At 45.5% G+C, this 72089-nt stretch overlaps 1 protein-coding gene, 1 long non-coding RNA gene and 1 pseudogene across 11 annotated transcripts; 1 reads left to right on the top strand and 2 right to left on the bottom strand.

Moving 5' to 3' along the window:
- Nucleotides 1-32155: 32155 nt before the first annotated feature.
- LOC109764775 (glutamate dehydrogenase 1, mitochondrial-like) lies at nt 32156-34331 on the top strand (annotated as a pseudogene).
- An 878-nt stretch (nt 34332-35209) lies between these two features.
- LOC120966645 (uncharacterized) lies at nt 35210-37349 on the bottom strand. The gene is made up of 2 exons (XR_006665679.2): nt 36065-37349; nt 35210-35611 (listed from the first exon to the last, which is right to left on the bottom strand). It is a non-coding gene; the product is annotated as an uncharacterized lncRNA (long non-coding RNA).
- A 3857-nt stretch (nt 37350-41206) lies between these two features.
- Nucleotides 41207-49368, bottom strand: LOC109764783 (vacuolar fusion protein MON1 homolog). Of its 10 annotated transcripts, none has more exons than XM_040392987.2 (16): nt 48925-49368; nt 48487-48566; nt 48316-48387; nt 48178-48217; nt 47886-47987; nt 47641-47762; nt 47414-47546; nt 46151-46242; nt 45994-46075; nt 45729-45793; nt 45323-45610; nt 45146-45237; nt 43674-43738; nt 43455-43561; nt 43343-43374; nt 41207-41798 (listed from the first exon to the last, which is right to left on the bottom strand). In XM_040392987.2, exons 1-14 carry the CDS (start codon nt 49267-49269, stop codon nt 43466-43468), a joined length of 1674 nt encoding a protein of 557 aa, XP_040248921.2. In that variant the 5' UTR covers nt 49270-49368; the 3' UTR covers nt 41207-41798; nt 43343-43374; nt 43455-43465. The 10 variants fall into 10 exon arrangements, with proteins under 10 accessions (XP_040248921.2, XP_040248922.2, XP_073358623.1 ...); XM_040392988.2 differs by having other exon boundaries at nt 41207-41689; XM_073502522.1 differs by having other exon boundaries at nt 43470-43561.
- Between the last annotated feature and the right edge of the window lie 22721 nt (nt 49369-72089).

Raw genomic sequence — 72089 nt, 5'->3', positions numbered from 1 at the left:
TCGACGTGGCCGGTGCGGGGAGCCCAGGCAGGAGGGCCTTTGGTCCCGGTTGGTGCCACCAACCGGGACCAATAGGCAGGGCCTTTTGTCCCGGTTGGTGTCACCAACCGGGACCAATAGGCATCCACGCGTCAGCAGCTGGCAGGAGCTGAGGTTTTTGTTTTTTTGAAAGGGGGTGGTTTAGGGGTTTTGGGGGGTTAATTTAGGTGTTTCATATATTGTGTTAGCTAGCTAATTAATAGAGAGAAGTGTCCTCTCTTATCTCCGTGCTTGGTCGACGCTACGTACTATATACGTATGGAGAGGAGTAGACACGCTAGCTAGTAATCAAATGAAGGAAACAGAAGATCGTCATGAACATATGCATACAGAGAGAAGTGATATCGACCACCTCTCCTTCTCCGAGATATTGGTCGAACAACAAGTTCTCGTATATCTATCCGACACTACCGGCTACATATATACAATAATTATCTCTTACAATACAATCTCCTAATTAAATTGTAGGAACACAGGGTCCACATAGTATTCTCCGTTTTCAGCGATCACGTGGTCAAGGAAGAATGCCGCCAATTCCTCTTGAATTCCTCACATACGATCTTCTGCTAGGAGTTCATCCCGCTTCCGAAACATCTAATTTGAAGAAGGGGGTCAATACATATATATATATATATGAATAAATGAAACTCAACACAAATGATGGTAATAAAATAAAATTGTGAATATTATTGCTTACGCACTTCATATTGTTCTTCAGTGTAGCCCCGCTCACAGGTCGTGTAGCGGATGGACTCGCAAACGTAGTATCCACAGTAATTATTCCTGGGTTCCTGCCACAACCACTTTACAAGAAATAGAGGTCAATCTAACTGATAAGCAAGCATGCTAAATGGTATTGATGAAACTAGCGCTTGAATCACTAGGAGATGCGCGGAACATGCTACTATAGTACTTACTTTCGGGTGATTAAATTGCAGCTTCTTCGGCAGTCCCGGAGCTTTTGAGGTGAATTTTCTCCAAACCCTGCCAGACAAAGAAAACAATTACTTGATATCAGGAAATGAACAAAGTTGCTGATATGGTGGATAATGATCGATTTAACTTACTTCTCGAGCATTTGAGTCATGTTCGCATAGTCCTGGGGATCTTTTCGTCTCGAGTCTAAGACGGTTACTACTCCCTGCTCAAGCTTAATCTCTAGGAGAATAAAGTGGAAGCTGCGCATGCATGCATAAGTCATCAATTACATTACCATAACCTGGACTAATAAGGGAAACCGAATATGCACAAGACAGTAACACTCACTTGAAGTTGTAAGGAAAGAGTATTATATCTTTGTTTATATTTAATACCAACGATTGTAGCAAGTTGGCCTCGGCTTCTTTGGGATGTTTTTCAACCGTATATGCATCTATGAGATTTGTGTTAATGAACCCAATATCACCGATTTGTCTTTTCTTCAATTCGGCGATCTCCAATCTGCATAATATAGTGAGGATAAGTATAAATACATGCAATGAAAGAGCTGACCTATATAGAGAGACTTAATGACAGAAGTAGTACTACTTACAGACAGTAGCAAGTGATCGTTGTTTTATCGAGGGCCTTTTGATTGTAAAACTAGAAGAAATCCTCAAATGGAACATTCAGCAGATCAATTCCAACGAGGTCATGCTCCGGTTTAACTCTCAGCGTCAAAATAGCCATCCCATCAGACTCTCTGCAGGTTTTCATGTACCAATCATGTAGTCTTCGAATCATCGTTGATAGAGATCTTTCATCTTTGACGAGAGGCTTCCCGTAATGGTATTTGTGTTCGTCCACCTCCATGATTTCATAATGTACATCGTCGGGCAGGTAATCTCCAAGATTGCTATAACCGGGCACCATACTCGGATCATTAGCGACGATGTCTTTTGACACCTTGAGCGGGGGGCACGATTGGTTCGCTTGTTCGCCGAGCTGGGCAATTTTTTCCCACCTCGTCATTCTGTTAACCTTTTATCACTGACAGTACTTCCCGACCGCTCCGCTTCGGCATATGTCTTTGCAAGAATGCGCTCATAGTTGCCTCTCGGCGGAGACTTTGGTGGTTTTGTCAGGGCAGCCAGAGTCCGCTTTGCTTTCACCGGATCTACCTTCTCCTCCGGAGGTGGATGTTTCTTTGCTTTCACCCCTTCAAAGAAGTTTGTCACTTCGGCTCGCACGATCTTCCTGGTTTCCTCCTCGGTCCTCTCGTATGGTAACTTCTCTAGAGTCTTCAGAGAAGGACCGAATCTGTATTGCCTCCCGCCTCTGGCAGCTGTACTGTTAGACGCCGGCAGAGCAGACGGAGCGGCTGCGGCTGTCTTCTTTCCTTGCTTACGAGGCGGAGGAGAAGGACTACGACGTGCCGGAGCAGCCGCAGCGGCGGCGGGTCTCTTCCGCCCTTGCTGACGAGGCGGAGAAGGAGGAGGCTGGCTGCTCTGGCGCGCCGGCGCTGGCGGAGAAGGAGGCGGAGTGCTGTCACGCGCCGGAGAAGGAGGCTGAGTGCCCTGATCACTCGCCGGAGGAGGAGGCGGAGTGCCCTTACTCGCCGGAGCCGTCCAGTTCGGAAGCTTGATGAGCTCCTTCCGCCATAGGCATGGAGTCTTCAGAGCAGAACCCAGCCGAATCTCCCCTTCACTGGTAGGGTGGTCAAGCTGGAGGTCCTCAAATCCCTCCGTTATTTCATCCACCATCACCCTAGCATATCCTTCTGGAATCGGCCGGCAGTGGTAGGTTGCGCCGGGTTCAGGAGGTAAAACAGAGCCAACAGCCGCCTTGACTTTGAAGTTCTGCCATTCCACCATAAGGTGGCAATGTTGAGACTCCGTGATAGCATCCACGGGGTAGCTAGCATGAGCCGCATGCTCCAGCTGAAGCAGCTCGGTGGAAGCCACGCTGCTTCTCCGCTGAGATGGCGGTGTAGCTTCGGGGGCAGTTTCGGCATGTCGATTGCCGTCTCGTTCCTCTAGCGCTTGAACCCTTTCGTGCAGCTTCTGAATTTGGATCTGCTCCACTTTTTTCCTCCTCTCCTGGGTTTTGTAACCGCACGCATCCGAAAAACCAGCCTTCCACGGAACAGAGCCTGGCGTGCCTCGTGTCCGTCCAGGGTGCTCAGCATTCCCTAGGGCCATTGTGAGCTCGTCGTTCTCTCTGTCTGGAACGAACGTCCCTTCCTGCGCTGCATCGATATATTGCTGAATCTTCTTGACTGGTATGCTCAAAAGCTCGTTCGTCCAAACGCACCTCCCTGATACAGGGTCCAAGGTTCCGCCAGCCCCGAAGAACCAAGTCCGGCAACGGTCTGTCCAGTTCATTGTCTGTGGTTCGATCCCTTTTTCAAGCAGATCATTCTCAGCCTTGGCCCACTTAGGTCAGGCTTTGAGGTAGCCACCTGACCCCGTGCGATGGTGAAGCTTCTTCTTCGCAGCATTCTTCTTGTTTGTCGCTGACATCTTCTTACTCTTTTCCGATGTCTTGTGGGCCACAAATGCGGGCCAGTGATCTCTGATCTTCTCATACCGGCCGATGAATTTTGGTGTCTCTTCTTTGTCGACAAACGTTTTCAGCTCATTCTTCCACCTCCTGAATAGGTCTGCCATCTTCTTAAGAGCATGAGACTTGATTAATTGCTCTATAACTGGCTTCTCCGGATCCTCCTCTGGCGGTAGGGTGAAATTTGCCTTCAGCTCAGTCCAAAGATCATCTTTCTACATATCATTGACATAAGACACCTCAGGGTCTTCCTTCTTAGGCTTATACCATTGGTGGATGCTGATCGGGATCTTGTCCCTAACTAGAACCCCGCACTGAGCAGCAAATGCATCCTTTGTCCGGATGGGTTCAATCGGTTGGCCGTCGCGCGCGATTGCTGTGATCTCAAACCTTTCATCCGAGCGCAACTTTCTCTTCGGGCCTCGTCTCTTTACCGCAGTTGTGCTCGATCCGGAGGGCTAGAAAAAAGAAGAAAGACGAGTGTTAATTAATATGTGTACATACCAAAACAATGAATGCATCAATTAGCTAGTCAGCACAGGCTTAACTAATATATTTACCTGGCCGGACTCTGTTCGGTCACCGGAGCCGTCACCACGGGCTCCTTCTTGCACCAGCATTGGGTCACCGGAGCCATCATAATCATGTCTTTCCTCCTCCACTCTTCGATCACCGTAGCCTGCTTCTTCACCCTGTTCTTCCAGACCATCATTGTCGTTAAGATACGACAAGATATCACCTCCGGCTAAGATTATGTCCCCCAACACCTCTTCTGCTTGCTCATCTCGTCCGTGCTCCATTGTTTCCGCAAATATTACAACATGGCAATTATTACACAAACATGACAGCAGGTGGATATACTAGTGCAAACGTAGACCTAGCTTATTCCGGGTTTGGGGTGGCCTAGGCAACGCTTCAAGGGTAGGGGCGCGGCGGGAGGGGGTAGGAGACCGACATCGTTTTTTTCTAGGGTTTGGGTGTCCTCGAGAGTTTTGGTCGAGCGAGAGGGCCGGGGGGTGCTCCCGTGGTATAAGTTATCACAATCGAGAGGGGGTATAAATATCGACCGTCCATCATGTCAAAGTTATCTGGGAGGGAGTTATATATATCGACAACGACGACATACATACACGGGAAAATAATGTTATCGGGGAGGGGGTATATCGACCCCCCCACGTGTTGAAGTTATCGGGAGGGGGTTATATCGACAACGACGACATACATACACGGGAAAATAATGTTATCAAGGAGGGGGTATATCGACCCCCCCTCGTGTTGAAGTTATCCCCCCTCGTGTTGAAGTTATCGGGAGGGGGTAATATCGACAACGACGACATACATACACGGGAAAATAATGTTATCGGGGAGGGGGTATATCGACCCCCCCACGTGTTGAAGTTATCGGGAGGGGGTTATATCGACAACGATGACATACATACATGGGGAAATAATGTTATCGAGGAGGGGGTATATCGACCCCCCCCTCGTGTTGAAGTTATCCCCCCTCGTGTTGAAGTTATCGGGAGGGGGTAATATCGACAACGACGACATACATACACGGGAAAATAATGTTATCGGGGAGGGGGTATATCGACCCCCCCACGTGTTGAAGTTATCAGGAGGGGGTTATATCGACAACGACGACATATATAGACGGGAAAATAATGTTATCGGGGAGGGGGTATATCGACCCCCCTCGTGTTGAAGTTATCCCCCCTCGTGTTGAAGTTATCGGGAGGGGTATATATCGACGACGACAGACCCGATAAAACATAAGAAAACGAAGAAGAAATAAAAAGAGGAGAAGAAGAAAGGAATAGAGGAGAAGAAGAAAAAAAAGAACATTTTCTATTTTTTCTTCTTCTCCTCTATTCCTTTCTTCTTCTCCTCTTCTTTTTCTTCTTTTTTCATCTTCTTATTTATTTCTCCTCTTCTTCCTCTCCTCTTCTTCTTTCTTTCCTCTTCTTATTTCTCATATATATCGAATATATATCCATTGTCATATATAAAAACTTTCTATATATGAACAAAAAACTTTCTGATAACGAGGGATCTGAAAATTTCCCAAGTGTTGGGCAGCCTGGCGGCGACGGCGAGCATGGGCAGCCTGGCGGCGTCGGGGGCAACTGGCGAGGGATCTGAAAATTTCCCAAGTGTTGGCTTATATAGGCACACCTTTGGTCCCGGTTCGTGGCACCAACCGGGACCAATGCCACCCTTTAGTCCTGCTTGGTGCCACCAACCGGGACCAAAGGTCCCTTTTCAGCAGCGCAAAGGGCGGGAAGCGGCGGCCTTTGGTCCCGGTTGGTGGCACCAACCGGGACTAAAGGGGGGGCATTGGTCCCGGTTGGTGCCACGAACCGGGACCAAAGGCCTTGTGCTGCCCGCGGCCAAAAGTTTAGTCCCACCTCGCTAGTTGAGAGGGGCTCGGAGTGGTTTATAAGCCCCACTGCGGGTGCCCTCTCGAGCTCCTCTCAAATGCAGGCTTACGGGCCTAATGTCACACGGTGCTGTCTGTGGGCCTATTGGGCCTTCTACGGGCCTGAATCCTGGCCCAGGTTGGGTTTCTAGTCGTATTCAGGCCGTGGTGGCCCAATAGGTGGCAGTTTTTAATTTTTTTCCAGTTTCTTGGTTCTGTTTTTTGCATTATTTATTTTCTTTTGTTTTTTGCTTTATTTTTTAATTCTTTGTGCTTTTAGGTCAGAAAATTTATAAACTTTCTGTTAGTGCCATTAGTTTTCAAATTCAAATAGTTAAAATTTGAATTCTATGAAATTTGTGTGAATCACAAGTTTGTGATTAACTTTACTATAAAAATAGTTTTTTTTTCAGTTTTTTTGTTTTGCTTTTTGCATTATTTATTTTCTTTTGTTTTTTGCTTTATTTTTTAATTCTTTTTGCTTTTAGGTCAGCAAAATTATAAACTGTCTGTTAGTGCCATTAGTTTTAGAAAAAATATAAACTTTCTATTAGTGCCATTAGTTCTTTATGAAAATTCTTTTTGCTGTATTTAGTTTTTTTCTTTTCTTTTTTGCTATATTTATTTTGTTTTGTTTCTACTTACAACAAAAAAATTATTTATTTTATTTTATTTTTTTTCTAATTACTTATTTATTTTACTTTATGATAATTCTTTTTGCTATTAAAGTTTCTATCAAAAAAAGTTCTTTATGAAAATTCTTTTTGCTTTTAATGATTATAAATAAAAAAGAGGCGCAATGCTCGTTGATTTGCTTCAAGCCTTTCGGAATAGTGTAGACTGCACTGCACATAGCTCGATGCAGTCTACCTTATTCCTCAAGGCTTGAAGCTAAGCAACGTGAGCATTGCGCCTGTTCTTCATCGTCTCTGCACTCAGGGCTTATAAACCGCTCCTAGTGCCTCTCAGCTAGCGAGGTGGGACTAAAAAACTGCTTAGTAAGAAACTCTAGTACCGGTTCGTGCCACGAACAGGTACTAAAGGTGCTCGTGGGGCCACATCCTCATTAGTACCTGTGCCACATCATTGGCTAGGACGAACGGTTCGTCAGTGTACCCAAGATTGTTCAGATCCACTGTTGTCATTCCGTACTGTGGGTCTACCTGTACCTCGCCTCCTGACAGATTGACCCATTTGCACTTAAACAAAGGGACCTTAAAATCATGTCCGTAGTCAAGTTCCCATATGTCCATTATGTAACCATAATATGTGTCCTTTCCCCTCTCGGTTGCTGCATCAAAGCGGACACCGCTGTTTTGGTTGGTGCTCTTTTGATCTTGGGCGATCGTGTAAAATGTATTCCCATTTATCTCGTATCCTTTGTAAGTCAATACAGTCGAAGATGGTCCCCTGGACAACGAGTACAACTCATCACAAACAGTGGTGTCACCTCTGAGACGTGTTTCCAACAAACTGCTGAAAGTCCTGATGTGTTCACATGTAATCCAGTCGTCACACTGCTCTGGGTGTTTGGAGCGCAGACTGTTCTTGTGTTCATCGACATACGGGGTCACCAAGGTAGAGTTCTGTAGAACTGTGTAGTGTGCTTGAGACCAAGAATGCCCGTCCCTGCATATTATTGAGTCCGCTCCTAGCGTGCCTTTTCCAGTCAGTCTCCCCTCATACCGCGATTTAGGGAGACCTATCTTCTTAAGGCCAGGAATGAAGTCAACACAAAACCCAATGACATCCTCTGTTTGATGGCCCATGGAGATGCTTCCTTCTGGCCTAGCGCGGTTACGGACATATTTCTTTAGGACTCCCATGAACCTCTCAAAGGGGAACTTATTGTGTAGAAATACGGGCCCCAGAATGACAATCTCGTTGACTAGATGAACTAGGACGTGCGTCATGATATTGAAGAAGGATGGTGGGAACACCAGCTCGAAACTGACAAGACATTGCGCCACATCACTCCTTAGCCTTGGTATGATTTCTGGATCGATCACCTTTTGAGAGATTGCATTGAGGAATGCACATAGCTTCACAATGGCTAATCGGACGTTTTTCGGTAGAAGACCCCTCAATGCAACTGAAAGCAGTTGCGTCATAATCACGTGGCAGTCATGAGACTTTAGGTTCTGGAACTTTTTTCTCTGGCATATTTATTATTCCCTTTATATTCGACGAGAAGCCAGTCGGGATCTTCATACTGAGCAGGCATTCAAAGAAGATTTCTTTCTCTTCTTTCGTAAGAGCGTAGCTGGCAGGACCTTCATACTACTTCGGAGGCATGCCGTCTTTTTCGTGCAAACGTTGCAGGTCCTCCCGTGCCTCAGGTGTATCTTTTGTCTTCCCATACACGCCCAAGAAGCCTAGCAGGTTCACGCAAAGGTTCTTCGTCACGTGCATCACGTCGATTGAAGAGCGGACCTCTAGCTCTTTCCAGTAGGGTAGGTCCCAAAATATAGATTTCTTCTTCCACATGGGTGCGTGTCCCTCAGCGTCATTCGGAACAGCTAGTCCGCCGGGACCCTTTCCAAAGATTACGTGTAAATCATTGACCATAGCAAGTACGTGATCACCGGTACGCATGGCGGGCTTCTTCTGGTGATCTGCCTCGCCTTTGAAATGCTTGCCTTTCTTTCGACATTGATGGTTGGTCGGAAGAAATCGACGATGGCCCAGGTACACATTCTTCCTGCTTTTGTCCAGGTATATACTTTCAGTGTCATCTAAACAGTGCGTGCATGCATGGTATCCCTTGTTTGTCTGTCCTGAAAGGTTACTGAGAGCGGGCCAATCGTTGATGGTTACAAACAGCAACGCGTGCAGGTTAAATTCCTCCTGTTTGTGCTCATCCCACGTACGTACACCGTTTCCATTCCACAACTGTAAAAGTTCTTCAACTAATGGCCTTAGGTACACATCAATGTCGTTGCCGAGGTGCTTAGGGCCTTGGATGAGAACTGACATCATAATGAACTTCCGCTTCATGCACATCCAAGGAGGAAGGTTATACATACATAGAGTCACGGGCCAGGTGCTGTGATTGCTGCTCTGCTCCCCGAAAGGATTAATGCCATCTGCGCTTAAACCAAACCATACGTTCCTTGGGTCAGCTGCAAACTCAGCCCAGTACTTTCTCTCGATTTTTCTCCACTGCGACCCGTCAGCGGGTGCTCTCAACTTCCCGTCTTTCTTACGGTCCTCACTGTGCCATCGCATCAACTTTGCATGCTCTTCGTTTCTGAACAGACGTTTCAACCGTGGTATTATAGGAGCATACCACATCACCTTCGCAGGAACCCTCTTCCTGGGGGCTCGCCGTCAACATCACCAGGGTCATCTCGTCTGATCTTATACCTCAATGCACCACATACCGGGCATGCGTTCAGATCCTTGTACGCACCCCGGTAGAGGATGCAGTCATTAGGGCATGCATGTATCTTCTGCACCTCCAATCCTAGAGGGCATGCGACCTTCTTTGCTGCGTATGTACTGTCGGGCAATTCGTTATCCTTTGGAAGCTTCTTCTTCAATATTTTCAATAGCTTCTCAAATCCTTTGTCAGGCACAACATTCTCTGCCTTCCACTGCAGCAATTCCAGTACGGTACCGAGCTTTGTGTTGCCATCTTCGCAATTGGGGTACAACCCTTTTTTGTGATCCTCTAACATGCGATCGAACTTCAGCTTCTCCTTTTGACTTTCTCATTGCGTCCTTGCATCGACTATGACCCGGCGGAGATCATCATCATCGGGCACTGGTTCCTCTTGATCTTCAGCAGCTTCCCCCCTTGCAGCATCATTGGGCACATCGTCTGGTTCCTCTTGATCTTCAGCAGCTTCCCCCGTTGCAGCATCACCGTATTCAGGGGGCACATAGTTGTCATCGTCCTCTTCCATCATAACCCCTATTTCTCCGTGCCTCGTCCAAACATTATAGTGTGGCATGAAACCCTTGTAAAGCAGGTGGGTGTGAAGGATTTTCCGGTCAGAGTAAGACTTCGTATTCCCACATATAGGGCATGGACAACACATAAAACCATTCTGCTTGTTTGCCTCAGCCACTTCGAGAAAATCATGCACGCCCTTAATGTACTCGGAGGTGTGTCTGTCACCGTACATCCATTGCCGGTTCATCTGCGTGCATTATATATAATTAAGTGTGTCAAAAACCATTACAGAACATCATGAATAGATAATTAAGTGACCAAATTAATAGAAGTTCATCATCACATTAAAACCAAAGTACATACATAGTTCTCATCTAACAACATATATATATAGCTCACCAGAGCATCTAATTAATTAAACCATACATTGAAACTATGTAAAACATTTCAATGCAAAAACAAATGCGATCATAATCGCAACCAAGGTAACAATTGATCCAACGGCATAATGATACCAAGCCTCGGTATGAATGGCATATGTTCTAATCTTTCTAATCTTCAAGCGCATTGCATCCATCTTGATCTTGTGATCATCGACGACATCCGCAACATGAAACTCCAATATCATCTTCTCCTCCTCAATTTTTTTTATTTTTTCCTTCAAATAATTGTTTTCTTCTTCAACTAAATTTAACCTCTCGACAATAGGGTCGGTTAGAATTTCCGGTTCAACCACCTCCTAGATAAATAAAATCTATGTCACGTTCGTCGGTATATTTGTCATAAACAATAAATGAACCAAATAGTTATAAAAAGATAATATATACCACATCCGAATCATAGACAGGACGAGGGCCGACGGGGGCGGATACCAAAACCATCGCACTATGTAATAAGAAGGAATAATAAAAGTAACAAAATTAGACAAGTAACTATCTAAAGTAAGAATTTTTTCCTTCCAGAAAGAAGATAAGAACAAGAGGCTCACCACGGTGGTGCTGGCGACCAGATCGGCGCGGGCGATCGACGGCGGTGAAGACGGGGACGGGACGTGACGGACCGCTAAACCTAGACAAATCTCGGGGAAAATTGAGCTCGGAGGTCGAGTTTCGAGAGGACAAAGATTAACTAGTGTGGCTCAGACATTTCATCGAACACCTCATGTGCATAGGAGGTGAGCTAGAGCACCCAAATGCCCTCCCCTCGCCGGCCAGAAAAAACAGAGCACTCTGGAGTGCTCTGCTGTGGCGATGGGGTATATATAGGGAACTCATTGGTCCCGGTTCGTGGCACCAACCGGGACTAAAGGCCTTTGGTCCCGGTTGGTGCCACGAACCGGGACCAATGCCCCCTTTAGTCCCGGTTGGTGGCACCAACCGGGACCAAAGGCCTTGTGCTGGAACTGGCGCGGTGCGGTGGGATGTTTAGTCCCACCTCGCTAGCCGAGAGGCTTCGAGAGTGGTTTATAAGCGCAGCTGCGCTGACCACTTCGAGCTCCTCTCAAATGCAGGCTTACAGGCCTATTCTGTCACTCTTTGCCTGTGGGGCCTACTGGGCCTTCTGCGGGCCTGAATCCTGGCCCATGGATGGATTTCTAGTCGTATTCAGGCCGTGGTGGCCCAGTAGGTGGCATAATTTTTTTCTCTTTTGCTTTATTTGTTTTGTTTTGTTTTGTTTCTACTTACAACAAAAAACTTATTTATTTTATTTCTAATTACTTATGTATTTTACTTTAATTATTTTATTTTTATTTATTTTACTGCTGCTATTTTTATTTATTTTACTGCTGCTATTTTTACTTAATTTATTAAGGTTTATTTATTGTAGTTACTATAGTTTATTTTATTAAGGTTTATTTAGTTTTATTTATTTTATTAAGGTTTATTTATTTAAATATAAAAAATGAAAATAGATGCGCTTATAGAGAAAATTCAACCTAAATTCATAATAAATTTCTATGAAATTTACTGTGTATTTAGGTCAAATTCCCTGTATAAGGGCATCTATTTTCACTTTAAAAGGCAGAGAGGGACGGGCTTATAAACTGGTGTGAGCGCCCTTCATTTGGCGAGGTGGGACTAAACACTGGCCGCAAGTAGGACCAGCCCTTTAGTCCCGGTTTGTGGTATGAACCGGGACTAAAGGGTGGTGGGCCAGGAGCGTGGCCCTTTGGTCCCGGTTTGTCCCACCAACCGGGACCAAAGGGGCCGGACGAACCGGGACCAATGCCCCCACGAGGCCCGGCAGGCCCCTGGCCGCACGAACCGGGACTAATGCTCACATTAGTCCCGGTTCGTGACTGAACCGGGACTAATGTGAATATTGCCCTGTGACCGAAGCCCAGTTTTCTACTAGTGCACGCTGCCTCGGCAACTGCCCGACTTGACAAGTCCCTGCGACATGCAAGGAAAAACCATCATTACATGTGATCGTGGGGGGCGCCGGTTGGCCTTCTCTTGCTATAAATGGGGAGGGGGCAGAGCCCCGTCGCCCATCTCTTCCCATTCAGCTTGCTTCTCCTCCTCTGCTCCATTGCCGTCACCAATGGCGCCCATCCGAAGGTTTTCCGCTGCGGAGAAAGGAAAGACTCCCCTCGATGGGGCGGCGCCGCTCCTGCCGAAGAAGAGGCCGGTCCACCGCCACGACGCGGCGATGATGCAGGTGGTGACGAGGCCTTGGTGCGAGCGGCCTCCTCCTGGGTATCCGTTACCCCTGTACGCCCAAGCCGGGGGCTCAAGAGGGAGAGGCGACGAGCGTCAGCGCGCGCGCCGTGGCCATGGTCGCCGTGCCGCGGTGGCGCGTGTTGCCGCCCCTGGAGTCCACGCCACGGACTCCTCGTGCGAGCTCGTGCTATGGGCGGTGATGCCCCCGAGCACTCGGATCGCTTCCCTTCCTTCTTCTCAGCTGAGATGCCGCCGAGGGGGCCTCTTGAGCTTTGGCTACAGCAAGCCGACTGCGACACGCCGGCGACTGGAGCAGAGGTTGAGGCCGTCTCCTCGGGGAAGATCTTCATGACCCGAGGCTGGGGCGAGGTCGCCCGAGTGTGTCGCGTGGAGGGCGCCCTCGCGATCCATTTCGCGTACGACAGCGCCTCCACGCTGTTCTTCAAGGTCTTTGACGCAGAAGGCCACCGTCTAGAGTGTTGCCCCTGGTGGAGTCATCAGGCTGGTGCCGCAGTTGGGGCAGGGTCTGCTACCCGCGTCGCCAGCGGCTCCTCTGGAAGCCGCAGCGACACTTGGAAGTCCAGCGATTCTCCTGAGCTCTACGAGACCCCGGAGACGAGCGACGACAACTACGTTCCCCCAAGCTCTCGCCGAGCCCGGAGCAGGGCTGCGGCGTCTGGCCGCCGCCGCCGATCTGGATGAGGTTGGCGCCGGCCTCTGGTGGCCCACTGTTGATGATGGCGTCGTACACAGGGGCGCGTGTAGATAGGACTCCCTAGGTTCTTGCCTTTTGTTCCCTGCGAGGAATCAAGAAGTGCCCCGTGGGGGTGTGTAAAGGTTTTGTAATGTCTCTTGTCAATATTGTCCTTATTATGAACTTGCGCGAGCGCGAGTTCTGCTTCAGCTCGGTCTCCCTTTCCGACCTCGTGACGACTTGATGCTCTACGCTGACAGGTCCCGGTCCCCAGGCAGGCTGCAGCCGTCGCTGGTATGCCAGGTCGCGTGCCGTGGTCAAGGCCAGGAGGTGAGCGGCCGGAGGTCCAGTAAGAGTTCCTGAGGCGCGATGCTCAGGAGGTCCCCTTTAGCGCTCAAGCAGCCGTCAGGAGGTAAGAAAGGGGGGTGATGTTGCTGCAGCAGGGCTGCGGTTAGTATGGTTCATAATCCTTAGCGGTTTAGCCAACCCGGGCTCGGGACTTATCTTGACGGCCCGGGGTCGATTCCTCATGATGCTCCAGATTCGTGTATAGGCGTCCGAAGCACAGCTAAGCCAGGTCCATGCGAGCCTCCCCCTTCTCCACGCTCTCCTTCGTGCTCTACGTCCTCAGGTCCCGGCCCTCGAACGAGCTCAGCCGCCGCTGGTATGCCAGGTCGCGTGCCGTGGTCAAGGCCAGGGGGTGAGGGCTGGAGAGCTAGTAGGAGCTCCTGAGTCGCGATGCTCAGGAGCCCCCCTTTTAACACGCAAGCGGATTGCATGGGAGAAGAGGGAGCTCGTGGTTCCGCCTGCTGGCATCTTCAGGAGATTCCTGCGAGCCAGCACAAGGAGAGACACAGTTTGCCATTATGGTTGCCGGTCTGCTGCGGTTGCTCCGTGAAGAGATGAAGGCACTGAGGGCCTGGTGAGGTGACGTGCGCGGGGCGTGCCGCGAGTCAGAGCTCGACCGCTCAGATTTGTCGACGTTGCAGGGACGGACCCGAGCTCAAGCGTCGTGCCAGCGTGAGTAGCCCCCATGGCGGGTGAGAATCGAGCAGGTGTTAGTCATAGGTAGGTTAAGCATGGAAAGCATACTAGCTTAAGTAAATGCAGGGAAGATACATGCCACTGGGTCAGGCCCGAGCGGCTTGGAGATGATGCAGCCCGAGGGTCGCCCCCAGCAAGGTAAGCTAAAGACATGGAAAGGGATACATGCCACAGGGACGGACCCACGTGGCCTGGGAATGATGCAGCCTGGGGGGCGCTCCCAGCTAAATAAACTTGGAAAATGTCACCTGGTTCTGTTGATGAAGGGATGTTAGGGCAGCTGAAGGTACGCGGCGAAGGGGTTGCTCCTCACGAGCCACCGGGGCCCTGAGCCTCGGGAGGCTCTGGGGGCCCAGGCGGTTCCTTGAGGACCGTCTCCATCTATGTTAGGACGGCGTGGTGCCTGGCCTCCTGAGTCGCCAGGGCGCACCGCAAGTTGCGCTGATAGGCGGACGCCATGCTCGGTAGGCCAAAAGGCATGCGAACGTAGCTGTGCGGTGGTCCCTCGCAGCATCCCACACGCGAAGGCCAGAAGAGCTCCTGAGATGCGGCCCTGTTGAGCCCTAGGACGTCGATGCAGACGCGCAGACCGGCATCCTCGCCTGGATGGGGAGCTGCGCCTGGTGAGCGGCGGTCGCCACGCATGGCCCTTGCGTCTTGCAGTTCCTGAGTGGTCTTGGTGATGAACTCCTGAGCGGTGGGCGCTCCTCGCCCTGTGTTCTCCTAAGGGAAACATGCCATGAAGCACGCCTCCAAGTGGTGCCCGAGCGCCTCCCTCGTGATGTTGGTGAGGTCTGAGGCTCTCCAGAAGAGAGCCCCCGAGCCCTGCCAGAGAAGGGCGCCGGGCGCGCCTTCCTATGCGAGGGAGGGAGGCGCCCCAGGTGCGGGCGCTGATCCTGACGAGGTACCCACTCGCGACGCCACCCTCCTGAGGTCCTGCACGGAGCAGCAGCTTCTTCTTCTTGGGGGTGGCCTCAGGAGGGCACTCGCCCTTGCTGTCGGGGTCGTCGATTGCTGCAGCTTGGAAGGCACGCTCGAGGGAGCACACCGCGTCTCTTTCTTCGCACGGGACTGTGATGATTCCGCCGCTTCCTGGCATCTTGAGGACATTGTAGCCGTGGTGTATCACCGCCATGAACTTGGCCAGGGCTGGATACCCGAGGATGGCATTGTACGACAAACGGATGTGTGCGACGTCGAAGTCGATGAGTTCGGTGCGGTAGTTGTTGCATTCTCCGAAGGTGACGGGAAGGCGGACCTGCCCGATCGGGGTAGTGGAGCCGTCGGTCACTCCTGAGAAAGGCTTGGTGGGCTGAAGCTGGTCATACGGCACTTGGAGGTTGTCGAACGTGTCGACGGACAGGACGCTGACCCCGCACCGCCAACGATGGGGGTCTTGGTGACTTGCACATTGCTGATGACTGGTGAACAAAGCATCAGGAGGGCGCCAGCGGTAGCCGCACACTTGAGCTGATCTGCCGAGCTGAAAGTGATGGCGCACTTGGACCATCTGAGCGGGCGCGTGGCCTCGAGCTTGGGGAGGACTGCATTCACTTCATGAGCAAACTGTTTGAAGATACGCTGCGAGGCTGGGGCTTGAGCTCCGCCCAAGATGTAGGCAATGGCACGCGGCTCCTGGAAGCCCCCGGCCCCCTCGTCTTGATGGTGGTCGTCATTCCTTCTTGGTGGTGGTGGTAGTGGAGGAAGACCGGCGTTGTCCGGAGGACGATCCTCACGAGGCTGATCCCTCCAGGCGCCCTCGCGAGGCTGATCCTGCCAGCGGTCCTCACGAGGCCGATCGCGCCACTCCTGGCGCGGGCCACGGTCATCCCAGCGTCCGCCACCACGTCCTCCTCCTCGGTCGTAGCCCCGGTCGTTGCGCTCGGGGCGTCGACCGAAGCGTCCCTCTCGAATGGCTCTGAGCTCTTGACGGTCGCTGGTGTTGTGGCTATGCAGGTTATGGAAGGCGTAGAACAGTCGACTGCTCTTGGATGACTCGGGCTGGTCTCTGCCGCGCTTGGTGTCTGGCTCCGCCGCGAGCACGGCTGCTCCTTTGCGCTTCACGTCCTTGGCCTTGGCTTTCTTCTCCTCCGGGTCCGCAGCCGGGAGCTCGAGGAGGGAGAGGCGCCCCTCCTCAGCTCTTGCGCACTTGGTCGCCAGGTTGAACAGCTCCAGGGACATGCACAACTCCTCGTGGATGGCGAGCTCCTCCTTCATCTTGACGTCGCGGACGCCATCAGAGAACGCGGAGATGATGGCCTCGTCCGTCACCTTGGGGATCTTGAGGTGAACGTTGTTGAAGCGCTGGATGTACTTCTGGAGGGTCTCTCCTGGTTGTTGCTTGACGCGGCGTAGGTCACCCGCGGCCGGCAGGCGGTCGCGAGTGCCCCAGAAGTTGGCAACAAAACGGTCGCGCATCTCGTTCCAGGAGGAGATCAAGCCTGGAGGCAGGTTCAGGAGCCAGGAGCGGGCACCATCCTTGAGAGCCATGGGGAACCAGTTTGCCATGACTTTCTCGTCACCGTTGGCCGCCTTGATGCTCATCTCGTAGAGCTGCAGGAACTCCAAATATTGAGCGGGAAGGGAGCCAACAACGGCCAATTTGAAAGGGGACAGCTAGTACAGCTTATCCTGACAAAAGCAGTCTTCGCCTGCAAAAAGGCTCTGGTGGTGACGCCGCCTTGGGATCCATGGTGACCTCCGTCTTGCCGTCCTGCTGGTCTTGGTCTCGTTGCACTGATATGGAAACCTTTGCTTGACGCCTCGGTACTCCGCGCCTGCGCTTGCCTCCTTAGCACCAAAGAGGAAACAAGTACACTGTGCGTGCTGGCGCCCGCCTGGCGCCCGCCTGATCTAGGTCGTCATGTCTCACGTCATGAGAACCTCGCGAGGTTTGCCTTGCCTTGAACTCTCCGCCCCTCGCGAGCCAACCTGGTGAGGCCTCTCCTGAGGAGGTCTTGTGTCATCCGCCTCGCGAGGGTCTTGAATGCCTTGTTGATGAAGATGGGCCGTACGAGCCCACTCGCAGAGCCACGCCATGGGCCGCACGCAGGCAAGTCTGGGGACCCCCGTTTCCAGAACGCCGACAACGTCCCACGAACTCTAGATCCAGCTGAGGTTGAGGGAGAGTTTCGTCAGCACGACGGCGTGATGACGGTGATGATGAAGTTACCGACGCAGGGCTTCGCCTAAGCACTACAACGATATGACCGAGGTGGAAATCTGTGGAGGGGGCACCGCACACGGCTAAGATAACTGTCAACTTGTGTGTTCTAGGGTGCCCCTGCCCCCGTATATAAAGGAGCAAGGGGGAGACCGGACAGCCCTATAGGCGCGCCAAGGAGGGGAGGAATCCTCCTCCTAGTAGGAGTAGGATTCCTCCTTTCCTAGTCCTACTAGGAGGGGGAAGGAAGGAGAGGGAGAGAGGGAGGGAAAGAGGGGGCGCCGCCCCCCTTCCTTGTCCAATTCGGACTCCTCAAGGGGGGGGGGGGTGCGGCCAGCCCTAAGGCCCCCTCCTCTCTCTCTCATAAGGCCCATGTAGGCCCATTAGTTCCCCCGGGGGTTCCGATAACCCCCCGGCACTCCGATATTTATCCGGTGACCCCCGAAACTCATCCGGTGTCCGAATAACATCGTCCAATATATCAATCTTTATGTATTGACCATTTCGAGACTCCTCGTCATGTCCGTGATCACATCCGGGACTCCGAACTACCTTCGGTACATCAAAACACATAAACTCATAATATGATCGTCATCGAACGTTAAGCGTGTGGACCCTACGGGTTCGAGAACTATGTACACATGACCGGGACTCATCTCCGGTCAATAACCAATAGCGGAACTTGGATGCTCATATTGGTTCCTACATATTCTACGAAGATCTTTATCGGTCAAACCGCATAACAACATACGTTGTTCCCTTTGTCATCGGTATGTTACTTGCCCGAGATTCGATCGTCGGTATCTCAATACCTAGTTCAATCTCGTTACTGTCAAGTCTCTTTACTCGTTCTGTAATGCATCATCCCGTAACTAACTCATTAGTTACATTGCTTGCAAGGCTTATAGTGATGTGCATTACCGAGAGGGCCCAGAGATACCTCTCCGATACACGGAGTGACAAATCCTAATCTCGATATATGCCAGCTCAACAAACACCATCGGAGACACCTGTAGAGCATCTTTATAATCACCCAGTTACGTTGTGACGTTTGATAGCACACTAAGTGTTCCTCCGGTATTCGGGAGTTGCATGATCTCATAGTCATAGGAACATGTATAAGTCATGAAGAAAGCAATAGCAATAAACTAAACGATCATAATGCTAAGCTAACAGATGGGTCTTGTCCATCACATCATTCTCCTAATGACGTGATCCCGTTCATCAAATGACAACACATGTCTATGGTCAGGAAACATGACCATCTTTGATTAACGAGCTAGTCAAGTAGAGGCATACTAGGGACACTCTGTTTTGTCTATGTATTCACACATGTACTAAGTTTTCGGTTAATACAATTCTAGCATGAATAATAAACATTTATCATGATATAAGGAAATATAAATAACAACTTTTTATTGCCTCTAGGGCATATTTCCTTCAGCGCTCCGTGTAGTAGTTGAACTCTGAATTGACGTCCCGGCCCACTAGGTGCATAGTAGGCCGCCTTTTTCCTCCTTGGCATTACTTGAGTGCCCATTTGTCTATTTTTTGACGGTAAAGCTTACTTTATTAATCAAAGGACGGATATATCGTCTTCCAGCAGACTCACAATGAAATCAGGCGGGGCATCAATCCAATGAGATGGATTATTAGCACGTCCCCATCTAGCCAGCTCATGAGCTACATAATTTGACTCTCTAATACAATGCTCAATAGTAAACCTCCCGAAATCTACTAGATAACTACGACATTCATCAAGAACCGGCGCTGCCACCTGATACGTCTCCAACGTATCGATAATTTATGAAGTATTCATGCCATGTTTACTATTGTTTTATATGATCTTGGTATGATTTGATTAGAACTAACCCGGACTGACGCTGTTTTCAGCAGAACTACCGTGGTGTTGTTTTTGTGCAGAAATAAAAGTTCTCGGAATGCGCTGAAAATCAACGGAGAATTTTTCTGGAAAATATAAAAAATACTGGAACAAAAATCTACCGAAGGGGAGTCTCGGGGGCCCCACGAGGGTGGGGGGCGCCCACCCCCCTGGGCGTGCCCCTGTGCCTCGTGGACTACCCATGGGATCCCCTGACTTGTTCTCGACGCCAACCTCTCCTATTAATACAGAAACCTCCAGAAATTAACCTAGATCGGAAGTTCCGCCGCCGCAAGCCTCTGTAGCCACGAGAAATCAATCTAGGCCCTCTCTGGCACCCTGCCGGAGGGGGCCATCATCACCGGAGGCCATGGAGGAGGATCTCGGAGGGGCCATCATCGCCATGAAGGCTAAGGACCAGAGGGAGAACCTCTCCCCATCTAGGGGGGAGGCCATGGAGGAGGAAGCATAAGGGGGAGAACCTCTCCTCCTCTCTCTCGGTGGCGCCGGAGTGCCATCGGGAGGGGAATCATCGCCGCGGTGATCGTCTTCATCAACATCACCATCCTCATCTCTTTTACGCGGTCCACTCTCCCGCACCCTGCTGTAATCCCTACTTGAACATGGTGCTTTATGCCACATATTATGATCCAATGATGTGTTGCCATCTTATGATGTTTTGAGTAGATATCTTTTGTCCTTGGGTTGATTGATGATCTAGATTGGTACGAGTTGTATGTTTTATTTTGGTGTTGTCCTATTGTGCCCTCCATGTCGCGCAAGCGTGAGGGATTCCCGCTGTAGGGTGTTGCAATACGTTCATGATTCGCTTATAGTGGGTTGCTTGAGTGACAGAAGCATAAACCCGAGTAAGGGGGTTGTTGCATATGGGATAAAGGGGACTTGATATGTTAATGCTATGGTTGGGTTTTACCTTAATGATCTTTAGTAGTTGCGGATGCTTGCTAGAGTTCCAATCATAAGTGCATATGATCCAAGAAGAGAAAATATGTTAGCTTATGCCTCTCCCTCATATGAAATTGCAATGACGACTATCGGTCTTGTTAACAATTGCCTAGGATAATTCCGCACACCGACCCATCATTATTCCACACTCGCTATTTATAATATTTAGTAATATATTCTAACTTTATGATAACAGCACCTACTTTTATGTTTTAGCTCTCCGATATCATGCAAAGTTATCCTCTTCATACCCACAACGTAGTTTTATTTCTCATTTCTAGTTGGAAGCAAACGTTCGGTGTACGTAGAGTCGTATCAGTGGCAGATAGGACTTGAGAGAATATTGATCTTACCTTTAGCTCCTTGTGGGTTCGACACTCCATACTTATCACTTCCACCTTTGGGAATTGCTACGATGATTCCCTGCACTTGGGGATTATCAAGCTATTTTCTGGCGCCGTTGCCGGGGAGCAATAGCGTGAGGTTGATATTCTCATGTGTGCTTGTTTGCTTTCTTCACTAAGTAGATTTTGTTTTTCCTTTTTGTTTATGTTTATTTGTGGGTGAAACATACAAAAAAATTTAAAATAATGAAAATACAAAAAAATTTACTTGCCTCTCATGCCTAAAAAGTTTTTCAAAAAGAGAAGTGATTGGAAAGTTATGCATTGAAGAAGTGAGGGTCGACCTTGAGCACTTGTGTTCATGCTCACGGAAACAATGTAGAATTTTTCATGGAAGTTTCTCTGTAAATAATTATCCCCTTGTATATATCCATTGTATTATAAAATTAATGTGCCAAGCTTTGGTTTTAGGATGATTAGATTGCTTGTTTACTATGTGCAGTACAAAAACAGAAACTTTGGCTGTAGTGCGTGAATTTTATTTTTTTTACTGGAAAGTCAAATGGGTCTGAAACTTTTTGCACATTATTTCTGTACAAATTGTTTAAATTTTCAAATTTTTTAATAATTTTTTGGAGTTACAGAAGTTTACTAAACTTCCAGATTACTACAGACTGTCCTGTTTTTGACAGATTCTGTTTTCTATGTGTTGATCGCTTATTTTGATGAATCTATGGGTAGTATCGGGGGTATGAACCATGGTGAAGTTGTAACACAATAGATAAAGTGCTAATATGAAATTGGAATGAGTTTGCAACAGTACATAAAGGTAGTGATTTGCTTTAGTATACTAACGGATCTCACAAAGTTTTTGTTAAGTTTTTGTGGATGAAGTGTTCGAAGAACGAGGAGTTACCGATGTGAGAAGAATAAAGAGAGGCAAGAGTTCAATCTTGGGGATTCCCAAGGCACCCCAAGTAAATATTCCAAGGATACTCAAGCATCTAAGCTTGGGGATGCCCCGGTTGGCATCCCATCTTTCTTCTTCAACAATCAATCGGTATACCTCGGTTTTTGTTTTGTTCACATGATTTGTGTCCTTTGTGTTTTTCTTTTTCTTTAAGAACCATGCTAGTATGATATTTACCTTCATCAATTTATAGAATGAATCATGTGCTTCACTTATATCTTTTGAGTATGACCTTATAGAATGCTCTTTGTGCTTCACTTAAATCTTTTGAGTATGGTTTTATAGAATGCTTCGTGTGCTTCACTTATATATTTTGAGCTTGGATATTGGTTAGTCTATATTAATTATAGACTGATCCATGAACTTCACTTATATCTTTTGGAGTATGAATAATACTATCATCTAAAGCGGGTTTGGAAGAGTGTCAACTTTAGGAATTAGTGATCCCACTATTCCGAATGAGAAGAATTTTGCTTATGTGGAGAGTAGAAAAATTTCTATGCTTATAGATCATGAAAAGAATGCTTTATGTGATGGTTATAGTGTTGAACTCATTCATGATGCTACTGAAAATTATTATGAGGGAGGAATACATGCTTGTAGGAGTCGCAATAATATAAAGTTTCCTCTCTATGTGCTTAAAGTTTTGAAGTTATACTTGTTTTGCCTTCCTATGCTAGTTGATTGTTGTTCCTATAAATTGTGTGCTCACAAAATACCTAGGCATAGGAAGTGGGTTAGATTTAAATGTGCTAGTCATATTCTTCATGATGCTCTCTTTATGTTTCAATTCTTATCTTTTACGTGAGCATCATTGAAATCATCATGCCTAGCTAAAAGGCATTAAAGAAAAGCGCTTGTTGGGAGACAACCCAATATTTACCTTACTGTTTTTGTGTGTTTGCATGATTAAGATAATGTAGTAATCATGTTTTATAGTTTTTGTTTCAATAAAGTGCCAAGTAGACCTTTGGGAGGACTTAGGTGAAAGTTAATGTGATCTTGCTGTAAAAAACTGAAACTTTGCGCTCACGAGATTAGCTGCCATTTTTTACAGAAGAGTGCTTTTGAGTTGATTATTTTTGAAGAAGATGAATAGACAAATTCCTCACGTCCACCAATTTATTTCATAATTTTTGGAGTAGAAGAAGTATGGTTTCTGTTCAGATCATTACAGACTGTTCTGTTTCTGACAGATTCTGTTTTCATTGCATAGTTTGCTTGTTTTCTAGTTTCTATGGCTTATATTTATCAATATAAATTGTACAAATGGTATGGTACAGTAGGAATTGTGTGAGAACAATTATGAACCTTGTCTTTGACAGTACCAAAGTGAATGGTTTACTCTTCATCATACTAACCTATCTCACGAAGTTCCGTTAAGTTTTGTGTGATTGAAGTTTTCAAGCTTTGGGTGAGATATCGATATGAGGATAATAAGGAGTGGAAAGACCCTAAGCTTGGGGATGCCCAAGGCACCCCAAGGTAATATTCAAGGAAGACTCAAGCGCCTAAGCTTGAGGATGCCCCGGAAGGCATCCCCTCTTCCGTCTTCAAACTATCGGTATACCTTACTCGGAGCTATATTTTTATTCGTCACATGATATGTGTTTTGCTTGGAGCGTATTTTCAATTTTACTTGCTGTTTGAATAAAATCATTGGATCTGAAATCTTGAATGAAAAGGAATCCTCCCATGGCTAGTTAATTATTTGACTACTCAGTGTCCTCCACTTATGTCTTTTGGAGTAGTTTGTCATTTACTCACGTGCTTCACGTATATCCTATGAGTAAATGGTCGAATGAATTGAATAATATAAATCTGAATTTATATATGTTTCATATGCTTATAACATGGGGAGTAATGACTTCACACATAATAAGTATAGGTAGTAAACTTATTGAAAGTTAGCAAACGCAGAATTGGTCACTTGAACAATTCATGAAAGAATATTGAAGGAAGAGAGATTTCACATATAAATATACTATCTTGGACATCTTTTGTAATTGTGAGCACTCATTAAAATATGACATGCTAAAAGGTTGATGTTGGACAAGGAAGACAACGTAATGGGTTATGTTTTCTTATATCCGAAATAAAGTATATTGTCATGGATCATCCAACATGCTGAGCTTGCCTTTCCCCCTCATGCTAGCCAAATTCTTTGCACCAAGTAGAGATACTACTTGTCCTTCCGAATATCCCTTAAACTAGTTTTGCCATGAGAGTCCACCATACCTACCTATGGATTGAGTAAGATCCTTCAAGTAAGTTGTCATCGGTGCATGCAATAAAAATTGCTCTCTAAATATGTATGATCTATTAGTGCGAAGAAAATAAGCTTTACACGAACTTGTGATAGGGAAGAAATAAAAGCAACGGACTGCATAATAAAGGTCTCTATCACAAGAGGCAATATAAAGTGACGTTCTTTTGCATTAAGATTTTTTGCATCCAACCTTAAAAGTACGTGACAACCTCTGCTTCCCTCTGCGAAGGGCCTATCTTTTACTTTTGTCTTATACCTTATACAAGAGTCATGGTGATCTTCACCTTTCCTTTTTACATTTTATCCTTTGGCAACCGCATTGTGTTGGAAAGATCCTGATATATATATCCAATTGGATGTAAGTTATCATGAACTATTATTGTTGACTTTACTCTTGAGGTAAAAGGTTGGGAGGCGAATCTATAAGCCCCTATCTTTCTCTGTGTCCGATTAAAACTTTGAACCCATAAATATCACGTGAGTGTTAGCAATTGTGAAAGATTAAATGATTGTTGAGTATGTGGAGTTTGCTGAATCAAAGCTCTGACATAGACCCTTCCTGAAAATAAGATGAATTGCAATTGTTTGGTGACTGAGAATATAGTTTGTTAGTTTCAAGAAAGTTTATGATCTATACTTTAACATGTGAATAGCTTGTTACTTGACCATGAAAAGTTTTATGAGATGAGCTACTGTTATGACATATAATGATGCTAGAAAAGGTGATTGAAATTATCATTGATCAAACTTGTGCACTTGCTAGCATTCACACTTCATAAATTATTTCTTTTATCATTTACCTACTCGAGGACGAGCAGGAATTAAGCTTGGGGATGCTGATACGTCTCCAACGTATCGATAATTATGAAGTATTCATGCCATGTTTACTATTGTTTTATATGATCTTGGTATGATTTGATTAGAACTAACCCGGACTGACGCTGTTTTCAGCAGAACTACCGTGGTGTTGTTTTTGTGCAGAAATAAAAGTTCTCGGAATGCGCTGAAAATCAACGGAGAGTTTTTCTAGAAAATATAAAAAATAATGGAACAAAAATCTACCGGAGGGGAGTCTCGGGGGCCCCACGAGGGTGGGGGGCGCGCCCACTCCCCTGGGCGCGCCCCTGTGCCTCGTGGACTACCCGTGGGGCCCCCTGACTTGTTCTCGACGCCACCCTCTCCTATAAATATAGAAACCTCCAGTAATTAACCTAGATCGGAAGTTCCGCCGCCGCAAGCCTCTGTAGCCACGAGAAATCAATCTAGGCCCTCTCTGGCACCCTGCCGGAGGGGGGCATCATCACCGGAGGCCATGGAAGAGGATCTCGGAGGGGCCATCATCACCATGAAGGCCAAGGACCAGAGGGGGAACCTCTCCCCACCTAGGGGGGAGGCCATGGAGGAGGAAGCACAAGGGGGAGAACCTCTCCTCCTCTCTCTCGGTGGCGCCGGAGTGCCATCGGGAGGTAAATCATCTCCGCGGTGATCGTCTTCATCAACATCACCATCCTCATCTCTTTTACGCGGTCCACTCTCCCGCACCCCGCTGTAATCCCTACTTGAACATGGTGCTTTATGCCACATATTATGACCCAATGATGTGTTGCCATCTTATGATGTTTTCAGTAGATATCTTTTGCCCTTGGGTTGATTGATGATCTAGATTGGTACGAGTTGTATGTTTTATTTTGGTGCTGTCCTATTGTGCCCTCCGTGTCGCGCAAGCATGAGGGATTCCCGTTGTAGGGTGTTGCAATACATTTATGATTCGCTTATAGTGGGTTGCTTGAGTGACAGAAGCATAAACCCGAGTAAGGGGGTTGTTGCGTATGGGATAAAGGAGACTTGATATGTTAATGCTATGGTTGGGTTTTACCTTAATGATCTTTAGTAGTTGTAGATGCTTGCTAGAGTTCCAATCATAAGTGCATATGATCCAAGAAGAGAAAGTATGTTAGCTTATGCCTCTCCCTCATATGAAATTGCAATGACGACTACCGGTCTTGTTAACAATTGCCTAGGACAATTCCGCACACCGACCCATCATTATTCCACACTCACTATTTATAATATTTAGTAATATATTCTAACTTTATGATAACAACACCTACTTTTATGTTTTAGCTCTCCGATATCATGCAAAGTTATCCTCTTCATACCCACAATGTAGTTTTATTTCTCGTTTCTAGTTGGAAGCAAACGTTCGGTGTACGTAGAGTCGTATCAGTGGCAAATAGGACTTGAGAGAATATTGATCTTACCTTTAGCTCCTTGTGGGTTCGACACTCCATACTTATCACTTCCACCTTTGGGAATTGCTACGATGATTCCCTGCACTTGGGGATTATCACCACCATAGAGTAACCTTCATTTAATTTAAGTGCATCTACCACCGTGATATTATCCGATCTCACCACCAAGTTATTGCATCCCGTATCTCTTGCTAGCTTCAGCCTTCAAGCAGAGCTGCCGCTTCTGCCGTGAACACATCAGCTACATGTTCTAATCTTGCCGTGGACGCCGACATGAAAGATCCCCGGTGATCATGGATGACAGCACCACAAGACCCTGTTGATCTTGGGTGTAGATTTAGCTTGTGCTCCGCGCACAAAATTAGTCGCTAGGGCAACCACCGCCGGCGCTGTTTGTTCTGGAGTCAATATTTCTTCCCCTCGCACGAAATTTCTTCTTTTCCACCATAAGAACCAACAAACTGTTGATATGAGCTCTGGTAGCTCGACCAATCCAGAATATTGTCGCCGATAAGAATCATCACATAAAATGAACTCCAAGATTGCTGAACCTGCTCGATCGGTCAATCAAGCAAAATTAATATCTGTTGCGATTCCCAAAGCTTCCCAAACTGCTTGCGCCCTTACACACTTAAACAGCATATGGGCTAAGTCCTCCGCACCATCTGTACAGTATGGGCATTGGGATAATTTTCCAACATGGCGATTCATAAGAGTACTCCGGTATGGGATGGCATTGTGCAAGCATCTCCAGATATAAATTTTAACTTTCGCTGGCACTCTCAAACTCCAGAACTTCTTCCAAACTAGATGGGGCGCCATGGAGAAGCGGGCCAGACCGCTGTCATCTCTAGCATAATTCACTTCCCATTGCTTATAATAGGCAGAACGTACTGAAAAAAACGCCGCTCCTCGTGAGATGCCATGCAACATAGTCCTCTGTCTCCACATGGAATAATGGGATTTGTAGTATGCGTTCAGCATCAATGTGCCAGAAATTCTCCCAGATTAACATCTCATCCCATTCTCCCATGATTGGGTCAATTAACTCATTCACTTTAGTAAGTACTTGGTTCCCCCTTACTGTTAAAACTTTTTTGGAGGCACCGTTCGGGATCCAACAGTCATCCCATATATTAATCTTTTCTCCATTGCCTACTCTCCAAATGTAACCCTTCTTGAACGTTTGAATTCCAGACCAAATGCTTTGCCACACATAGGACGACCCCTTCTTCAGTTGACAATTCAGAATATCTCCTGTAGGGTAGTACTTGGCTCTCAGAATTCGTGCACATAATGAACCAAAGTTCTCAATTAGTCTCCAACACGGCTTTGCCAACATTGCCAAGTTGAAGCTATGAATATCCCGGAATCTCATACCTCCTCTCTCCTTCGGAATACACATCTTCCACCATGCAAACCAATGCATCCTTTGTTGGTCCTCCTCATCACCCCACCAGTATTGCGACATTGCATCAGTGATTCCGTTGCAAATTTTCTTCGGGAATTTAAATACGCCCATCGCATAAGTTGGAATGGCTTGGGCCACCGCTTTCAGCAAAGCCTCTTTGCCTCCGAATGAGAGAGTTCTCTCTTTCCATCCATTCACCATTGCTTGAATTCTTTCTATTATGTGTTTAAAACAATCAACACGGTCCACCCCTATCATGGATGGTAGACCCAAATATTTGTCTAAAATAGACTCTGTCATAATATTCAGAATTTGACAAACATCTGCCTTCACCTCCACATTTGTGTTAGGACTGAAAAATATAGAGCATTTTGATTCACTCACCAATTGACATGAGGCTGCACAGTACTCATCTAAAATCCCACGCAGGGTGTTTGCATTGTGGGCATCTGCTCTCATGAGAATAAGAGAATCGTCAGCAAAAAGTAAATGAGAAATCGTTGGCGAATCTCTACACACCTACACACCATTCAAGTTACCAGCCTCCTCCTCATGAGCAATAAGGGACGACAGTCCTTCAGCACATAAGAGAAACAGATATGGGGAGAGGGGATCCCCCTGTCTCAAACCTCTCGTTGGTGAAAAAGGCAATGTTTCATTTCAGTTGAACCGAACCTTATACTCAACCGACCTTACGCAAGTCATCACCATTTGAATCCACTGAGCATGAAATCCCAATTTGGTGAGCATGGCCTCCAAGAATACCCACTCAACTCTGTCATATGCCTTGTGCATATCTAACTTGATTGCACAGGTTCCAAACTTCCTCTTCTTTCTCTTCTCATCGTATGTAAGCACTCATATGCCACTATGACGTTATCAGTAATGATGCGCCCTGGCACAAATGCACTTTGTGTCTCATTGATTATATCTGGAAGAAAAACCTTCAGGAGTGCCGCGAGCATTTTTGAGACCACCTTATAACCACATTACATAAACTGATAGGCCTAAATTGGGTGATCTTCTCTGGGTTGTCCACGTTGGGAATCAACACAATAGTAGTAGAGTTCCAACCTTCTGGGATCGTACCTGTATTGACAGCCGCAAGAACCTCCTTCGTTAGATCTCCTCCGAGCAGGTGCCAAAACTTTTTATAAAAGATAGCATGTAATCCGTCCGGTCCCGGTGCTTTCAAATCACCAATACTGAATAAAGCTTTCCAGGCCTCCTCCTCTGTGTACGGAGCCATAAGTGACTCTAATCTGTAACACGCCTCTTAACTTTAGTTATAACATTCATCGCTGGTACATTGACTTCAGCAGAGAAGAGATGCTGAAAGTACTCAGTAATCAAACTTCGCATAGCTTCATTGTTCTCTCTACATACACTTGAGTCATCAAGCAAGCGTTTAATGTAATTTCTTTTCTTCCTAGCCGATGCAAAATTATGAAAGAAACTAGTGTTCCGATCACCGAATTTTAGCCAGTTTGCGCGGCTACGTTGTACCCAATAGATCTCTTCCTTCTCCAAATTTTCTTCTATCTCCATTAGCAATATTCTCTGCCTGTCTCCTGCCTCGTCAGTGAGAAGGCCTGACCGTAGCAATTCCAACTCCGCCTTCAGCTCCTTCAAACACCGATGGGGAGCCTTCAAGATCGAACGATCCCATTCATGCATGGTGGCGTGTACACTTGCTGTGCCATCTGCAATGGGTGCCAACGGATTGGTTCGATCCCAAGCTTCAGACACAATTTGCATAACATTCTCCTCTTGCAGCCACCTAGATTCAAAGTACCTCTGATCGGTTCGCTGATGGTCCCCCTGTACATCTCCCTCCGTATCAATGAATATCGGCCTATGATCAGACTTGGTGTGTGCAGCATTAGTAGTCTTTGCCTCAGGAAAAAGCCCATGGAACTGGCCATTACATACCGCTCTGTCGAGGCGTTCTCTAAGCCTCCTCCTCCTCTAAGTATATAAATCACCACTACAACCCATGTCCTCCAATTCACAATCAACAAGGGCATCTCTGAAATTTTGCATCATGTGCATTGGCCTCGGTGCACCGCCCTCCTTCTCGTGGGAGTATAAGATCTCATTAAAATCCCCGGCTATCAACCAAGGGAGTTTTATTCGTTGATGTAGATCACGCAAACATGACCATGACATATGTTTATCTTCCCACTTCGGCTCACCATAAAACCCTGTAAACCTCCAAACCTCATCCGTGCCATCTCCCACGGTAACATCTATGAAATTTTTATCCTTATCTCTAAGTTGAATTGCCAATGGTCTCCGCCAAAACAGAAGCAACCCACCACTCGCCCCATTACTTTCATGCACCTCCATGCTGTCCATCTTTAACTTTTTTCGGAGTTTTTCTGCCTTAGCTTTGTTCAGATGCATCTCAGACAGAAAGACGACATCCGGCCCCCACTGTTTCTGGACGTCCAGAAGCGTTCTTTCTGCCGCGGCACTAGCCATGCCACGGCAGTTCCAACATATGAGTTTCATTATTCACGGTGATCACCCACCAGTCAAACAAGCCAAAACGTCGTACGTCCAAACCCTAACTCGCAAGGAGCAGAGTAGACGGAAATCAAGACTGCACGAACCTTGCCAAAGGATCGGCCAGAGCTGCATGACAGAAAACCGATCGTTGCCGAAGCCAACGCCGGGACAGAAAACTTGGACGAACTTGAAATTGCCTCCTGATCCGGTCAGCAGCCAAGTTCCTGATGCATAAGCACCAGAAGGACCAACGCAACAACACCGTGGTAGTAGTCATCATGACGAAGAGGCAACACGTGAGAAAAAACGGCCTGCGCGGGCGCGCGCCGCCACATGCGGCGGTCGCGCCCAGCCCTAATCACAAACGCAGGATAAGTGCCCATTTGTCTAAAAAAAGTACTCAAGTGCCATGTTCTTGTCAGGCGGCCTTGAGATCAAGTGACTCACGTTCCTATAGTTTGTTTGAGATTGGCGCTTTCTTGGTGGTGATGCTGCATCTCCCTTGTTCTTGTTCAAAAAAGATTCCATTGAGATATGCTGCATCTCCCTTGATTGGTGTCTCAGAGAATTAGCATACAATGAAGATCGGCAACAGGGCAGTTGGTGCGGTGGACTTGATGGCTACAATGACCGTTCTACAGCTTGGGGTAGCTCCGACGGCATGGCTCGCTTGCCGCGGCCTTCAGTCCAGAGTCAGACCACCATCATGGTGAGCCAGGAGGGGGGATTATCCAGTACTCCCAACCCCTAGGGTGCTCCCGGTGCTCCAAACTCAGTAGCATATTTTTAAATGTTCAAAAAATTCTAAAAATAATTCAGCACATCGACACAACATCAATATATGCTGTCATAAAATTTGAAACATAGCTTGCAAAACATAAATAACAAATTTGACAGTAAATAGTACACACCATAGGTTGGGCTTTAGATTTGGCCCATTATCACATTAATGTCGGTTTTGTCATTTTTGTATGTCGAGCAATGTTTTGAATTTTACAACTGTTACAGTGATTGGCGATTTTACGGGCCGTCCATCCACTGCGATCAAACGGTTGAGAAATTAGAGTTACAAGGAATTACGAGACTAAAATTACAAATAGTGATGGGACCATTACAAAACTAGGGTGGGGCTAGTCATTTCTTAAAAGGGTAGTTCCGTCCAATTTTAGTCAAGGCCAAATCCTGTTCGCACCCTCGCTGTGTGGCCCGACACATCTGGGTCGCTCCTGATTCTAAAAAAAATCTGGGTCGCTCCTCCACTCTTCGCGTAGAAAACTTGTTCGAGCCCTATATGTTCGAAGCAGCAGGGTAGGATAGGGCGGAGCCGCCGGTGACCCCGGCGGTGGCGGTGGCAGCGGCAGAGGGGGGCGGCGAGAATGGCCGCTGGGGCGAGGAGGCGGAGCCGATGACCCCGGCGGTGGCGGCGGCAGAGGGGTCGGCGATGATGGCCGATGGGGCGAGGAGGCGGAGCCGATGACCCCGGCGGCGGCGGCGGAGGGGTCCCAGGGGCTCGAGGACCGACGTCTGATGCAGCCGTGGTTCCTCGCCGTCAAGAGCTAGATCGAGCGCACGGCGGTGTAGCCGTCTAGAGGAAGAGGAAGAGCACCCTGCGCCGGTTCGGCCGTGGCGTCACGGATAGGAGGTCGCCGCCTCATCGTGCAGCGCGCGATAGTGGACCGATGGGCGTCCAAGAGGCACTTGACCTTGCCGGATCACGCTGCTGCTGGCGTAATCCAGGCCGGATCTGTGGAGAGCCCGGCGCAGCACCGTCTACAGGACACAGGTCCATATCTCTTACAGTCTTACTCTACCTTATTCCTTGTAAGTTCACGGCTTCCATTACACTTCAGTTCTGGTTAGTAGTTGGAAACTGTAAAAGTATCTGACGAAGCACATGAGCTTTCCACAGTGGCCATGTAACTAAATTCTGAATGTTGCTTCGTTATGCTTAATGGAGCAGGTGGGCAACTCTCTTTTGTCTAAGATTTTGCAAGTCTGTGATATATGTATTATGTAAAACAGGTCATGACTGATTCTGCAGTTGTTGATTCGATTTTTTTGCTTCCAATGCTTTGTTAGATTGATAAGGGCCGGAGCTTCAATGATGAATCTACTATCCAGCACACAGCCCAACTCGACAGGCACTAGCCATGTCAACAGGTACTCAGGGGCATGCTCGCCTCGGCAGTCATCAAGGTGGCAATAGGACACTTGAATTCTACCATTTCAGGCGAGATCAAGCTGCACAGGAATATGAGGAACGATCCGATCTGGAGAACATGAAGATGACGCTGGAGTTGGTGGACGCTGTGCTCCGCGACACAGAGAGGGAGTCTATCAAGCATAAGTCCATGCTTCTGTGGCTGAAGCAACTTAAGGATGCCGTGAACGACATCTCTCACATGCTTGAAGATTTTGAAGATGAAACCGACCTCAACCTGGTATGCAAGATTCTGATTTGGTCACTATCAATCTTGATCTGAATGTTGTTGTTCAATAACATATGAATATTTTTAGATAATGAACTACATCTAAAACTTTTTTATGTACTGAAGTAGATCTGAACCTCACTGTTGGAGTTGATCTTTGAGTCGATGTTAAGTAAAAGCTACTTATACTTGTTGATGCCAAGACCACCTTTTCATTCCTAAATGTCCCTGTTTTCTTATGTTTCACAAATAGTAAGCTATGTCCACAAATATCATGATTTGATTGAGGGGAAAGTGAAGTAAGACTAGTCTGGTATCCCAAGTGTAATATCAGTTTATGCACTGTTTTTTGTCAAGCACCTGATTGAAACAAGACAGAAGGACCAAAATCATCTACACTTGCTCACTAAGTAGAAATTTGCTACTGCAACCCTTCTGGTTTACGAAAGTGACAATTTTCAGAAATTGTTTAGATGGAGGGAAGAACATACAACATATCCCTTTATTCTGCACATTAGTGTCCGATGGAGCAGTTGTAGGATGTTGTTTTTTCTCTTTGATGTTCTTTTCCAGGTGAAATCCATGGCTGCTTCCTAAAACTTAAAATCTGTAAGCAGATGTTTGAATTGCCAAAAGATGGTTGTTGTTCTGCGACTAGATTGACCATCCAGCTTTAAATTTTAGTGTAAGCTCAAGATATTGCAATTGAACTCTTCTTAAGGTAATTCTCTGTTTATCTGAACTCACTAAGATTATTTGCTTTTTCTTTGGTCTTTTGCGCATTTAAAATGCCAGAGAAAATTTTGCCAATCTCTTTAATTTTCACACAAAGCTAAGGTGTTCCCCATTTATAATTTAGAGACAAGCATCTTGTCAAAGCTTAGGCTTACAATGGAGACACCATCAATGGCAATTCCAAAGTTTTGTGCCTGATCTGTCAGTATCTTTCTAATCTCCCACCTCACGTGCTGAAATTAAAGGGGAAAGGAGCAAACAATGAGCACCCACAAGTAATATACTCTGCCAAATATATACAAGCATGCCTACACAATGCTAGTAATCGTCCTTGTGTAGAATGGCGCCATACATTGTGGAGCAAGGCCAGAACTATGTTTCTTCACCTACATTTGCACAGATGAGCAATTATTGTCTTCTTGCCTTTTTCAGGTATTTGGCAATGTTGGCTCTTGGGCTGCCCAATTGATCACTGAAGCTGGTGGCGAGGTGGTCTCCATCAGAGATGTCACAGGGGCTGTCAAGAACTCCAAATGGCATTGACATAGCCAAGCTGATGAAGCACTCGGCAGAGAACCGCAGGATCAAGGGCTCCGACAAAAGGCGACGCCGTCGACCCGACCTCGCTGCTCACGGAAGAGTGCGATGTGCTCATCCCAGCAGCTCTGGGAGGAGTCATAAACAAGTAATCTTCTTCTTCCTCGTCACAGCAAAGCAAAGTACATCATCGAGGCAAAGTACATCATCAAGGCTGCTAACCACCCAACAAACCCCGAGGCCGAAGAGGCAAGAACACCAACATTTTGGCACAAAGCTAAGCTGCATTTGTTGACACATTTCACACATTGACTGACAGTAGAGAAGCGTACATGTTCGCGCTGCAAATTCTGGCAAAGAAGGGCGTGCTGATCCTACCAGACATCCTAGCCAACTCCGGCAGAGTGATGGTGAGCTACTTCAAGTGGGTGCAGAACCTCTCACTCCGGCGGAGTGATGGTGAGCTACTTCAAGTGGGTGCAGAACCCCTCACTCCGGCGGAGTGATGGTGAGCTACTTCAAGTGGGTGCAGAACATCCAGGGGTTCATGTGAGACGAGGAGAAGGTGAATCGGGAGCTCAAGACGTACATGACCCGCGCCTCAAACATAATTCTGATTATTTAGGCAGTGTATGGCACCGTATAAAATGGACAGTAATTATGTATAGTATATCTTCGAAAACCAGAATTGGCTCAATTTGGAACAATGCCTGCTTTATATGAATTTCTTGCCCACTTTGCACGCGTTGCTACAAGTGCATTACCATGCCTCAGCCATAATCATCCTTGACAAATATGGCAATCACCTTTAGTATGGAACAGAAGAAGCATGCACAACCTACTTTGTCAATGAGCAAGTTTAGCATATGTTTGTACATTGCTGATCTAGTTAGTAAGCAGAACTCTGTTATAGTAAAACTAGCTAGAGGATCACAGCACCACACGTTGTCACAGCTTCACTTTCTGGAATGGTATGATTGATGGCACCAGCCCCTCCTCAAGATGGAGGTCACGGGTTTGCAGGGGGCATACTGGAGATTTTCAGATTTAATTGTTTGAATGTATCTTTATTTCATTTCAGATCGTGTCAAGTCTTGTGTGCTACTCCCTCTGCTCCATCGGTTCACAATTATAAGATGTTTCTAACTTATATTTGTGTCTGCTCCATCCGTTTATAAGATGTTTTGAACTTATTTGTGTCTGCTCCATCCGTTTATAAGATGCTTCGAACTTATATTTCTGTCTGCTCCATCTGTTTATAAGATGTTTCTAAAAACTTTTATTCGCCAAAACTTCTAAAAACTTTCCTAGATTGAATAGAGGGTAGTGTGAATTTTTTAGAACTTTTATGGGAGCTTATTTTTTTCAACAATTTTTGACCGAAAATGCTCCTGAATTTTAATTTGCGTCTAGTTTTAATTATTTTTGGCATAAACTTCTTCAGTGCAACGCCCAACCTGCTAGTAGTCTGCTCTCACACCATGGCCATTAGGGAAAAGCAAATAAAAATCTTCAAAAATATATACCAGAAAATGAAATAAATCATGGAAGCGCCATGAAAAATAAAATGAAAATGAAAATCACTAAAAAGATTACATATTCAGAAAACAAGATCATGGATACATGGTAGAGTTAGAATAACCTAACAAGTTCTCTGGAGGAATTGCTAGCACACAATTAACTATGAGGCAGACGTAGACGGCGGTGGCTGCCCGGTGAGAAAGAGTTTGATGACCGTGTTGTCCGGCGAGGCGCGAGGTAGACGACAGCGGCTGTCCGGCGATCCAACGAGACAGGAGGTAGACCTTGGTGGCTGGCCGGCGAGTTGGAAGTAAACAACGGTGGCTGAAGGTTGTCCAGTACAAACACTACTGCTACAATGACCACCCAAGATAGACAATAAACCTGCAGCCACAAAATCAAGTTTACATGGGACAACAATTAAATTTTATTGCTACTAAACATTGATTATAGTGCCCTAATGACGAACTAAACTAAATCATCAATTGCATTGAATAGAAAGAAAAATAGAGCTGGCTACTGCATGATATACCAGGTGCAGAACTATTTCAACTGCACTAAATCAATCCTAAGTACACTTAATTTTATGTGATGTGCAGGAAAGCATGGTTGAATAAGAGCGGGTGCAAAGGAAATGATAAAATCAGTATTATGAAATCCTTTCCTCTGTCGGGTTGTACATTTGTCTAAATTTCCTTGATGACTACTGCCATGTATACAAAGATAGAACAAAAGGTCAATACTAAATCTGGTAGACTCCACGGAAAAAGGATCTGCTAGACTAAACACAACGAGTTTAAACTACATCTGATAAAATAGACTGCTGAAATAGAGTACCTGATGCTCACTGTTCGAATCGTGGCTGCCTTAATTGATGCCGTTTTTGCTGTCGTAGGGAATACACAAACTCTAATAACAATCGAGGATTATGAATAGTCTGAGAACGTTATCATAGCAAGTAATATTTAACAACTCTTCAGAAATTGCAGAATCTCTGTAGTTTATGATATATCTGAATTTTGATATGCTTAGTGGGATTTATTATCAGTGTTCTCTGTAGTTTATAAGCAGCAACTGCCACTGGGGAATGCTACAAGTTGTAAGACATTTGTGGACTCTGAATCTGTGTCTGTTCTGAACTTCAAAACAAACACATGCAACTGAAGTATGAAACTGTTATTAGCACTAGTTAAGTTGTTCCAAGCCATAGTTTACATGTATGACCTGAACTTGTATGTGTATGCTGCAGCAAGATTTCAGTTGTTTGAACATGCTGTTACAAGTAATCCAAAATTCAAGATTTCTTTAATGAATAAAGGCTAGACAGTTAACAGAACTTTATACATATATGGCTTGAACTTGTGTATGTGTATGATACAGGAGTATGACCATAAGCATACACAGTTAACAGTTGATTCTGGAAACTTTAAGGCTGCAATTTCTACTTGTGGGTTTGTGTGACAAACCAAATGATGTTCTCTGCTGAAAAAAATTCATATCATATCCCTCTTCCCTTGAGAGTTTTGTGTTGATGATGCCTACATGTCAAATACGTAGCAGCAGCAGCAGCGTGCTACAGTCAGCAGCAGCAGCGTCATTGCAGGCATCGAGGACAACTCAAGTGCTGGACGCGGGCAGCCACTAATCATGCGATTAGTGATTGCGGAAGTTGCGCAATGTAGCGAACGCACTGCTGACATATCCACTAGCAATCGGAACCCGAGTTGCTAACTGAATTTTAGTTCAAGGCGCTGCAATGTGCAGTTGCTCCACGCCTCCACCGCCAGACCAAGGTGTGAGTAGGGAAGGACGGGAGGAAGAGATGAGGGCAGGGGAAGATATACCTCTGTTCGTCCATCATTACGACCAAGCGCAGCCGGGACCTCCAAGACCTCGCGCCGGCGTCGTCCCCTCCAGAACCTCACGGCGGCGGCCGCGGGGACGTACGTGGGCGAGCGGCCACTACGACCAAGACCAGCCTGGGCTTCGCCTCCTGGACCTCGCGTCGGCGTCTTCGCCTGCAGGTCCTCGCGCCGACGTCATGGCCAAGGTCCTCACTCCTGCGCCGCCGTCTCCCAAGTCCTCGCGCCGGCTCCCCCTCTCGCGAGCTGGGTTAGCAGATGTGGGGGTTTGACCAGCGGAGTACTAAAAAAACAAACATGACCATAATATCCTTATTGACTAAACTCACAATTTTTAATTAACAGGTTAAAATCAACGGTGGAAAAAAATCGGTGGGGGAGTTACGCTAAATTACAATTGTAACTCCCCAATCACCGTAAAAGAGCTCTTTGAATTTTAATTTGATTTTTTTTACAACATACATCGATGTTATGTCAATGTGATAGATTTTTTTTAGAATTGTTTGAACATTTAAAACTGTGCTACCGAGTTTGGAGCACTGGCAACACTCTAGTGATGGGAGTACCAGATATTCTCCCGCCAGGAGTGAGTACAAATGGAGAAGATACCCTGTGGGGAAATCTGCAACTGGATTCCCTGTTTAACCGCAGCTGTGTTGCAGGGGAGTGCAATCAATAAGTTCGTCTTGTTTTTTAATCAGGCACAGGGAAAAAGCTCCTTCACGCACCATTAATCAACAAGCATGTGTTGCACGAGAAAATAGTATTTTATTAGCTTGAAAAACAATCTTATATTATGACACAAGAAGAGTATCATAGGCTAAGTTGCATCGAACGGTCAGAGATGGACTAAGCGCGAGATCGGACGTTCCACCAGAGCTGAGATGCTTCCTGATGTGCGTAGCTAGTGCCAATAAATATCCCTCTGCCTTTAAACACCATTGTCGGACGTCTTGTTTGCATCTCATCAGTCTACCTACAGTACTGTTTATCCTTCTTCAACCTAGCTCCATCCATCCATGGCTTCTTCTGTGACGGTCTCATCCGTTCTGAAGCTGGGGGCCATCGTCCTCTGCGTCGTGCTCGCCGCGTCGTCCATGTGGCGAACTGCGCCGCGGGACTGCGACTCGCTCTGCGAGATCGCGTGCTCCTACCTCGAGTCGGCGGCGTGCAACGGCCTCTGCGGCGTCCCCGCCGCCGTCTCCTCTGAGAAACCGACATGCCAGTCCTGCAAGGAGGCCACAAAGAAGTCGTGCAACACCGAGTGCGTCAGCAGGTGCAACACCACGCCGGATTCGCCGTCTAGCTGTAGTGCCAGTGGGAGCAAGTAGATTGATGCAGCCGGGCAAGGTCAGACGGCCCTATGGATGGATGATGTGCTAGCTAGCCGGCCGGGGAGGAAGCTAGCTACCGCCTGCAGGATGCATCCGTGTTGTGTTGTACTCCTAATTTTGTTTGTTTCAATATAATTTCCGTGTTGCTATGGCTTCCGGCTCGATTCATATGCTAGATTGGGCCTACGCAAGCTACTAACCGCACTGTTATTTCGGCTTGTTTGTAATAAGATGAACATCACTAACCGGCCAAACTATTGTTCATCCTCCACCCAATTGCTTCAAAAGTCCGAACTGATGGAGAGAAATAGACAATATATTTCAACACAAACTACTGGTTGTCGCTTGTTTGGCACCGGTCAGTGACTAGAGTACTTGTTTAGCATCTGCAGTACTAAGTTTACTCGTAATCAATCTATACCCTCGAATTCATTTGGATTTAGTTTACAGTTCAGAATTCGGATTTAGGTGTTTACACTTTGTTTTGAACATGTTTTTAGGTTTATAGAGTTTCGTTGTGTCACGTATGTGAACATAAGTAGGCTAACCAGGGTCCTCGCATATACACATGCATGTCTGAACTTTGAGTAGGTATTTTACTCATTCAAATAATATGATATAATTATGGTAGTTTTGTAATATTATTGGAAGCATATAAAGGATTTCATGATATTCTAACACAATTTTAAATATCTCATATTAATAAAATGTAATTTATAGCTCATTTAAATACATGACTCAAACTATGTCTTTGTTCATCCAATAGTTCTAAGATGATTTAGATAACTTTGAAATGTTATTCAAATAACTGCTATCTGGAATATTAGTGGTTTGTTGGTTTAGGCACGGCACTAGTAACTGTTACCATTGGCGTGGGGCTGGCACGTCAGTGGTAACCTGTTACCAGTGGCACCAAACCAGTGGGCATGCCCCGCGCCACTCATGCTATTAATCGGCTTTTCTGTACTAGTGGTACTAGTGGGTCACACTGCTGACTGTGATGGTGTGTGATGAATTTTTGTTGTAATATAATTGTCTGTTGACATTACCCCAAATGAGCGGCTTAGGCCAAATTGCCTGACAGTGAAGTGAAGTGGAGTCAGTAGTTAATCTGTTAGTCTAGCTCATTTGGAGTGAAGTGGAGTCAGTTTCTTACTAGTGCCCATTGAGATTCGTTAAACTGTTAGCCGGTTTAGGCCACAAGATCCGCGTCTTGCGGCGCATCGTTGGTGACGCTGCCTCTCACAACGTGCTTGTAACAATGCATGTAACCCTTCCCAATGATACCAAGAGCCAAAAGGCAAAAGAAAATCACATGGCAATCACACCCATCATCCCATACTCCCATGTTTTGTATCCGTTGGTACTGCCATCAATCTCCAAGATGTATTTAAAACCGGTTCACATAATTTTAGTTTGAGAGCAGGCTCCGATCTTATCTCGCCGCCGCTGCCTATAAAAGGGCAGAGGACGATAGGAGCTGAGCAGATCAGACACACGAACAAACCTACCAAATCACAACTCGCTAGTCAAGCTCGCAGTATGAAGATTGGCAACAAGGCAGTCGGCATGGTGGCCCTGGTGGCTGCAATGGTGCTTTTGCAGCTCGCGGTGGCTCCAACGGCCATGGCTCGCCTGCCGCGGGTTTCAAACGAGACCATCGTCATGGTGACTGAGGAGGGAGTGCAACAGCGGCGGTACTACTGTATGCAATCATGCCAGTGGACTGCATGCACGAATCCTAACTGCAACTGCATTTCTAACTCGTGCTTCATGATTCGCTGAAGTCAGTTCCCTGATGAAGTACGCCTTTGAAAGTACTGTTAGTCATGATGTTGCGCATCGATCTCCTCATTGTAGTTCTTCTTTTCAAATTCAGTTGTGTACTGTTGTTGTTTGAGATCAGTGCCGTTCACGATCGTTCCCGTGGACGTGGGGTTGCTCTGTATTTATTATTGAATAAAAGATGTTGTTAAGGCATAAAAAACCCTCCCGCGTCCATATATATATTCAACTATATACAAATGTATATAGACATATTCTAGAGTGTAGATTCACTCATTTTACTTCATATATAGTTCATATTAAAATTCCTAAAAAAAATTTATATTTAGAAACGGAGGGAGCACATGCTTTCCAAGACCCGCAGCAGGTGCTTCACCGAAAATGATGCTACTTACACGTATACTGCTGCCCTTCACAAAAAAAATTGACACTCCTTTTTTATTGAACAAAAAATGTTGCTACTCGAGTTAACAGTAGAGCTTTGAAGCGCGTGATGGCACCACCTGCCTCTGCGCGTCAAGATGCCTCCCAACTCCCAAGACGTTTCTAGCGTGCACGATCCGCGTTGGGTGCTGGAATCAACTTCTGTGTTGTGCTTTGAACCTGTCTAATTAAAGATGCATCTCCAAAACTGCAACTGGGCATAGTTTAGGCCGGCTCGTACGTACGTACAAGTATTGCACAGGGACAGACCTGTTGTGCTATGTAAAGGATATACATTAACAAGCTGCGATTAAGATTGGACACTCATGCATGCCTACATTATTATTTCGCATAATTTTACTAGCTTAACTTCTCAGCAAGGTTTCATGAGGCTTTTCCGATAACGAGCGCCTTATTACTCAATAGATTCGAGCATTACACCGGATCTCTGCATAAGTAAGATGCACACAGCCGCAACAGGTTCGCAAAAGAAAAAAACATAAAAAATGCGAAAAGTAGTAATCATAAAGAGATTATAGATCGCTTATGGTGACGGAGGACCAATCCGTAGATCATGCTGCCAACCATGTTGGATAAAATAACCCTTGCCTTATCCTCCAACTATGATGTGTACTTTGACAAGTATGCACAGACCAACACAGAGAAGTAATTCCTCAAGTACGCCTAATTCCAGACAATGTTAAGTACAATACAATACTTTCTCTGTCCCACAATATAAGACGTTTTTCCAAGCTCTGTTGGCTCGCAAAAACGTCTTACATTATGGGACGGACGGAGTACATAGCAGGGGCAGCTACTGCAGGCAGTGATGGAGGTGTGGCGTCTGCTGGAGAACCTGCTGGTGGCAGGGCAGGCGCGGTGGCGCAAACCGCAGCAGGTGCAGCCGGTCCCCAAGCCTGTCATATCGGCGCCTTCAGGCTCTCGATGGGTTGGGGGGCCATGGTAGCACCTCTTCTCTCCCTCGCCAACATTTTCTACTCGTCGAAGCTACTTGAAACTAGTGTATTTTCAGACTTATCTCAGGCATCAATCATGTACTATCGCCAAACCGGGGAATTAGAAAGTTACAGAAATAAGGAATGGCGCCCGATGGATCGCAGCATCGACAAGATACAAATAAAAACCAATTATTGGCCTTAACTTGTCCTGAACAATGATCATGAATAAAGAAGTGAATTTCAGTTTTTACCCCCTATCTTGACATTTGTGTCACTAATTACCCTATTTAGCCAGATTTCATCCGTTTTACCCCATTTAGCAAAAATTTCCCATAATTTACCCTGTTTAAAATTTTGTATCCGTTCTGACTGGCTGGTCCCAATTATCAGGCCTAGCTGGCATGGCACATGGACGATTTTTTTCTGTCTATTTTTCTCCCTATTGAACCGGTCCTCCTAGCTTCTCCCGACAGGCCAGGCCCGACATGATCGCACCGTCATCACAGACCCGCCATCAACTGAGCACAGCCTGATGATTATTGGAATAAACCACGATGTCCACGTCCGACTAGGGCAGGAGGCAGTCCTCACATAGGATACCTATAGGCTTCGTTTGGCTAGGGTTAGGTGCTATATACATGTTACTAGTCTATGTTACTACCTCTATAGTGGGGAGTAACATATGTGTGGTAACATGAAGCACTTTATTTATTAGGCTATAGACACATCTTGCCTTGATATGTGTGATGTTACTCATATTAGTAGTAACTAACTATGTTATCACTTTCATCTCTCTCTTTATTTATTGCATGCCACATCATCTATTTAATCTAGATATGTGTGATGTTACTATCTATGTTACTCCCACTGTGGAAAGTCTAAGCAGTTGTTCTTCGACCGATCGGATGTAGCGCTAGTGCAAAGCCCAGGTTCACGTACGCGTGCATGTGCATGTGGCACTGTTCATCAATCCACCTGTGCTAGCTTCCTTGTCTAGCTAGCTTGCAGGTTTGGTCCTGGTGAATCGATCTAGCTAGCGTTTCAAAACCAATAATGAGGTCCCTCGCCAAAGTAAGAAGAAGAACTGAGTGCAGCGGGTCACGTACATGCACGTGCCCAGCCCGCTTTCGGCGAGCTTGATGGAGCCATAGGAATCCACGGGGTCATTTCCTACCTTCATGTCACGGCCCATACGGCCCTGCTCGTGGAGGTAAGAAATCGCCGGCCCCTCAACACCCATCGCTGCCGCTGTCGCCGCTGCCTGACAATTCCTAACCCTAGGTTCAAGCGAGCCTGACGAGTGCGTTCGGTCGGAAGCCTAGACAGGCGATGCAATCGATTGGGGGCAGGAAACTCAAGCTAGAAGTGACTGGAGGCGAGCGTGGCGCGCGGCTGACTCGGGCGTTGTGCGTTTGATGTGATGTGAGTGATCTTCATCGTGTCGAGCCGGTTGGGAGAAGATGTGTCCTGCGCGGCCCGGTTCAGCAGTGAGAAAAATAAGCAGGAAAAACCAACGACGTGGCATGCCAGCGCTAGACCTGACAATTATGACCCACCGGTCAGAATGCTCAGAAAATTTTAAACAAGGTAAATTGTGGTAACACTTTTGCTAAATGGGGTAAAATGGATGAAATCTCGCTAAATGGGGTAATTAGTGTCAAAAATGTCAAAATAAAGGGTAAAAACCGGAATTCACTCAATAAAGAAAGGGCCACATTTACATTTGTAATGGTGTTAAAGAGAGAGACAAACCTCATACATCTCCCCAACAGTGATGGTATTGCCTGTGTCAGCATGTTAAGCACATGAATCATGAAAATTTTCGACGAAAGAAGCAAAAACAAAAGTACACGAGTTTACATACAAGACAAAATATCACCAGGCAATGGTGCTTTCTCCGTGTATGAACACTCTGTCTTGTAGATCCATGATCCACTGGCATACTCTGTTGCATACCTTGATCGCTTGGGTCTGCAAGCAAAATGTGTGTACCCAAAGTAAGATTACATACATCAGGACAGTATTACTATAAATGATGCATTGATCGCATCGCTGAACTGTATGTAGGCAGATAGATGCCAACCTTGTCAGCCAGTGGACTGAAGGCTGCATACAGCTCAAAATCCTGGGTTATCCAGCTAAACATAACTGCAACAAAAGGGAAATTGGTTGTGTAACAAAATAACTTGAAACGCTTAGGCAAACAGGAAACAGCATGCTTGAGCTAGTAACTTCGACAGTGCAGGTATTCCTGGGACATCAATGCCACAGAACCACAACTGCAGCAAGCAATGAGATATCTGCCGGCTCGTAACAGCTACCAGTTATGCTCCCTACAGCTACAGGCATGCGCCTATGTGAACAGAATGGATTATTCTACTGATCCTCTGACGGTTCTAGGTCTTTGCATTAAGTGGTTTCAATTCAACGTAAAATAGAACAGCATACTGCACCTTTGGCTGTATTTGCAAACGTTCAAAACCGATCTTAAAGTAAAGATGTACTCCCACAAGCTATTATTTCCCTGCATACTGCATGCCCCTGCTGGTTTCAGAGTAGTGTTTGCTTAAATAGCTAAGACTGCAGAAGTTTTTTTTTTTTCACAGCGCTATGCTTGCAGAAGTTCAGATCGCACAACTGTGTTATGTGAATAGATCTGTGTGGGTATTAGAATCACATAGCAACTAGAATATAAAGGTAATAGTTTCATATCTCTCGAAGGTAGAACATGTCATTAAATGGCCACGACTTTCGTCCCTATAACTGGCTCCAGGTACAACAATAGTCGAACTAAAATCTTATATACTCCCTCCGTTCCTAAATATTTGTCTTTCTAGGCATTTCAAATGGACACAATATGCGGATGTATGTAGACATATTTTAGAGTGTAGATTCACTCATTTTACTCCGTATGTAGTCACTTGTTGAAATCTCTAGAAAGACAAATATTTGGGAACGGAGGGAGTAGTTTCTAGTTCAACTATGCTCCCAGACACTGACATAGAGTTATGGACATGAGTGGAGCTTGATCAAATCTGTCTTTATTATTCTGCAAATTCAATTTATACATACCTTTGTTTCCAGATAAATGATTTGATGTGATGATATCTAGATCCCAACGGGCATCTTAGTAGTGGCTAATTGGCTATCGGAGCAGAAAAATACACTAAGAACGAATTGCATATTTCTATAGTTGCTACCTACACATCATATAAGGATTTCGTTAGAAATCAAACGTCAGATTTTTAGCATGGCAAAATGAACGCCCAAGATGGCAAATTATGTTGTCGCGAGGATGACAATTTCCTTTAACAAGCATGGCGAATCCTTGCATCTTCAGTTTTTTTCCAGGAATTGCCATGCTAGCTAAATTTGCCATCCTCGTGACAACATAGTTTACCATAAAAATGTTCAATTTGCCATGCTTAAAAATCTGAAGTCAGAATTTGCCATCTCAATTTTTAACTTGGAGGAATCAACTAACTGAAACAATCAGATCTGTCAAAAAATTCCAAACACACGAAGTAAGATGTGGAGTGTGCCTGGGCAACTCACCATAATCCTCATCTTTTCTGAATTGAGTTCTGTGTGGACCAGTTGCTTTATCATGCATGGAAGCATAAACCTTTTGATAAGCCTTGTACAATCTGCACACACCAGGTTTTCTCTCAAAAGACGGTTCAGTAATACGGAAGTAAATAATGTAGTAGTACTGTCATCAATATTCAATACCTCTTCTGTTGCTTTGGATTTCTTATGGGCAAGGGGAACTCAGACGATACATACTGGTCAAGATAAACACTTCTGTATATAAAATGCCACAGTCCAGCTGGTCCACCAATTACCTCATCAGAAGACAACGGTTGAGAATTTAGGCCTTGAGAAGACTGTGCAGGAGCTGATGTAGATTGAGAAGAAAGATCAATAGGGACATCTTCAACACGCAGTACATTTTCATGTAAAGACCTTTGTACTTCAAGAAGGACATTCGATTTCAATATAACATCCTGAATACGGGCCCTAGACATTGTTCAGAAAAGAATAGTTGCCTCAGTTCCATAGTACATGTTAGGCAGCGTGCACTCAGTATCTTGTGAATATTTTAACCGAGTATTCGACATTTTATTGTGCAGCTCACCTTGAATCTTTCAAATCAAAAAAGGCATCTGATCTCGGAGTAAGAAGAGTCAAGTAAGTATTTTCCTGCCATGGAGAAGAGATTAGTTAATATAATAAAATGACTTTCTCAAACCTAAACTAAAAATAAAATATGATCGGCACTGCATATAAACTTCTACAAGTTTCCATCTGTGTCGTAAGACATGCATCATGATTCTCATAACGAAGATATTGCCGGCACACTGACGTGAACATGCATATTCAGATGCACCTGTTTTACTCACATCAAAAAAATGAACATAAGCGTATAGGTAGGCCATAGGACTGTATCTTGGCAAGCATATGGGTGAAAAAGACTCCGAAGTCCTGCATTAAACAGACCAAACTTGTAAGATGGTTGCAGGTCAAGGTTTTTCATTTGAGATAGTATGTGAAGATTACCTAAAAGATTCGGAGGATAATATGAAATTTGCAAGTAGTAATATATCATCAGGATGCAAAGTTGCCTTTTGTGCTCCCACAAGACTAATAACCTGAAAATTAACCAAGATGTAGCTCTCAGAAATATGAATGCAGAGGACTAAGGAAAATAAATGATTTACGTTATCCATCTCCATAGACTAGCAAAGTTGCAATCATAAGTGCAATATTTGGCATGGCAAAGTTCTGTGTCTCGTGATGGGATCGCAGATGCAATTGGCTAGAATTACATAATAACTACCATTAGCATGAGCAAGGAGCAATCTAAATTGGTACTGGTACCGTTTGCCAAGCTACAGAGCACGGACGTCATTGACTCTGCTGGAGAAATTGAAAACATCTGATACCAAAGAACAAAAGTGGCAGGCTTTGTACAGAATTTCTCAGAAATGTGGTATATCAGCTTGGATACGGTGAAAGACGTAACTGATTAACTGGCGATAAATTAAGATTAATGATACTGTTGTATGAACCTTTAGAAATGTCAAGTGGCATTTTAGCACATAAGCCGGATGAGCACAGTATGATTAAAGAGTCAAGTGAACTAAGTAGCACAATGGAAGTTCTGACAGGAAATTGGACAAACCTGAAATTAAAAATGAATGTAGCTCTCACAAAAACGGACACATAGGACTAAGGAAAATAAATGATTTACGTTAAATGTCTCCAAACAGTAGCAATAAAGTTTGGTGCCTTCTGATCGGATGCCAGAAGCACACAATAACAAATAATAGCACTAGAAGGAGCAATCTATAATGGTACTGGCACCCTTTGTCAAGCTACAAGCTCAAAAGCCGTATACTACTGGAGAAAAGCCATCAACTCTACTGGAGAGATCGAAGATTCTAATATGGGGATACCAAAGAACACAAATGGCAAGCTTTCTACGGAAGTTCTCAGAAATGTGGAATATCATTTTGGATATGGTACAAGACGTAACTGACTGACGATAAAATAAGTTTTATGCTCATGTTATATAAAGCTGTAGAAAGTTCGAGTGGCACCTAAAGAGTGTTCAGAAGTAACTATAATAAGAAAAGTGTTACTCCCTCCGTCCCATAATATAAGAGCGTTTTTTACACTACACTAGGGTAAAAAACTCTCTTATATTATGGGACAGAGGGAGTACATCTTACCAAATAAGCATAGCCTCAGCACAGTAAGATGAATACGTCAAATGGGGTTAGTATCAAAATGAAAGTCATGGCAGGAAATTGGACAAACCTTGTGATCACACATCAACAGTCCAAATAGAACTCCTGAATCAGCAATGTCCTGCAAAGCTGCACTAGCAGCCTGTCTTGTTGCTTGGGCGAGGGGAAGGCATGTGTATGCATGAAGAAATGTAGCAGGATTCCTGTGTAATGGTTCAGTAAGATATCAATTTTAAGCACTAAAGTCCAAAATGAATTAAGATGAGATAAGTGGAAAGGAAAAGGAAACAAGCTGACCAGCTGAACGCACGTATAAGAGATCGGAAAACCGCATCTGTGCCACCTAAAAGTGGTGCCATATCGAATTTGGGATTCTTCTCAAAGCACCTGTTGACCGACTTTGTCAAAATAAGCAACATCTGCAAGTTTGTGATTTCAGACAGAGAAATCAGGATAGGTATGGAAACACATGGCTGTACAACAATCATAATAAAAATAGAAGAAATTCAGATGTGTTAAGATGAATGCAGCAGTGGAAGCACCTGACCATACATGAGCTCTAGTTGTCCCCTCAATCCTTCAAATGACTCTTCGGTGCAGCTTATACAAACTAAATATATAGGACCTTTGACAAGGAAAACTATCTGTAAGGAAGGAGAGTGTACAATCAATTTAGTAGTATAATACAGTTAGTACATAAAAGGGTTTGCAAGTGAAATGTCCATCTTAAGTGGTGTCTGATTGTTCAGGCCTCGATCGAAGAACGCATGCATTGTCCTTCTGAACTAATATTAAATGAACAGAGTAAATTTTGGACAAGGAAGGCCACTTGACCTGATGTTTTCCAGCTCTCACAAATTTGATATGGTCAGCGCTGGATAAAAACAAAAGAATATCACCAAGAGGAACAAATCAGCACAGCCGACACCCCACAGGAAAAGGTTAAGGCAGTCAAATCTAATCATTGCATACGTGTTCTCAACAAAAGAAACAATCGCCTGCAATGTAGCAGAAAACCCAGCTAACTTGTGCTCATCTCCATACCTAGGAAGTCAAATAAGATGAGGGAAATGGCATGTTATCGTTTTGAGTTCCTGGTAAACTCTATCATGAATCATTTTTGCATAAGTGATCTTACCTTACCTAGAGTATATTGGCTTGCCGGAATGGCTCAAGATGAAGAAATGCTTTTTCCTCTTCCTCCATGAAGCTGAACCATCATCCTGGAACATCGAGTAAAGGAACACACTCAGGGTACAACTCCAGCAGTAGCAACTAGGGTAAAACATTTACGAGTTTGGTAGTTTTTAGATGAGTAAATACATTTACGAAATTACGGATGAGCATGGATACGCATCATCACTAAAGGTACATAATTACCAATGAAGCTACTTAACTAGTGTCATCGCTGGGCATCCAAATTACCAATGAAGAATGAATTGAGGGGTAAATAATTCATAATTAGACGATTGATGTAGCTCAAGAGACAAACAAGACTCCATGTGTAGGTGAATCACAATGGTGCGTGACTGCGTGTAGTGTAAGGAGATCAATCATAGAATGATTTAAGCTGAGGAACACCTCGTCAGCGTGCTTCTTGCCCTGCGCCCAGTCCTCGGCGCCGGGGCAGAGGGGTGGAGCGGCGTCGGGCTCCTCGATGCCGCCGGCGCCCGTGCTGGAGGCGAAGCTGCTGCCCCGTTCGCCGGCGTAGCCGCTGCTGCTGGGGCTGGGAGGGCCGGCGCCCCCTTCCTCTTCATCGTGCCCCTTCGTCCACGCGGCGGCCACGCTGCTCCCGCCCCTGGACGCGGCCGTCGCATATCCATCGTCCTCGTCGATATCGTGGCCGGCAGCGAAGTGCGCGGGCAGGTCGGAGCCGCGGAGAGAGAGGGCGGCGAGGGGGTTCTCGTCGTCGGGGGCTGGATCCATGGACACGGGGGGGGAGGCCGGGGGGAAGGGACCGGAGCTTCTCCGCTGCGGCGGCCGTCCTTCTCCTCCGCGGCGGGCACGGGAGAGAAACGACTCGGCCAGCTCGCTGAGAAATGAGAGAAATGGCCAAGTACTGAGGTGATTTTGCTTAGATTCACGGTCGGCCGTTCGATTAGGATTGGAGGGCAGATACGGATGGGTTAAGTTGATTTTTTTCTTTTTGAGAAATGGATGGGCTAAGTTGCATGGTGCCTCAACCCGGCAATCTGACCCATGGTCCAGGTGCCCATGGGCACCCGACCCGAATGGGTAGGGTATGGGTCGCTAAATTCGCCCATGGGTCTTATCCATGGTAACCCGATTAGCCGTGGGTAAGGAATGGGTACAAGTTCATGCGCATGGGCACCCGATGGATCGCCTGATAAATATTAGTAAATTGATGAATAAACATATTATCCTGTATTTACATCTTTCTTGGTGATGCATGCGATTTCTACAACTTGTATTCGTGGGACCAAATCTTTGGTTAGGTATGGATGAGCAGCTGAACATCGAGAGGACCAAATCAATGCAGGAGAACACCGAGATGGTTTGCAGATGCTCAGTGCGTACTGAAAAAAATGCTTAATTGTTCTTTGAGGCAGGGCATTCAATACAACATACAACTGTTAATAAATTTGGGGCGTAGAGCGCTGACATTTTAGATTGATTAATTTGCAGGGGAGGCCAGAAGCAGAGGCAGTGATAAGGTCTCTACCGGTTTACCTACTGACCACACATCGGCCACCCATGTGGTTCGACCAGCGCACAAGAGCTTGGTTCTGGTGTGGTGAGAATAAATGCAATGGAGGAAATTGTAGAGTTCGATGGGATGTGGTCTGCCGTCCGAAACTCCTAGGTGGTCTTGGCCTTCAGGATATGAACACATTAAGTGGAGCTCTCCATCTACGTAGGTTGTGGCTAAGATGGACACCCTCGCATTTGCCTACCCTGGGTCTGCTGGACCCATGTGATGACGATGACTTCGCCATGTTTGCAACAACATCAAGGGTGACCACTGACAAATGGTAAAACAACCCTGTTTTCGAAGGATTCATGGCTAAACGGATTGGTGACGACAAGTGTAGCCCCTGCCCTTTTCATTGATTCTGCTCTTGCTCTTGCTCGTAAGAGCAGAATGGTGGCTGATGCGCTGAAACTTGATAATTGGGTTCACAATCTGGAACGCGTCTGGACGGATGACATGACGGAAGAGCTGCTTATTTTTGCAAATCTTCTTCAGCACATCACCCTAGCTCCAGCGGTGAATGATCAAATTATTTGGAAGCTTACGGCTGATAGGGTTTATTCTGCAAGTTTGGCATACCACTTCCAGCTTGAGAATTACTAGATCCAAGCTATACAACTCTGTTTGGATAGTTTGGACGCCTGCCAAATGCAAGATCTTCCTCTGGATGGCTATGGAATGAAAGATCCTTACTGCGGACATGCGACTGTTAAGAGGCTGGGAAAATAACTATTTTTGCCCTCTATGCATGTGATGCCTTGAGACTACCTTGCATTTGCTCTCTGAATGCAAATGGTCAAAGCGGATTTGGGAAACCTTCTCCAACACGGCTAGTCTGCCATCGTTCTCCCCGGAAGTCGGGAACATTGAGGTCTCTATCTCATGATTTAGGTGACAGAACAGAGATGGCAAGCTGTAAAGGTGCAAGGGGTTTGACGACCCTAAACTGTTAGGAAATCTGGCTTGAGCAAAATAGAAGAATTTTCCACCTAAAGGAACTCCCGATGCCGGCTTTGATCGTAAGGATCAGAGATGAGGTAGTAGCCTGGAAACTTGCAGGTTGTCCCATTCCCTTGGACCCAGGTTGAGCTGGACTAGTGTGCTGCTGGTCGTAGTGGAAGCTTTGAGCAAAGCTCAGCTCCTGATGTATTTTTCTTGTGCCCTTCTTTTTGGTTCTTTTGGTTCAGGTTAACACTTGTACCAGGCCATCGGCCTCTCTTCTTCTTCAATGGAATTATTACAGTAGCTCTCCTGCAGTCTTTCGGAAAACAAAAAACAGAGCAAAGAACAGTAGATTGTGTCTGTGCCGTTGACGAATCAGCCTGGCTCAGAAACGAGTATCCCTATTTCATATACTTTCTCTAGGGTAGGAGGGGGCCATAGCCCCCCTTGGCCCTAGTGAAGCTCGGCCACTGCCTGCACGAGCATATGGGCCCATGGATCCTTGGCGGGCAACGCAAATTTTGCACCCGAGCCAGCCCAAGGCACGAGCATATGGGCCCATGGATGAACTGTTTTATATGGGCCTATGGTTGGGAGGGCCGTTTTGGCTCTGGGGTGCATATGCTCCCTGATGAACAGTAAATTCAGTAGTAAATAAAATTTAAAAATTCTGATTTTTTTTGTAGATGTTTTTGTTAGTGTAATGAGTGTGCTTGATAATTTTCATGCGAAACGGGATGACGGTGCTTCGTCGGTGCAAAAAAAGTGTAATATTTGGAGGTAACATTGTCATTCGACTTGTTTTTTTTGCACAGATCAAAATACTTAATCTTTCCTCCTAAAAATTTGCAGGTAGAATTTTAGTGTGACAATGAATACATCTATTTTTTTCCAACTTTTTTGGACGTCTGCAAAAAATATTTTTGATGGGCAGGAGCATATGCTTCCAAGAGCCGAATTGGATTTCCTATATCTTAGTGTTGTATCTAATACAACCCTCATTTAATGTCTTCTGTGAGAGAATTTTGTTGAAATGTCTTGGATTTTCTACCAAGATCTATATGTAGATTAAGGTAAGGTTGCTCTCTCTTTCCTCATAGGGTACCACATTAGATTTTTGCTTAGTTGCATGGCTAAGATATAGTACACAATGTAGCATTGTAATTGCCCTCATTTGTACAAACTAGTTCTCTTTTTATGACTGTATCCATTTAATGTGGTTATATTGGTCTATATCTATGCCGATGTAAATTTGGGACCTACTCAAAATTAATTGTGCACATTGAATATATGTGATCTGATCTAACCTATTAAATATCCTATCATTTGAGTTAATTTTTCATGTCCTATTCAATTACCAGGCGGGCAGCCCCACCAACAACTCACTTGTATAGAACCATGTGCGGTCTAGAACATCACACTCGCTTAATTGTTGTTACGATGTGACACTACTGTAGAATACCCCTTTTGAAGATCCGATTGCAGAGAAGGGCTCAGTAAAACATCACTAAAGAAGGGCTCAGTAAACATGGTCCTCATTCGATGTGTGTGACGTGAAACGACATTATCTAACTTCCCTTTTGTACTGGTTGCAGGTTATAGGCGTTGGGCTGATCGATTCCCGAGTGTTAGAAATGTTGTGCATCAGCATGTATCTGTCTGACCTTCTCTGCCCAAAGGTCTGTTGGAATAAAGCCCTACAGATGGGGAACCCAAAGTGCAAGCATCCTGTCGCATCAAGGTGTAATCTCATGCACATGTGTTGTGTGTATAAGTTTTAACCCAAAATTGTCGTTGTTGGACACGCCGATCCATAGGGAACGTCCAGCGAGCCACCGAATCCGGCAAGAAGCACGAGTACGTGAGTTACATCCTGGGCATGCTGATAGAGGAGAAGCCTCCTACCTCTCCGGTGAAGACTGCAAGTACAATAAGCTTGGTTCATGTTGTATATGGTTATTTCCAAACTTACTAACAGCAAGTCCAAGCAAACACAAAACCAATAAATCTAAGATTATGCACGGCAAAATCAAATCAAACAGAACAACCAAAAATTGCCGACCAATGTCCTCACATGCATGTCGCACGAGATTTTATTACTGCACATCAATGTCCATTGCTTGACATGATGCTAGAGTGCAACTCTAGTCACAAACGACGCAAACGCAGTGACTGTGAAGAAGAGACTTGCCGATGCAGTAGGCTTTCTTGACGTGCCTCCGAGTGCTCTCGCACCAGTACCGACAAACCATTCCGCAAAGAGGGACATCCGGTACATCGAGTGTTCCGCAATGCTCTGCAGACAACATACATACATCAGCGAAACAATTCCAGACTGAAAGGGTCCAAAGAAATTCGTGCGGTTGAATTGACAAAATTCCTGATAACTTGTTCCACTCCCGTTGGAAGTTAAAAGGAAACGCATACATAGGTATAGGGAGATCAATTTCATACCAGCGTGAATGCAATTTCCTAGCAGCATAAGTACCATAAGGCAAAGCAGAAATGTTCTCCTTTCTAGTATTTGGGCTTCAAGAAGCATACATGACATACTATATTTATAGACTTATTATAGAGAACATTTACTGCTAGTTCACTCAAATAAGATCAACAAGATCTCTGACCGTATCATTGTCAGGGCAGTCCTAGTGCACTATGGCTTAAGCTATATCGTCTACCACTAAATATATATATATTTTTTGATATAGCAGCCCCAATGCACTAAGATCTATATAAGAGGGGGCCTAATAAACCCAGACGAAGGGAATATATCTTAGTGTTGTCTCTAAAACAACTCTCATTTAATATCTTTTGTGAGAGAATTTTTTGAGATGCCTTGAATTTTGTGCTAAGATCTACATCTATATTAAGATAATGTTGCTCTCTCTTTCCTCTCAATGGTGTGCCACATTAGATTTTTACGTAGGTGGCATGGCTAATATGTAGGAGTATTACACAGTACACTAGCATTGTGACTGCCCTCGTTTGTACAAACTACTCATTTTTATGATTGTATCCATTTAATGTGATTATATTTGTCTATGTCTATGTCGATATAAATTTGGGAGATATTCTAAAATAATTATGCACATTGAATATATGTGATCTGATCAAACTATTAATAGCCTATCATTCGAGTTCATTTTTCATGCGATGTTCAACTGCTAGGCGGTCACCCCCACCAACAACTCACTTGCATAGAACCATGTGCGGTCTAGACATCACACTCACCTAAATTCTCGTTACAATGTGACACTTATGTAGAATACCAATTTGGAGATCCAGTTCCAGAGAAGGGCTCGATAAACCATCACTAGTACTATCCCTGCCACATACCCCTTTGCTCGGTCATACCCAAGGCACGCAGCCGCCTGGGGTCTCTCGTGCCTCCCGCTGGCGCCGCTGCCGGTCTACCTCGTCTCCTGTGGTCTTAGGGCCATGAAGGCGTGGTGGATCTCTGTCCTTGCCGGCGGGAGGGCTCCGTTTTTGCTATTTTTAAAAGTTTTGTTAGGGTTTGTGTCCTGCTTAGAGAGGTGAGATGGTGTGACTCTCTGAAGATGGAATAGGGTTCTCCCCACCTAGCCCCTGCCCTGGTGGTGTTTCTAGCGTCATCGAAGGCGTGTGTAGGCTTTTCTCCAGCGGATCTCATGGGATTCGGTTGGTGTTTGCCTTCGGTAGATCCGCGGGGATCCGTTCTTTGTTTGTCTACAAGTTGGACACTTCTGATCTACACGTCTCTTCATCGGCGGCAGTTGCTGTTCCGGCGCACTGGTCCTATGGGGCCTTAGCATGATGACTTCCCGACTGTCTACTAAAACAAGGTTTGCCCGGCTCCAATGAGGGAGGGGCAACGATGGCGGCACGCCTTCAGCTCACTCCAATGCTTGTATTCGTCGCTAGGTGGTCTGTGGACCTCGATGTGATTTTTTACTTCTAGTGTTCTTTGTACTACCTTGACAATTGATGAATAGATCGGAAGTTTTCCTCGCAAAGAAAAACTATCACTACTACTTCTCTTGCTTGACTGGGAAGTCCATCACGTGTCAGTGGACATCGTAAATGCCAAAGTTTTTTAGTGTGCGGGCATTACAAATGTTGCGAAAGTTTCCTACATTTTATCTCAAAAAGCGAAGATTGCAACAATGGTGCAAAAACACCACACACATGTTACATGTGTGTGGTTTTTCTGTTACATGGATTAGGCGGCTGAAGATCATGATTTAGTTCAGGCCATCTAGATGACAAGGAAGCAGGAAATTTTGGAGGGTTTTTAGCGCGCCACCCTTCAAAACAGTTGTACGAGAAATAGGAGAAGAGAAATTATGAGGAAGACAGACTCATAACAGGAAAATGGGCCATGATGGCTTATTTAAATGAGATGAGTACTCCCACCGACATGTTTGACACCTCTGTTCGAACAATGAAACATAGTAGAAATCGCAAAAAACCAACAACATGTTGCTTTTGTTTTGGAATGTTCACGAAGCAATTAAGCACAAATTTTGATGGCGGCTAACAGTGGAAAGATTTTTTAGGGAGGAAGAAGGAGAGGTGGGATAGCTAGCCCAATTGGAGCCTAGTGCGGCCTGTAATGGAGTTTCGTTTACCTACCTCTCTCTCTCTCTCTCCCTCTCCCCCCCTCTCTGTAAGAGTATGTAGGTCAAGAACGAGGTTAACTCCGCTCTAATGTCCATACGAACGTCCTCCAAATTCAACAATAAGTAATTTACAACTTCCGGATGAGTATGTGAGTTAATCCGTAGCATGCATGCCCCCACAACCTAAGATGCCCTCCTACCTCCGACGCGACTATGCGGCGGAGATCCTGGGCGTCATCGAGGAATGGCTCAAGGATCAAAGGCGTCCATACAGATAAAACACCCTCCTTAACAAGAGGATTCACCATCACTTCCCGTCGTACCATGCCAAGGTCCACGAATACAAGACATAACTGTTATGTGGGCTATTGAAAGAACATGCGGTGCCCCCATGTTTGGTTTTGGTAATTGATGACAATCTGTATGGACTAATGGTTGCCTTGAGTTATATTTGAAGGTTTTGTCCATAGGCTTTTCTTGGAGTACATTTGTTGGTTTCAAGGAGAGTTTGTGATGACCAAGGTGCTATTCAAGGAATTACCTAAAGATTGGTCTTGTGAGAGGTTGATCAAGACTAAGTAAAAGAGTGAATCAAGTTGATCAACACACAAAGCGTAGAAGATGTACCGAGAGGGATCAAGCGATCCCATGGTATGGTAAGCATTGTCAATTATGCTTTGTGTACTAACCCATGATCTTCGTGAGAGTTCTTTGTGGGGTTAGGTTGCGGTGTGCAAGTTCAAGGAAGCATCACGAAGAGATCAAATGCTTGAAGCTTGTCGTCCATTGTGGTGACAATGGACTTGTGAAGATGTGCGGAAGAGTGGCTCACCCATAGTGGAGTATGGGGGAGCAATCAACTAGTCTTCATCGAGCCAACGCAATCAAGAAAGGTGGTCCAACTTGAGGGAGTCAAGATCGTCTTCATCTAGCTCAAGTGGACCATGTGCAAGGCAAAGGTTTGCCCTTGATAGGTTTTCTATTTTACCGGTCTCATGATGGTAGTTGGGAGACCGGGTTATAGGATCGATTGCCGTACTATCAAGGGGGGCTCTCGATGAGTAGCTTGATCGTATCATTCGTAGAGAGCTCAAACCATTGCATCCTTGCATCATCTTTCTTGGTTCTTGTTTGCTTCTCTTTGTGAGTTTTGGAGCTTTTGGTCATCTTGTTGACAAGCTCGAGTTCATCGAAAACGGAGTTCACTTGCATCTTCTATGATGTTTTTGATGTTGGAGGTTATGCCGGTTCTTCTCTGTTGGAGGTTTCACTCCTCTATGTGTTAGGCATACCTCCCCTGCCTCTTCTTACTATAACCACTCGTTGTCTTATATCCAACAAGCTTGAGTTTGCTCAATTCGGAGCTCATTTGCAGAAGTTATGGCAGTTCTGGTTTTATTGGATCCATCTGTTGTCTTTAGCTGCGTTTTGAAGGCATCCAAGTGCTAAAGCCTCTGTGGCGTGCGGTAGTACTGCTCAAGGGAGCGGTAGTACCGCTCCTGTGAGCGGTAGTACCGCTGCCTCTAGCCCAGAACGCTGGCGCGCACGGAAGTAGGCGCGGAAGTAATTTTTTACTTCCGCATCCTACACGGTAGTACCGCTCCTGGTGAGCGGTAGTACCGCTGCTCGCATCCTGTCGCTGATTGCGTGCGGATGTAATTTTTTACATCCGCCCTTGCGCGGTAGTACCGCTCCCTGTGAGCGGTAGTACCGTGCCGCCTTTTTCTCATAGCTAGCTCCAGCGGTTGTAGGCGCGGCAGTTATTTTTACTTCCGTGGTCGCGCGGTAGTTCCGCAAGGGCAGGCGGTAGTACCGCTCCTGCAGTACTACCGCCATGTTGCCCGTTTGCAGTGTTGTTTCATTGGGCTTCTGCCGCCCTAGCGGTAGTACCGCTCGGTGCGGGCTGTGAGCATAACGGTTGGATTTTCCCCCTCCAATAAAAGGGGGTCTTCTTCCCCAATGAACCTTATCCTTTGAGCTCGTATTCTTCCCCCATTGTTGACCTTCTTCGAGCTTGCTAACTCTCAATCTCTCCATGGATTCTTGCTAGTTTTTGAGGGAAAAGAGAGAGGAGATCTAGATCCACATTTCCACCAATCACTTTCTCCTCTATGTGAGGGGAACCCCTTGGATCTAGATCTTGGAGTTCTTGGTGTTCTCCTTTTTGTTCTTCCTCTCATTTTCCTCCCTAGCATTAGTTGCTTCGGTGGGATTTGAGAGAGAAGGACTTGGGCACTCTGTGTGCCCTTGCCATTGCATTTGGTGCATCGGTTTGAGTTCTCCACGGTGATACGTGGAAGTTACAAGTTCAAAAGCTTATTACTCTTGGGTGCTTGGTACTCTTGAGCTTGTTCCTCTTGGGTGCTTGGGCGCCCTAGACGGTTGGTGGTGTTCGGAGCTCAATCATTGTGGTGTAAAGCTCCGGGCAAGCGTCGGGGTCTCTAATTAGGTTGTGGAGATCGCCCCGAGCAATTTGACGGGTTCCGGTGACCGCCCCCAAGGGTTGCCAAAGTGTACGGGTTCGGTGACTGCCCCCAAGGGTTGCCATTTGTACGGGTTCGGTGACCGCCTTCAAGGGTCCCTTAGTGGAATCACGGCATCTTGCATTGTGCGAGGGCGTGAGGAGATTACGGTGGCCCTAGTGGCTTCTTGGGGAGCATTGTGCCTCCACACCGCTCCAAACGGAGATTAGCATCCGCAAGGGTGTGAACTTCGGGATACATCGTCGTCTCCGCGTGCCTCGGTTATCTCTTACCCGAGCCCTTTACTTATGCACTTTACTTTGTGATAGCCATATTGTTTCTTGTCATATATCTTGCTATCACCTAAGTAGTTTTTCTTGCTTAGCATAAGTTGTTGGTGCACATAGGTGAGCCTAGTTGTTGTAGGTTTTGTGCTTGACAAATTAGCCGCTAGGTTTATTCCGCATTTGTTCAAGCCTCAACCGTAATTATTTTAAAGCGCCTATTCACCCCCCCCCTCTCTAGGCGACATCCACGATCTTTCAGCTATTTACAATAGTTTATTCACATCATGCATATGAGGATTTGCACCAGTAACCACATGAGTTCGCCTCTGTATTTACTCCTTGTAAAAAAAATCATTCTCCATGGAATGCATGAAAACAAGTGGTGGCGTCGGCTACCAGACAACCATGTCCTTGGACCTCCACGGTGAAGATTGCAGGTACAATGAGCTTTGTTTATGTTTTATATGGTTATTTCCGAACTTACTAACCGCTAGGACTGTCAAACACAAAACCACTAAATCTAAGATTATGTACGGCAAAATCAAATCAAACAGAACACCTAAAATTGGCGATCAAGGTTTTTTCACACATGTCACAAGAAGATTTTATTACTGGACATCATTGTCCATTATTTGACATGATGTTAGAGTGCAACTCTAGTCACAAACAACGCATATGCAATGCCGGCAAAAAATAGACTTGTGGGTGCAGTAGGCTTTCTTGACATGGTTCCACTCATTCTGGCAGTAATTCCGGCAATAAAAATTAGTGCACAGGGGGGCTGGTTCATCGTGCGTTTGGCAATGCTCTGTAGACAACATACATACATCAGTGAAACAATACCAAATTGAAAGGGTCCAAAGAAACTCCTGAAGTTGAGTTTACAATGTTCATGAAGATTTGTTCTACTCCGGTTGGGAGGAAAAAGGAAACACATATATAGGAACATGGAGATCGACTTCTTACCAGCGCGAATGGGATTTCCTAGCAACACAAGCACCATAAGGCAAAGCAGAATAATTTTCCCCTCCATACTCAGGCACAAACTTTTTCTTATTCTCGTTTCTTGTATTTGAGCTTTAAGAAGCATACATGACATGCCATATTTATAAACTTTTCATGGAGTACATTCACTCATTGTTCACTCAAAATATGAAAATAAAGAAGATCTTTGACCGTGTGTCACTGTCAGAACAGTCCTTTGTGCCCCAGTGTATCTTAAGCTATATCTAAACTCACTAAATATATATCTAGATATATATATAGCAGTCCCGGGTTTAAAGGGCTTGAAGGCATCTAAACCACGCCCGTCAGCAAAATGCATGCATAGCATTTTCTACCACAATTAATTGCAAGCTGAAACTGCATGACGGGATATGCGCCATGCATCCGTAATATGCGCGTCTGTGAGCAGGCGTCCATGCGCGTGATTGGGGAGCGCTAGCGGGTCGGTGGCTGCATGTAATAAAGGGTAGTATAATTTGTTCCGCATATAATTTTTTGTCAAAGTCAAACTATGCAAAGTTTCACCAAATTTATATCAAAAGATATCAACATTTATAGTACTAAAGCTACTCCCTCTATCCATCTATATACTCCCTCATTTCCGGTTTATAGGGCTTATCTCAGAATCTTAATTTTTCCATTTTATAAGGCTCAATTTGGTTGTTCCCCATCACAAGTTCAGATTCCAAGGTGCATTAAATCTTTGCATGCAAGTATTAAGAGAAAATTGAGCAATGCATGTACTTTATGCATGCATGCATGCATTGCAATTAATACATTGATAAACATAAATTTTTGAGGAAAACAAGAGCATTAATTGGGTGCTTTTGCAAATTACAAAAAGTATTCCACCACTCACCATCTACCTTGGTTGGTGAGATTTTTGAATTGAGCCCTATAAACCGGAAAGGAAGGAATAGGGCCTAATGCCTTTTTCAAGACTAACTTTGACCAAATGTTTTCTAGGGAAGAATGAAACCCTTTAAGAAGAAAGAAAATAAAAAACAAAATAATCACTAGTAGAAAAAGAGGCTTCCATACGCCCCCATTAGTCCCTAAAATAATCGAACCGCGACCAAAGGGTCTTTAGTCGCGGTTCGGGAGGAGACCCGCGACCAACTATCTGGGCCCAGCGCGCTCGGTCGACAGCTGGCGGACGGGAGGGGCTTTAGTCCCGGTTGGCCTGGCCAACCGGGACTAAAGGTCCTCAGGCTGGCCCGAAGGCCTTTAGTCGCGGTTGGCCAGGCCAACCGGGACTAAAGGCCCATCCCTATATATAGGACTCAGCTCACTTCACTTAGCCACAATTGGTGCCACTTCTATTCACAATATTCAGAAGAGGGGTGGTGGGTTTGCTTTTGGTTCCTCCTATGCACACAAGGTGTTCGATGAAATGCCCGAGAGCATGAAACAAACATGATATGAAGTGTCCGAGCCACACTTGAGCTTTCTCATTTATTTTTCCTCCGCGATCGCGGTTAGCAACTTGAACCTTTCATGTGTCATTGATAAAATATGCATGTGTGTAGTTCATTGTTTAATTTGTATTATTTCTAGCTAGTTAGTTTAACAAATGCATGATGGTTAATTATATACTTTATATAATAATAATGCAGATGAATCGGCAATGGATGTACGGTCCCCGACTCTCCGGCGAGTTCACTACGGGTTTGAAAGATTTCCTCGTAGTGGCAAATGCGAACAAGCAGCGAGGTTTTATTATCTGTCCATGTGCTGTCTGTAAGAATCAGAAGGGTTACTCCTCCTCAAGAGACGTTCACATGCACCTGCTTCGGCACGGTTTCATGCGAAGCTATAATTGTTGGACCAAGCATGGAGAAAGAGGGGTTAGAATGGAAGAAGATGAAGAAGGGGATGATATCGATGACAACTATCATGATCATTTCGGTGATACTTTCATGGAGGATGATGCTGAAGGTGGGGAAGGGTTAGGTGAAGGTGAAGAAGAGGCACATGATGAGCCCGCTGATGATCTTGGTCGGACCATTGCTGATGCACGGAGACGCTGCGAAACTGACAAGGAGAGGGAGAATTTGGATCGCATGTTAGAGGATCACAAAAAGTCGCTGTACCCAGGATGCGATAATAGTCTGAAAAAGCTGGGCTGCACACTGGATTTGCTAAAATGGAAGGCACGGGAAGGTGTAGCTGACTCATCATTTGAAAATTTGCTGAAAATGTTGAAGAATATGTTTCCGAAGAATAACGAGTTGCCCGCCAGTACGTACGAAGCAAAGAAGGTTGTCTGCCCTCTAGGTTTAGAGGTTCTGAAGATACATGCATGCATTAACGACTGCATCCTCTACCGCGGTGAATACGAGAATTTGAATGAATGCCCTGTATGCACTGCATTGCGTTATAAGATCAGAGGCGATGACCCTGGTGACGATGTTGAGGGCGAGAAACCCAGGAAGAGGGTTCCCGCCAAGGTGATGTGGTATGCTCCTATAATACCACGGTTGAAACGTCTATTCAGGAACAAAAAGCATGCCAAGTCGTTGCGATGGCACAAAGAGGACCGTAAGTCCGACGGGGAGTTGAGACACCCCGCTGCTGGAACGCAATGGAGAAAGATCGACAGAGTGTTCAAAGATTTTGCAGCTGACGCAAGGAACATAAGATTTGGTCTAAGTACTGATGGCATGAATCCTTTTGGAGAGCAGAGCTCCAGCCATAGCACCTGGCCCGTGACTCTATGCATCTACAACCTTCCTCCTTGGTTGTGCATGAAGCGGAAGTTCATTATGATGCCAGTGCTCATCCAAGGTCCAAAGCAACCCGGCAACGACATCGATGTGTACCTAAGGCCATTAGTTGATGAACTTTTACAGTTGTGGGGCAGACCTGGTGTATGTGTCTGGGATGAGCACAAAGAAGAGGAATTTGACCTACGAGCGTTGCTTTTTGTAACCATCAACGATTGGCCTGCTCTCAGTAACCTTTCGGGACAGACAAATAAGGGATACAATGCATGCACGCACTGCTTACATGAGACTGAAAGTGTATGTTTGGGTAACTGTAAGAAGAACGTGTACCTGGGTCATCGTCGATTTCTTCCCCGAAATCATAACGTAAGAAAGAAAGGCAAGCATTTCAACGGCAAGGCAGATCACCGGCCGAAGCCTGCGGAACGTACTGGTGCTGAGATATTTGATATGGTCAAGGATTTGAAAGTCATCTTTGGAAAGGGTCCTGGCGGACAATCAGTTCCGCGGGGAGTTGACGGGCACGCACCCATGTGGAAGAAGAAATCTATATTTTGGGAGCTACAATATTGGAAAGTCCTAGATGTCCGCTCTGCAATCGACGTGATGCATGTTACGAAGAATATTTGCGTGAACCTGCTAAGCTTCTTGGGCGTGTATGGGAAGACAAATGATACAAAGGAAGCACGGCAGGACCAGCAACTTTTGAAAGACCCAGATGACCGGCATCCGGAATGGTTTCAAGGTCGTGCCAGCTACGCTCTTACCAAAGAAGAGAAGGTGTTTTTTTTGAATGCCTGAGCAGTATGAAGGTCTCGTCTGGCTTCTCGTCGAATATAAAGGGAATAATAAACAAAAAGTTCTTAAACCTGAAGTCTCACGACTGCCACGTGATTATGACGCAATTGCTTCCGATTGCTTTGAGGGGGCTCCTACCGGAAAATGTTCGAGTAGCCATTGTGAAGCTATGTGCATTCCTCAATGCAATCTCTCAGAAGGTAATCAATCCAGAAGATCTACCACGGTTACAGAACGATGTGGTCCAATGCCTTGTCAGTTTCGAGTTGGTGTTCCCACCATCCTTCTTCGATATTATGACGCACCTCCTGCTCCACCTAGTCGAAGAGATTTCCATTCTCGGTCCTGTATTTCTACACAATATGTTCCCCTTTGAGAGGTTCATGGGAGTATTAAAGAAATATGTTCGTAACCGTGCTAGGCCAGAAGGAAGCATCGTCAAGGGCTATGGAAATGAGGAGGTAATTGAGTTCTGTATTGACTATGTTTCTGACCTTAAGCCGATTGGTATTCCTCAATCGCGGCACGAGGGGAGACTAAGTGGAAAAGGCACGATCGGAAGGAAATCAACGATATGTATGGACGGTCATTCTATGACTGAAGCACACCACACAGTTCTGCAAAATTCCAGCTTGGTGGCTCCGTACTTCGAGCAACACAAGAATATTTTACGCTCGGACAACCCGGGGAAGCCTGAATCCTGGATTAGAAAGGCCCACATGGAGACTTTCGGCAGTTGGTTGCGAAAACATTTAATGAATGACAATGATGTTGGAGATCAGCTGTACATGTTGGCCAAGACACCATCTTCGACTATAACGACTTTCCAAGGATACGAGATAAATGGGAATACATTTTACACCATCGCCCAAGATAAAAAGAGCACCAACCAAAACAGTGGTGTCCGCTTTGATGCAGCAACCGAGAATGGGCAAAAGGTCACATATTATGGTTACATAGAGGAGATATGGGAACTTGACTATGGACCCTCCTTTAAGGTCCCTTTGTTCCGGTGCAAATGGTTCAAGCTAACAGGAGGTGGGGTAAAGGTGGACGAGCAATACGGAATGACAATGGTGGATTTCAACAATCTTGGTTACCTTGACGAACCATTCGTCCTTGCCAAAGATGTCGCTCAGGTTTTTTATTTGAAGGACATGAGTAGCAAACCGAGGAAACGGAAAGATAAGAAAACGATCAGTACATCATGCGATGATCCAAAGCGCCACATTGTTCTTTCAGGGAAAAGAAACATCGTGGGAGTGGAGGACAAGACAGACATGTCAGAAGATTATAATATGTTTGGTGAAATTCCTCCCTTCAAAGTGAACACTGACCCAAGCATTAAGTTAAATGATGAGGATGCTCCATGGATACGGCACAATCGTAAGCAAGCAGGGACACAAGGGAAGAATTGATGTGTAATAATTTATTGTACCAAACTTTGTTGAATGGATCATGTGAATTAAAACGTACGATGGCGAATCCGGATGATTTGTATTTGGTCGATGAACTGAATGATGTATCAAACTTTTTGTCAAACCTTCAAGGGATCGAGGATGTAGAACAAAACAATCGGTATCGCCATCATACAGCCCTGCCGTGGCTACTGAGTGCATATATGCATACCAAATGCACGGCAGGACGTATGATGGCGAATCCGGATGATTTGTATTTGGTCGATGAACTGAATGATGTATCAAACCTTTTGTCAAACCTTCAAGGGATCGAGGATATAGAACAAAACAATCGGTCTGAATTTTTAAAATGAATTAGTTTTATTTTTCTGGATTTTTTGATATATTATTTGTATTTTTAAGATTTTAAAATGAATTAGTTTTATTTTTTTGAATTTTTTGATATATTATTTGTATTTTTAAGATTTTCAAATGAATTAGTTTTATTTTTTGAATTTTTTGATATATTATTTCTATTTTTAAGATTTTAAAATGAATTAGTTTTATTTTTCTGAATTTTTTGATATATTATTTGTATTTTTAAGATTTTAAAATGAATTAGTTTTATTTTCTGAATTTTTTGATATATTATTTGTATTTTTAAGATTTTAAAATGAAAAGTATTTGAAAAATGACCTTTAGTCGCGGTTCGTGACACGAACCGCGACTAAAGGCTCTTTCCGCGCGGGAACGAAAACGGCGCGAAAGAACCTTTAGTCGCGGGTCGTGACACCAACCGCGACTAAAGGTACCCCTTTAGTCCCAGTTGGGGACACCAACCGCGACTAAAGGGTACCTTTAGTCGCGGTTGGTCTCCCCAACCGGGACTAAAGGCTTGCCCTATATATTCTCCGCGGCCCTCGTCTTCTCCGCGCTAAGGACCAAACGCATCCAGGACCTCGTCTTCTCCGCGGCGCCGCCCTCGTCTTCTCCGCGCCGCCGCCCTCGTCTTCTCCGCGCCGCCCTCGTCTCCGGTAGGTGCCCGCCGCCGCCTGCCGTCCTCCTCGCGTGCCTAGAAGAAGAGGGGACCGCCGCCCTCGTCTTCTCGCCCTCGTCTTCTCGCCTGCCTTCTCGCCCGCCGCCGCCTGCCGTCCTCCTCGCGTGCCTAGAAGAAGAGGGGACCGCCGCCGTCGTCTTCTCGCCCTCGTCTTCTCGCCCGCCGCCGCCTGCCGTCCTCCTCGTCGCCGCGTACTGGATGCGCGCCTTGCCAGCCTCGCGCGCGTGCGGAAACGGCGCCGCCGTGCGTGCCCGTGCTGGTGGTCACCGCCGCGTGGGCAAACTAAAAATTGAGCAAGAGAGCAGAGAGAGAGAAGGAGAGCGCTCGGGGTCATGGGGCCCACCCGTCAGCGAGCGAGAGAGAGCAGAGAGAGAGAAAGGGACTTGAGCAGTTTCTGTTTATAGATTCATAAATCCATAACTAATTCATAAATTCTCCAATTTGAGTGATTCAAATTTCTATACATTCAAGAACTTGAGCAGTTTCTGTTTATAGAAAAAGTTCAACATGCTTCTGCAATAATGTTTGCACTAAATAATTAAATACAGAAAAGGGAACTAAAAATGGAAACTTGCAAAATTCATAACTTGAATTCTGTTAACTCAAATTGAGCAAACTTGAGCTCTAAAATTTTGTCTTAACAAAATATACACAATGGTATTTTATTTGGGAATAATTGTATAAATTTGACCAAAAAAACATCAATTTTCTGTTCTGGTCATAAAAGAAAAGGAAAAAGAAAATGGCATAACTAATTAAATAATTATCCAAAAATTATGTTTAATACCTCAAAATGTCCAGTGAAACATTTGGCACATGTTTTCAACCTTATACATGCAGTTTGACATCTAAAGTATTTCTGTTTTTGTTGTTTTCCAAAAATGGCTGAAATGAAAGCAAACATTAATAGCTCTTAATCATTCAACCGTCGCTGCTCCTCCTCTATGTCCCCTTAATCTTATTTTTTAATTCCTTTATACTTAATTAATTTTTACTACATGCAGGAGTGACATATGGCGGATGATAGAGCCGAGCCGCTTAGGGATCCGGAGGCTGAACGTTATTTAATGGGCATCATAAACAACGAGATTCCTTATGTGCCGGGCTCAGAAGATGAGCAAGAAGAGGATGTAGTCTCTTCTTTTCTGAACCTTGACGGTGGAACAGACATTGTCGATGATCAAGAAGGTGAAGGAACGGACATTGTCGACGGAGGTCAACCGTCAACAAACGACGATCTCGAATTGCAAGTAGCAACCACCTCCGGCGAGGTATATATATACATTGAGCCTCTCGTGATACAAACTTACTGAAATGTGAATACATATGTATTAACGCGCGCGACTCTCTTTCTTTTTTTAGCCCTTGGCCGGATCGAGTACGAAAAAGCGTGGCAAATCCAAGGCGATGAAAACAGGAGAAACATATACCATTGATTTTGTCAGTGAAACCGGCAAGCCCCTACAGCACACCTCAAAGTTTATCAACCAATGCGGAGTCGTTGTTAGAGACAACGTCCCGATCACCGTCCAGGAATGGAAGGAGCCAAAGAAGGCACGTCTTGGTTTCAGTTTTGTCGACAAGAGAACGAAAAAGGATTGCTGGAGAAAGCTTATGGAACATTTCATTCTACCTCCGGAATACAATAAAGTCGATGAATTCGGTAACGAGGTTCCGGGTGGACGTGAGAGGAGGAGGCTAGATAAAGAGTTCGCTCTTCAGAAGATGGCCGAAGCATTCCGGAACTTCAAGAAAAATTTAACCCGTGACTATGTCAACAAGGGCAAGACTCCGGATTTCAATGGACAACATGAGAAACTGAAAGATGATTGGCCAGAATTTGTGAGGCAAAATAAATCGGAGCATTTCAAGGAAATATCGAAAAAAATAAGGATAATGCGAGTAAGAAAAAGTACCATCATATTATGGGGCCAGGAGGATACCGCCTTTCGGAGCCTAAGTGGCAGAAGATGGAGGAGGACCTGAGGGTGCGAGGAATCCCTCTAGGTACAGAGGGATGGGACCCAAGGGCCAAAAGCTGGTGGTACGGGCATGGGGGATCGCTAGACCCGGAGACAGGGGTGTGTGTTCACCGGAAGAAAAAGTTTGCTCCCACCCAAGCCCTTATTGACGCAATGACCCAAGCTCAAGAGGGCTTGATCAAGTTCAACAGAGAGAAAGACGCACTGACAACAGCCCTCGGGAATGATGAACACGGAGGACATGTACGAGGCAAAGGCAGAATTCCGTGGAAAGTAGGGTTTTCCCAGGACAATGACCCGTACTGTTACAGAAGCCGTAAGAGAAAGACGGGCCGGGATGCAGATCTTTTGGCGAAGTTTGCATCGGAACTCCATGAGTTGAAGCAGACCGTGCATGAACTAGTAAAAGAAAAATCGGCTGCAGGGCCGCATGAAGATCATGAAGCGGATCGCGGAAGCCAGCAGCGGAGAAGCAGCATGGCTTCCACGGATGCCCCGCCTGGTGCTAATGCACCGACGATCGAGATTCGTGCACCGGAGCCTCACTACCCCGTGGATGATGTAAAGGAGATGAAATAATGTGATCTGCATTATCCCGTGGGGAACGTTTCCGCGAAGGTAGCTACCGGCAGTGCTTTACCCTGTACACCTGGAGCACTCCACCACAACAACCCCATTGCATATGGCTATGCTCGTGTCACGGTGGAAGACATAGTCCAAGAGTTTGAGGACCTGGAGATTGACAAAGCTACACCCGAAGGGGAGAGAAGACTTGGAGATGTCAAGCGCCAGATCATTCTATGGACAAAGAAGTACATAGTGTTTCCAGGCGAGGCGCCAAGGCTAACAAGTCCACCCCCCTCCGATGGTGGTGGTGGTGGTGGTGGCGGTGGTGGTGGTGGTCGTGGTGGTTCACCTACACCTCCTTCACGCCATTCGACACCGTCCCTCGATCCACAACCTCCGGCGGGTAAGCAGCCGCCGCCCCCCAATCCTCCTCTGGCGGGTACGACACCCCCCAATCCTCCTCCGGCGGGTACGACGCCCCCCAATCCACCTCCGGCGAAGAAGCAGAAGCAGGCGGACAGCAAGGAAACCCGCTCCTGGACTATTAACCCGGACCCTTATGTACCTAAGACCACAAGGGTACCGGAGCCATCACTGAAGCCTCTCCTCCCAAGGCCTTGGGAACTTAGTGAAGCTGAAACCAAATTGGCAGCGTCTGCTCATTATGAGAAATGGAAGGCGGATACGAAGGCGATAAAAGATCCTGAGCCCAAGCAAGTATTCACTGAGAAGCAAAAGAAGTGGGCTAAGGATTTTTTGACGACACCGTCCCAAGCCGAGCTGAATATGCCTGACGACTATGGACATGAACTTCGTAGGCAAGCAAAAATATTGAAGGAGGAGAAAGAACAAAGTAAAAAAAGCGGGAAACAAGTTGACCAGCTCGGGATGCAGAATAAACAATCGATCCCCCGCTCATAGTGAAAGCCGGTCCGGAAGAGGACCCCGAGATCATAGCAGCTGCGGCAGCACTTGGATTGACTGTAGCGAGTGCCATGAAACAAGCGTCCGAGATGGGTTTGACTCTTCGTGCCTCGTTAGGCCTTGAGGATGCGCCAGTATGTGAGATAGCATTACAATATGTGCGGAATGGGCCTCTCGTCGAGCCTGCGCGGGAAAAGAGTCTACCACCACAAATGCGAAATCTGCTACATTGGTACAAGCATTTCATAACATGGGCCGGCAAAGAATATGTTTATGCGGATGTTACAGAGGAGCATCACACCAAACGGTACTCTGTACAAGTTCATATGAGTGAATTGTTCCAGCTGTTCAATCTGCGCGAGCTCGACAAATCTATCCTGAGTTGCTACGTTCTGTAAGTGATTTATTTCTACCTCATCTCGTTCTTCATTGCCTGCACTATATATATATATTGTCCTAACTATATTGTTGCGTACGCTATTATGCATATTGAAGATTTGGGAATGCAAAATAAGAAACATCCATGATGTTGGGTTCATTGACCCACATATCGTTAATGGACATGTGTTACAAAATCACGCCGAAGACGTGGAGAAAGACTTGTACAAGTTTCTTAGAAAGCATCAACTCAAAAGTCATATTCTATTTCCTTACCATTTTGGGTGAGTGTTTCTCTCTTGTGCCCATTCTCTTTGTTTACTCCATGCATGGTATGTCTAATCGATGAGTTATGCATGACTGTGCATGTAACGTGTCCGCAGGTTCCACTGGATTCTGCTAAATATTGAACTTCACACCTCCAGAGTTCTAATCATGGACTCTATGGATTCGGATTCAAAGCGTTGGGCCGACATGACAAAAATGCTGCAAAAGTAATTATTTTCAATCATTTGAGCTCTATATCGATCGGTCTCTTTCGTTCATTTCCTAATATCAAGTAACTAATAACTCTCTTGTTCATTTAATTTTCTTTGCCCTGTAGGGTTTGGAGACGGTTCTCAGAAGAAATTGTCGGTGAATTCAAACATGAGCTAGATTTTAGAAGGTTAGTTAATGTGGATAAGCAGCCACCGGGGACCAATCTATGTGGATACTATGTTTGTGAGAACATCCGGAGACACACCTCTGAGCGGAAGGCATCGGATAGCATGCGGAAGGCGACGGATAACTTGCGGAGGAGGCTTAGTCCAGAAGCTCGCTTCCGACCAATTCAAGATGAATTAGCAGGATTTTTCATGAGGGAAGTCATCAATCCTAAAGGAGAACACTATACCGAGGACGAAGAAATTTATATGCATACCCGAGATTGAAACTTGTTCGAAGTTGTATATGGTCATCCATCCTAATTGTGTATGGAAACTTGTTCGAAGTTGTATATGGTCACCCGAGATTGAATATATATTATATATTCCTCTTGAATTCTTCTTGTTTGAAATTTCATATGCATGTATATAGTAGCGTAGAATATGTGTACTGAAACTTCATCAAAATTAAAATAAAACACAAAATAAAATATAAAAGAAACAAAACACTACAAATTAAAAAGAAACCAGGTTTAGGGGGGCTAAAACCCTAAACCTGCGGAGGAGGCCTTTAGTCCCGGTTAGCCACGAGAACCGGGACTAAAGGTCCTCCGCCCCGACGGACTCCTGGCGCCCACGTGGACGGGCCTTTAGTCGCGGTTCGTAAGAGGCGCGACTAAAGGGGGGGGGCTTTAGTCGCGCATATTTAGTCCCGGTTGCACAGCCGGGATTAATGGCCTTTGCGAACCGGGACTAAAGGCCTATTTTCTACTAGTGAATGGAGTTTACTATGGAAGAATGTAGCCCTTTAAGAAAAAAATACAAAAACTATAACTAAAACTAAATAATGAAGTTTTCTAGGGAAAAATGGAACCCTTTAAGAAGAAAAAATTTAAAAATAACTTGCACACAAGTATGCCCTGAAGTTGCACTTTTGTAATATACAAAAAATAAGCATATACAGTGCAATTTTCCTCTCTACTATAATTTACACACATGATGTACTCCCTCCATTTTTATATACGAGGCCACAAACTCAAATTACAGGTATCAAGGTAAAATTTAATACATACTTTGCAAGCTAGCTTTTCTTTTCGTTTACTGAGATCATTAATACAACGAATGCATGCAAGAAAACTGAGTGGAGGAAGTAACTGAGTGTCATTATGACTGCATGCATGCAAGTATTAAATAGGTTACTAGTAGGAGAAAATACCATTAATATTTGACTCAGATTACTATTGGTGGCCTTGTACAGATGCAAAATGTACATTCCATAGTGGCCTTGTATAAGTAAATGGAGGGAGTATCATACTTGTGTGTATACTTAATAAACATAATAAAACAAAAAAAGTTTTATAAGAGAAAATAGATTAGTAACATTGGTATTACTCTTAAGAAAAAAGAAAATAAATAAAAACTTGTACAAAACTTTGCAGTGAAAATTGCACTTTTTATAATATGCAGCGAATACACATATAATAATGCAACTTTAGCAATCTAGTATAATTTACACACATATTGTATAGTACTTTCGTGAATACATACACATAATAATAGAAAAATGTATTTAATTAGGAAAAAATAGCACAAAACAATTAGCATTTGTATTACCCTTAAAGAATACAGAAAATGAAAAACAAAATTTTCCACACAATTAGCACAAAAAATGCACTTTTAATAATATGTAGAATAAATATATAAGAGTGAAGTTTTCGTACTCTAATGTAAAAAATTCATGAAAAAACTGCTCGGGCAACTTGTCGAACACATAATGGGCAAGCAGTCTGAGAATAGCCGCACGTACCGCCACGGCGTCCGGGGACGGAATGGTGCCCGGAGTGGCGAAACGGCCAAGGAGGAGGTTTGTGGTGGTCCTGGCGACGTTGAGGACTCTGGACGGCAGTGGAGCTAGGGCGGTGGCGGAGCTAGTGGGGGACCGGAGTGGAAGAAGAGAGGAGAGGCAAATGGCTCATCTAGCACGGTCGGGGGGGGGGGGGATGTCTGGTGCAAATTATGGTGGTTCCTGCCTGTCGAATTTGACGTGGCGGACACGCTCAGGCCTCCCCATATCCACCCTAGATTTAGGCAGTGCCGGTCATCCCAAACGTAAAGGGTCAGTTTGAGGAGCTTGGCTGGGTCATGTTTTTGCGACTGGTCGGTCACCGGACCGTCCGCCCGGACGTGTAGGGGGGTTTGAGGAGCCCAACTGTAGATGCTCTTATTTCCAAACTTGCTACCCGCTGGGCCAGGCAAACAGAAGACC

Source organism: Aegilops tauschii, chromosome 6, assembly GCF_002575655.3.
Source record: "Aegilops tauschii subsp. strangulata cultivar AL8/78 chromosome 6, Aet v6.0, whole genome shotgun sequence".
Lineage (NCBI taxonomy): Eukaryota > Viridiplantae > Streptophyta > Magnoliopsida > Poales > Poaceae > Aegilops > Aegilops tauschii.
Note: the sequence above shows the minus strand (reverse complement) of the source record. Positions and strands in the feature narration are given on the sequence as shown.

What these genes read in the sequence shown, in the direction of transcription:
- LOC109764783 (XM_073502521.1), bottom strand. Translation starts at nt 49,269, where the DNA reads ATGGATCCAGCCCCCGACGACGAGAACCCCCTCGCCGCCCTCTCTCTC. An exon ending in GGCAAGCCAATATACTCTAG is followed by an intron (nt 48,388 to 48,486) that starts GTAAGGTAAGAT and finishes TTGACTTCCTAG; the next exon opens with GTATGGAGATGAGCACAAGT. An exon ending in CTTATGTTCATTTTTTTGAT is followed by an intron (nt 45,794 to 45,993) that starts GTGAGTAAAACA and finishes TCTCCATGGCAG; the next exon opens with GAAAATACTTACTTGACTCT.